This window comes from Bombina bombina, chromosome 2 (assembly GCF_027579735.1).
Source record: "Bombina bombina isolate aBomBom1 chromosome 2, aBomBom1.pri, whole genome shotgun sequence".
In the NCBI taxonomy this organism is placed as follows: Eukaryota; Metazoa; Chordata; class Amphibia; order Anura; family Bombinatoridae; genus Bombina; species Bombina bombina.
In genome coordinates, this window is record NC_069500.1 from 764712105 (window position 1) to 764774700 (window position 62596).

General features: G+C 40.4%; 1 protein-coding gene across 1 annotated transcript; it reads left to right on the top strand.

The window, feature by feature from the left end:
* The first annotated feature begins 10312 nt into the window (after nucleotides 1-10312).
* On the top strand, nucleotides 10313-58578 carry MED26 (mediator complex subunit 26). Its single transcript, XM_053700045.1, has 4 exons — nucleotides 10313-10576; nucleotides 18845-18935; nucleotides 19415-19452; nucleotides 55519-58578. The coding sequence occupies exons 1-4, from the start codon at nucleotides 10313-10315 to the stop codon at nucleotides 57247-57249; spliced, it is 2124 nt and encodes a 707-aa protein (XP_053556020.1). The 3' UTR covers nucleotides 57250-58578.
* The last annotated feature ends 4018 nt before the right edge of the window (nucleotides 58579-62596 follow it).

A 62596-nucleotide genomic window follows, 5' to 3' on the forward strand; every position in this document is an offset into this window, starting at 1 on the left:
GGGTTCGTGGACTCAGGAGGAGGCCCTCCTTCCGATAAACATTCTGGATCTAAGAGCGATATTCAATGCTCTTCAGGCTTGGCCTCAGCTAGCTGCGGTCAGGTTCATCAGATTTCAGTCGGACAACATAACGACTGTAGCCTATATCAACCATCAGGGGGGATCAAGGAGCCCCCTGGCAATGTTGGAGGTTTCAAAGATAATTCTATAGGCAGAGATTCACTCTTGCCATCTCTCAGCTATCCATATCCCAGGAGTAGAGAACTGGGAGGCGGATTTTCTAAGTCGGCAGACTTTTCATCCGGGGGAGTGGGAGCTTCATTCGGAGGTATTTGCCCAGTTGATTCAACTATGAGGCAAACCAGAACTGGATCTCATGGCGTCTCGTCAGAACGCCAAGCTTCCTCGTTACAGGTCCAGGGATCCCAAGGCAGCGCTGATAGATGCTCTAGCAGCGCCCTGGTCCTTCAGCCTGGCTTATGTGTTTCCACCGTTTCCTCTGCTCCCTCGTCTGATTGCCAAAATCAAGCAGGAGAGAGCTTCGGTGATTTTGATAGCTCCTGCGTGGCCACGCAGGACTTGGTATGCAGATCTGGTGGACATGTCATCCTTTCCACCATGGACTCTGCCGCTAAGGCAGGACCTTCTACTTCAAGGTCCCTTCAATCATCCAAATCTAATTTCTCTGCGTCTGACTGCTTGGAGATTGAACGCTTGATTCTATCAAATCGTGGTTTTTCCGAGTCGGTCATTGATAACTTAATTCAGGCTCGAAAGCCTGTCACCAGGAAAATCTATCATAAGATATGGCGTAAATATCTTCATTGGTGTGAATCCAAGGGTTACTCATGGAGTAAAGTCAGGATTCCTAGGATATTATCCTTTCTCCAAGAGGGATTGGAGTTGGGATTGTCAGCTAATTCCCTAAAGGGACAGATTTCTGCTCTGTCTATTCTTTTGCACAAACGTCTGGCTGAGGTTCCAGACGTCCAGGCGTTTTGTCAGGCTTTGGTTAGAATCAAGCCTGTGTTTAAACCTGTTGCTCTGCCATGGAGTTTAAATTTAGTTCTTAAAGTTCTTCAGGGGGTTCCGTTTGAACCTTTGCATTCCATAGATATTAAACTTTTATCTTGGAAAGTTCTGTTTTTAGTAGCTATCTCCTCGGCTCGAAGAGTTTCGGAGTTATCTGCTTTACAGTGTAATTCCCCTTATCTGATTTTCCATGCAGATAAGGTAGTTTTACGGACCAAACCTGGGTTTCTTCCTAAAGTGGTATCTAATAAGAATATCAGTCAGGAGATTGTTGTTCCTTCATTATGTCCTAATCCTTCTTCAAAGAAGGAAAGTCTATTACACAACCTTGATGTGGTTCGTGCTTTAAAGTTTTATTTACAAGCTACGAAGGATTTCATCAAACATCTGCTTTGTTTGTTGTCTACTCTGGACAGAGGAGAGGCCAAAAGGCTTCGGCAACTTTTCTTTCTTTTTGGCTAAGAAGCTTAATCCGCTTAGCTTATGAGACTGCTGGCCAGCAGCCTCCTGAAAGAATTACAGCTCATTCCACTAGAGCGGTGGCTTCCACATGGGCTTTTAAAAATGAGGCCTCTGTTGAACAGATTTGTAAGGCGGCGACTTGGTCTTCGCTTCATACTTTTTCTAAATTCTACAAATTTGATACTTTTGCTTCTTCGGAGGCTATTTTTGGCAGAAAGGTCTTACAGGCAGTGGTGCCTTCCGTTTAAGTGCCTGCCTTGTCCCTCCCTTCATCCGTGTCCTAAAGCTTTGGTATTGGTATCCCACAAGTAATGGATGAACCCGTGGACTGGATACACCTTTACAAAATTTATGCTTACCTGATAAATTTATTTCTCTTGTGGTGTATATCCAGTCCACGGCCCGCCCTGTCATTTTAAGGCAGGTGTTTTTTTTTTAAACTACAGTCACCACTGCACCCTATAGTTTCTCCTTTTTTCTTGCTTGTCTTCGGTCGAATGACTGGGGGTGGCAGTTAGGGGAGGAGCTATATACAGCTCTGCTGTGGGTGTCCTCTTGCAGCTTTCTGTTGGGAAGGAGAATATCCCACAAGTAATGGATGAACCCGTGGACTGGATACACCACAAGAGAAATACATTTATCAGGTAAGCATACATTTTTGTTTTTTATTAAAGGGATATAAAACCCAAATCTTTTCTTTCATGATGCAATTTTTTTTTTTTTTATTTCTTTTTATTTTATTAAGTGGAAACAAAAATACAGTATTTGATCAGAATTATACATTCATTTTGATTTGGAACCATACCACATTACTGAAACAAAATACTTTTCATCCCAAGTAAAAAAGACAGAGAGAAAAAAAAAGACAGAGAAACAAATCCTCTTTTATGTATCCTATACCTTAGGCAATCATATTAAAAACGTTTTGCTTTAATAAGTCATATTTTTGTCATATAATTTTCCAAGGCATTTTCTTTTGTCTTAACATTAGACCTTAACCAAATAATGTATTAAATTACATACATTACTTTCAAGAGAATTACATTAACAAATCCCCAGATTATCTTAGTAGTGTAAGACTGTTTAGGAGTTATATCATTTTTGATCTTTCTTTCTGCTAGTTCGCTAAATTCATTGAGGGGGAGGGGGGAGAGAAAAAAAAAAAGAGCACCCCACCACGTTATTCACCATACCCCTAATAAAACTTCATTCGGGGGAAGTTTTAATGAAAGGAGACAATTTTTTAAAAAAAAATACATATATCTCGATCATTATTAAGTACAGTACTACGTTATATTGCTCTAGTATATACTGTTTTTTCAAATAATTCCTAACTTCCAGAATATTAGGGACAACTGGCTCTTTCTATTTCCTGACTATCGGGTATCTAACTGCCGAAATTATCAAATTTAATCAGTTTCTTATATTGGCCCTCAGGAGTCCCCTCCCAAAGAAAAACTATATGTATAATGTGAATGTTACTCATGGGCAGCTTGAGTCTCTTGATCGCCCAATATATTATTTTTTGCCATAGTTGATACATTTTCGGGCTTTCCCAGATCATATGAATCAAATTAGCCCTTGGGTAAGAACATTTAGGACAGGAACTAAAGGTTGAATTTCCCAATTTCCAGCCCTTGTCTGGGGTATAATAGGTTCTATATATTTCATATGTGCTTCTTTTTTTTTTTTTAACTTTTTATTTATATCCAACAGAGTATACATTTATATGTATTTACATATCTCAGCTCCATACCGAGCAATACAGTAAAATTAACAAACAAAAGTCAATCAATACACAGTTAGGTAGAATTAACATTGATAATGGTATATTAAAATAAACTCTTCTACTGTTCTACTAACTGCTACCAATAGATTATCATCTGTAGTATAGTTGTATACAATGTTGGGGTTTTTTAGGAGAATTTCTCACACATAGAACATAGAAAACGCAAAACAGAGAAAAAGAAAAAGGGAAGAGAGAGAGAGAAAAAAAAAAAAAAAGGAAACACCAATAACCTCCGAGCCCGCAAGGCTCCCTCTTAGGGATGATAGCTCATAAATTTATGGAATATCTCTAAAATTCCTTATCCATGATCCTGGAAATACTTGAAGCAGGACTAACTCAGCAAAACTAATGGAAGAAACAAATGGAGACAAGATCAGCTGCTGAAGTTGCAATGTATAAGTTTTAATGATTGGTGCCCAATCTGTCAGAAATATCTTAATTTTTTTCTCTGTGGCTTGTGATAAATGAAAAGATTCATATAAAATTTGAGATTGAATCCCTTTAAGAATTACCCCTAAACTAGGGGACTTCTTAGCGATCCAGGACTTAAAGATGTTATATCTAACAATTAGTATAATGGTATTCAAAATCCGACTTTTGGAGTCTGATATGGGATCCCTTATCAAGCATATAACCTCTTGCAGAGATAACAAATAATCCCCATTATAAAGCCTATTAAACCAAAACTGGACTTTCTGCCATAGTTTTATTTTAGGGCAGCTCCATAACATGTGAACAAGATCTGCTACACTGTATAAGCACCGCGGGCAATCGGCCTTCTTAAGAGGGTAAAATTTTGCTAGCCTGGCTGGGGGTAGATAAAATTTATTCATTAATTTTAATATGAGATTCTTTCCAGTTTACCGCTATAGGATATTTAGCTACCAATTTACAACTACCTGTAATCATCTCTTGATCAATTGTAGGGATAGAATTGATCCATGAATTAACCAGTTTTTCACTCAGCAGAGTGCCCTGCTTAGCAAGCATTATATCATAAATTAATGAAATTGAAGTATCTCCAGCTATAAATTTTTGAATAAAGATTTTAACCTCGGACCACCCAAACCTAATTGAAGAATACCAGCTTTGAGAGGTAATATAATGACGGACCTGGAAATAAGCAAACCGATTCCCTCTTCCTAATGAATATTTTGATAGAATGGTTTCCCATGGAAGGATCTGGCATTGATCGTCCAATAACTGGACAATATCCTTAAGGCCTCTGTCCTGCCATTCCAGAAATACTTTTTGATCTATTCCTGGCAAAAAACACGGGTTAGCTCTTATAGGTAAAAATTCAGAAAAAAAGGGATTCAATGCCAGTATGGTACAAAATTTCTGCCATGCGCTTATCGGGTTTTTAAAAGATTGTAATAGAAAAACTTCTCGTGGTAGTTCTTTTAGTGGACAATGTAAAAGAGCCTTCAAAGACCAAGGATGGATCAATCTAGATTCCGACTCAAGTTAAGTAACCCTATTTGTTTGTGCTATCCAATCTATAGCTATTTTGGACAAGGTTGCAATATTATAATATCTGATGTTAGGGAAAGCTAACCCCGCATTATCATATTTTTGAGACAATTTTTCCAATGATATACGTGGTTTTTTGGCTTTCCAAATGAACTTGGAAAACCAAGAATTCAATCTATTTAAGTCTTTATTTGTAAGAATTAAAGGAAGATTTTGTAAGGGATATAGAATCCGTGGAAAAATTGTTTTGATCAGATTAATAGATGCAGCGATAGATAAAGGGAGAGCCCTCCATAACTCAAGATCTTCTTTGATCTTCCGGAAAAGTGGGTCAATATTGGCTGAGTACCAATATTTGGGATTTTTATGAATCTCCAAACCCAAATATTTTATAGCAGAGACTGTTCGGAACATTGAATTAGTTTGTCGATTAGCCTGCTTGCCTAGCCACATAAACTCACTTTTATCCAGATTAGACTTAAATCTCGCGAAGGAGCTAAACTCCTCCAATATATTTATAACCTCAGGAATTGTGTCTCTGGTGTTCTGTAGACATATTAAAATGTCGTCCGCATATAGCAAAACTTTTAGGTTTGGGTCTAGATCTGGTATTCCCGGAAGGGTTTCTCTCAATCTAATTGCCAACGGCTCAAGAGCAATATTGAACAAAAGGGGCGAGAGCGGGCAACCCTGTCTCGTCCCTCTTTCCAATATTATCCTAGGGGAGAGCGTCCGATTGACCAATAAGTAAGATTCTGGTTTCCAGTGGATTTTCTGGATGAAATATAAGAACTTATCTGCAAAGCCAAATTTCTCTAAGGTTTTAAACAGATGGGCCCAAGCTATACTGTCGAAAGCCTTTACTGCATCCAAAGTAAGGACTGCATTATCATTTGACCTTTTTCTATCTTTAAACTGATCGCTATTCCAACTAAAATCAACCAACGTGATTAATCTCCTAATATTTTTAGTAGAATTTCGTGCGGACATAAATCCGACCTGATCGGGATGTATAAGTTTGTCCAGGCACCCTGTAAGTCTAGTAGCAACAATAGACATTAAGATCTTATAATCCGCATTAAGGACGGAAATTGGCCTATATGAGGCTGGATCTTCTGGGTTCTTCCCTTTTTTCAAGATTAATGAAATATTTGCCGCTGTAAACCGAGCTGAGATTGGTTGATTAGAGATATAGTAACAGTTAAACAATTTCTCTAAGACTGGAGATACTTCAGCCGCTAAACATTTATAGAACTCCGCAGGAAACCCGTCAGGGCCTGCGGCTTTCTTCAATTTAGATGCACTAATAGCTTTTAATATTTCTTCAGAAGTAATCGGGGCATTCAAAGATTCTAAATCTTCTTGCTGTAACTGAGGAAGGATAACCTTATCCCAAAAATTAGCTTGATTAATGGAGTTACTTTCCTGTTTAGAATATAAACGTGTATAATACTTAAAGAAAACTTCACATATCTCTTCTGTATTAGTATATCTTTTATCGTCTTCCTTAATACAAGAAATCAGGTTTTTCTTTTTCCTTATTTTGACTAATCTAGCTAAATTTTTAGCGGAGCTACCATGGAAGCTTCTGAAATATAGATTAATTTTGGTCTCGTCTTCTAGATGTTTTTGAGCTATAGATATATCCCTTTCCTTTCTTAGCGCTGTATAGTTATCCCAGTTCCTAGTAGATCGATCTCCATGGTATTTTTTATAGGCATTTTGGACCTGTTTAGTAATTTGTAGATCTCGTGCACGTTGTTTCTTGTTTTTAATATCTAGAAATGACATAATTTCACCACGTAATACCGCTTTTGAAGCCTCCCAAAAGGTTTCAATCTTATGAAAGTAAGAGATATTACGAGTACTATAATCCTTCCATGCCTGTTTTAACCAATGAATATATCTAGGATTATTATAAAGATAACATGGATAAAAAAATGCCCTAGGCATTTTATTTTTATTATTATCATGGGATTTCAGAGTTAGATATAATTGAGTGGTCCGAGGTCACAATCTCCCCTATTCCAGCCTCCAATTTACAAATTGAAAGTGATTCGGAAATTAAAAATAAATCTATCCTGGCAAATGTCCTGTGTGCCTTAGATTCACACGTGAAACCTAATAAGTCCGGATTAAGAGATCGCCAGATATCGGTAAGGTGTAATTTATGGCAAAATTTGGTGAAGTATTTAGAGCTTCTCCTATTCTCAGGAAAGTTCTTCCCTGAGAATCTATCAATTTCTGGACACATAACCAAGTTAAAGTCTCCGGCTATTATAAGGTTCTCGTTTATAAAAGGGAACAATTTAATTTTAATACTCTCCCAAAAGTCTCTGCAAAATTTATTCGGACCATAAACATTACAGAGCACATATTTAATTTTATTAATAATAATTTGAATTAGCATAAACCTTGCAGCTGTATCTGTCTCCATCTGTATAACCTTATACTCCAGGGCTTTATTAATCAAAATAGCTACTCCACATTTTCTCCTGCTCGAAGAGGACGCAAATACCTCTCCCACCCATTGTATCTTAAGTTTAGCAACTTCCTGCTCTGTGAGATGAGTCTCTTGAATAAAAGCAATATCTGGTTTTTGTTTAGCCAATAATTTCATAATCAACTTACGTTTCATAGGAGAGACAATCCCCCCTACATTCCAAGATAGAAATTTAATATCCATTACCGAGCCTTAACTACCAGACAGATAGAGGTTCCCCTTGCGGGCCCGTAGGAAAAGAAAAAAAAAGGAAAAAAGAGAAAAGAGAAAAAAAAAAAAAAAAAAAAAAAAAGGGAAGAAAAAAAAAAAGACACCACATCTGATAAAGATAAAAAACCAAAGAGCCTGATTCTTTTTCAGTAATGCATTCCAAAAACGAAAATAAAGGACTTTATCTGCTAATACACTCTTCATTTATACGGGACCAGGTAACCGCCTGAACTAAATAGGTGGTATGTTATTGTTCATTTAAAAAAATTTTAACCTCTCCCTTCTCTCGAAAGATTTTTCTTGCACCATCCTGTTCAACAATTACACTGGCTGGATATACCATCCACGCATTATAGCCTTTATCAATGAGTTGCGAGCAGAATGGTGCCATTATCTTTCTTTTTAGAGAGGTTTCTGCCGAGTAATCTTGAAATAATAAAATTTTGTTATTTCCAAACATAAGTGGTTCGGTTCTTTTTTTAAATAATCTAAGAAATTCAACTTTATCTTGATAATTCAAGATTCTGAAAATACACATTCTGTTTGAACGAGATCCCTCAAGCTGGGGTTTTTTTTTATGCCTGTTCTGTGGGCTCTTTCTATAACTATGGGAAGCCTCTGTTGTGGAATACCTAGAGCCTGAGGCAGAGTAAAGGATGTAAACTGATATAAATCTTGAAATTCTGGAATCTCAGGTAGACCAATAATTCGAATATTATTGCGTCTGGAACGATCTTCCAGGTCGTCCAGACGCGATTGTAAATTAGTAATTTTAGAGCTCTGTTTAGATATAATATCAGTTTGGCCATTAGCTTGGTCTTCTAGCTCAGATACTCTGTTCTCCATCTCTAGCATTCTATTAGAAAATTGTTTCACTTCTATGGATAGATTAGAAATTACTGATGAGATTGTGCCTAACTCGGCCTTTATTATTTCAAATTGTGGTGTGAATAAATCAGTTAAATGAGAGATTAGCATCTGCGTGTCATTTATATTAGAGAGTGTCTCGCTAGAGCTATTTAAACTAGGGTCGCCCTGTCTAGTTTTTTTGTCTTTGGCTTTAGCCGGCATCCTAGGCGAAGATGCTTTAGCTTGGGTTACAAATTTTTCCATAAAAGGCAAGGGAGAGAACAAGAGGGGAGAAGGGGGGTGTATGTGAAAAGGTGCGAATTGACTATTACCTGTTGGGAGAAGTGAAAAAACACAAAAAAACAGGGGAGAGTGAGAGTGAAAAGGTGAAAATTAACTACTTTCTATTGTGAAAGGTGAAGATATCGTGAGAAGAAAAAAAAAGAAAAAAATGGGGAGAGGGGAGTATGTGGAAAAGTGAGAATTATCTGCTTCCGGTTGTGAAGAATGAAAGTATGGAGGGAAAAAGAGAGGGACAAAAAAAAAAAAAAAAAAAGGAGTGTGAGTGAAAAAGTGAAAATTAACTACCTTCTATTGTGAAAAGTGAAGATATCGTGAGAAAAAAATTTATCTGCTTCCGGTTGTGAGGAGTGAGAGTATTGGGGAAAAGAGAAGAAGAAAATGAAAAGGGAGGAAAAAGAGAAAAAAAAAAAGAAAAAAAACCCAAAAGCCCCTACAAGAACCCCCCCAAAAAAAAGCGCTCCAATTGAGTGTGTTACCACCAATGGTAGTGATGTGTAGGAGAGAAAAGAAGAAAGCTATCTACAACTTTCGATAACTTTGAAAAGCACAATTAGTGACGCGTGTTATGAGACGTGATATTTCCCAAAGGGGAACAAAAAATTCGAGTATGTGAAGAAGTTTTCCCCCCTTTCCCCCCCTCCTCCCTCCCCCAGCCTCTCTCCTCCTTTTTATATGTATATGGATATATACCTAAGTAAATGAATGTGGTTAGAGAAAGGAGAAAATCTTAGATACCTAATTTTAGCCGCTGTATAGTAAATTTTGGTAAAAAACTGTATAAGAGGTTTCAATATTAGAGTATATCGCCAGTCCTAATTTAAACACCTTCTTTAAGAGAAAATATTTCAAAGCTATAACCTTGATTTTATATAGACCAGGAACAATCAACAAAAAAAAAAAAAAAAAGAGAGAAAAAAACACAATAAATGTCCTTTCAAAGGATTGATTCCTCAGTAAGTCCTTCTGCAAAGAAGAATTTTTACAGTTCCAAGTGGTCAAGTTACCTTGATATTTTAACAAAGAGGCACTGTAAAGCAGTAATCTAAATAGAATGATCTTTATATGAGGGTAGAAAATTGTCTTTTCTTGACAAATGTCCTGCTAGTCTCTTGACAACTTAAATCCAGGGATATCCGGGTAGTCTCACTTCAGATTTAAATGGCAATACAGGATATTAAAGAAACAAAAACAGTACCTTGGCTTCACCAGTCACTTCGAGGACGGTTATCGTTGCAATAGTAAACAACCTGACCAGAGCCTGGCTAGACGATTTCCTATTCCTTCCACAGTTGCCCGATAGGAGAAATCCCCTTAGCGTCAGCAGCGGAGATTGGGCGAATAAAGAGGCACAATTTCTTGTGTTTGTTTTAATTCAAGCAAAAGTAATACTTTGAGTTTGTTTCAGGGCAACAAGACAACAAACTCTTATCCATACAGCAATTGTGAGTGCACTGCCAACCACCAAAACATAGACGCACTGAGGTTTCACAATTGCTTGCTTCTCTCTTATCCCCTTCAGATCGGATTATGTCTAGCCGTTCTCTTATCGACCCAAACAGGCTCCTGTAATGCTCCGCAGATCTACACGGGTCTGTGCTTGCTCCGATCGTTCTCCAGAGCGTAAGGGCCCGGCCTTTACACACCTCTACTTTCTTATTGGGTAAAAGAAAGGAGGCTCGACCTTGATACTGATGCCGGACTGGCCCACGAACTTCAACTGCTACAGACCTGTTTATCAAGTGCCGGACGCTGTAATCCTGTGTAACCCTGGGATATTTCTGGCCTTACGCGTTGCCCTAGGGGGCACATCTACCCCACAACGGGCATACTCCTTCCTCTTGGCTTGTCTTCATCCCGGGTCACCACGCTGCTCCTCGCACACTGCAGCGCCGCAAAACACCTGTGCACCCCACCGGCTGCCTGTTACTGCAGCCTGGGTCTCCGCTTTGTATAAGGTAAGTAGCAAGTCCGGGTATTAGTAATTAAAAAATCCTTAGCAGCGTAGTGAAATTGTGGCTCTGACCACGAGCCGAAAATAAGGTCAGTGGAGAGTTTTTTCCTGCCGGGGCCCGATAGAATCTGCCCTGCTCCCTAGGGTGCTTGACCGCACCAACAGCGGGAGATTGGCCACTGGGAAGAGATGGATAAGGCTGTCTGTGCACCGTGCTCAGGACACCACGCCAGGTTCAGCGTGCTACAACACACAGCACCTCCCACCGGAAGACTCTCACCTTCATATGTGCTTCTATCCAGGTTGATGATACCAAGATACCTTTGGACCATACTTGCAGTTACTGTTTCAGAAGGAATTAATTACCCCACTGTTGGGAGATTTTTCTCACATTAAGATCACCTTCTCGTGAAATAAGCATCTGGTACCCAGTGGAGACAGACAATATACCATTTCCAGCCAAAGTAAGCCAATCCTCTATCCTGCCCCAGTCCCATCTCCAGTCGTGCTCCATCACTATCTTTGATATGTAATGTCTGATTTGTAAATATGCAAAAAAATCTTTATTTGAAAGATCAAATTCTTGACTCAAAGCATTAAATGTTTTCACTGTTTGATTTTCTGTATCTATTAACACATCCGACTGGGTCCCATGTTGAAATTTTGGATTTCCTAGGATAACTTGATATTTAAAAATATTGGGTTGGATTGATAACATTACAAGAATCTTTCGCCAGGCTAAAATAGGCATATACACAGATTTTTTTATATATATATATATATATATATATATATATATATATATATATATATATTTAGGTACTATAGCGGATTCACAGTGTATCAAAGCTACCGGGGAGAGTGGGTACGTTTATATATTCGTACAAGCGCCAAACCTCCCAATTTTCTCGGTAGGCAGAGCTTTTTTAAAGAGATTTGTGGCTTTTTTTTTTTCTTATGCCAAATAAATCCACGGATTGCAGTATTTAAATCTTTCAAATCCCTTCATCTCAGAAAAACTGGGTTTTTTTGCATCACATACAATATATTTTGGAAGAACCATTTTAAATAAAGCTATGCTCCCCGATATAGAAAGAGGAAAACTTTGCCAATTTCTCATGGACTCTAACTTTATCAACAGGGAGAATATTAAGATTGTACCAATTTTATGGGTGAAGATATGTAAATACCCAAATATTTGAAACAGTTGCCACTTTAAAAGGGAATTTCTTAATATATTCTCTATTCCTCTTGATCCAGAAAATTTTGAGGTGTTAATTTTGTAACCAGAAAAGGACCCAAACTGCTCGATAGTGTTTAATATTCTTGGAATATTTATTTTAGTATTCGACACATATAAAAGAATATCATCTGCATATAGAGCTATTTTAAGTTCTGTATGCCCTACTTTAATGCCCTCCTGATATTGCCTAATCATAATAGCCAAGGGTTCAATTATAATATTAAAGAGAAAAGGAGACGAAAGACATCCTTGTCGTGTACCTCTGCTAAGCTGTATATCTGGTGATAAATTGCTATTCACAACTAATTTTGTAGTAACATTGCTATACATATTTTGAATAAATCTGACAATTTTCTTTGAATCCAAATTTATATAAAGAAAAAATGAAATGGTCATAGTGAATGTCAAATGCTTTTTCTGCATCTACTGCAATAATCGCTAAATCTTGTAAATTTATTTTCCCCTTTTCAGCGATTCTTTCTGATGCATTATAATAATCAATAGTTAAAAAATTCTCTTATCTTGGCTGCAGAGTTTCTCTTATGCATGAACCCTGCCTGGCTTGGATGGATAATATTTGGTAAGAGTTTGCAGATGACTGGCAAGAATGGAAGTATTTTCTAATCAGAATTAAGGAGTGCTATGGGTCTATAAAATTCTTTTTTTTAAGGATCCTTTCCTGGCTTCAAGATCAGCGTAGTTACTGACGCTGAGAAATTCAATGGGATAGCATTATCCCCAGAATAATAAAAGTTAAAAAGATTTTCTAGGTATAGTGTAATATCTTGACTTAAAATTTTATAAAACTCAATGGGGATTGCATCCGGGCCTGGTGCCTTATCTAGGTGTAAGTTCTTAATAGCTTTTTTAATTTCAAATTCTGAGATAGAGGAGTTAAAATTCGCACTTTCATCAGAGGTCAAAGTAGGATTTTGAATCTTTTCCCAAAATATTTCTCTGTGATATATTTGATTCTTGTCAGGCATATAAATTATCATATGTGGAGAAAACTTGCATCACTTCGTCCGGTGATGTTACCAGTTTTTTCCCATTTTGTATCCTATAAATTACTGGGGATTTATTGATATTTTTAACTAATGATGCAAATAACTTCCCGGTTTTGTTCCTGTACTTATGAAACTTGGCTTGGTACCTAATTTAAGATTGCGTTGTTTTATGTAATAAGAAAGTATCTTTCTTTTTTGGCTCTATTGTAAGTCTCCCAATTTTTCATAGATCTGTCTGCCAGATAGCGATTATACGATTTGGTTAAGAATTTTAGAACTTCCTGTTCTTTCTTCAAATATCTTTTCCGCTCTATTGATGTATATGCTATAATTTCTCCTCTCAAAACCGCCTTCACTGTTTCCCAGAAAATCACCGGTTTGGTTATATAATCACCATTGTATTGTACAAATTCATTGAATTTCTTTTTAAGGAAATCCTTAAATTTATTATCCGTATAAAGATACCTGGGGGGAAAAAACGTTTAGATGCTGGAGCGCGGCTAGAGATGACAATCTGCAAAGATATTGGTGCGTGGTCTGATAAAGAGATCGGGTATATATCTTTTTTAACCTGGAGTTTGGCTGTTTTATCATCCACCAAAAACAGCTCAATCCTGGATAATGATTTATGAGCTTTGGATAGGCATGTAAATTCTCTAACATCAGCATTTTGAGTCCTCCTTATATCTGTAACTGCCAAATTTGAGATAATCTTTTTGAACAACTTTGATTCTAAGGCATCTTTTTGTCTTAACTAAAGGGGATATTTTCCTAAGCTTATCCAATGGATATTGGGGGGCCATATTGAAATCCCCTCCGATAATAAGGTAGCCCTCCGTACATTGCAAAATCTTTGTTTGAACCATATCTGAGCTAATTTATATTAGGTGCGTATACATTAATGATCGTATAGATGCAATTAATTATTTTTAACTTTAGCAGAAGATACCTGCCCTCAGGATCTGCATATATTTGGAGTATCTGGTGATTGATCTTCTTTCCTATTAGGATTGCCACTACTCTCTTTCTTTCTATTCTTACCTGAAGCGGCCACTACTTCTCCAACCCAGGACGACTTAAATTTGAGTGTTTCAAATAAATTTAAATGAGTTTTTTGTATAAGAGCTATATCGCTTTTTAATTTCTTGAGGTGTGTGAGAACTGCTTTCCGTTTGATTGGGGAAGTAACACCCCCTATATTCCAAGATACTATGTTTAGATTATTGTGCTCAGCCATGTTCCAAACAAAACAAGCAGAAGAGGGAAAAAAAGGGGGAACCCTTCCCTCCCAATACCCCCTCCCCCTCTCATCATAAAATCCAGTCTTAAGCTTCTTTTCCACTTCTCATTTATATATATCCGGGGGGAAACCCCCCCCCCCCTTTTATTAAGTAACCACCAATCCCGAAAGTGCATATAGTACATCAGAAGAAAAGATAAGACGAGAGCCATTCTTATAGCTATGCAATTTGTGTTACTCCCTTTTCTGACATAAATTTCTCAGCCTCTTTAAGGTTGTCAAAGAAACTCGTTTGGCCATTAATTGTAATTCTTAATCTAGCTGGGTATACTATTGTAGCTTGAATTCCTAAGTTAATGAGTTTTGTGCATAGCGGCGACATTTCCCTTCTCCTCATGGAAGTTTTGGAAGAGAGACATCTTCACCCCTCCTAATAGGACTGGTTGAGATTTCCGATAGTATTGCAGCAAGGTTACTTTATCTTGGAAATTAAGGAGTTTAGCTATAACCGGTCTTGGTCGCTGTTCCCTACTGGTATTAGCAATTTGTCCCCCTACTCTATGAATCGGTTCCACCACAATAATGGAGTATGAGGCAGGGATGCCCAGGAGATTAACTAGAGTTGTTGAAATAAATTCTATCAGGTTTTCATTTGCTTTATTCTCTGGAAGTCCAATTATCCTAATGTTATTTCTGCGTGACCTATTCTGAAGGTCTTCTGTTTTGTATTGCATTTTTTGAAGAGTAAGACTATTAGTTTCAAGTTTAGTTTGTAACACATTACTTCCAGATCAGATATCCTCAGCTCAGCCTCTTGAAGCCTTTTAGAAAATTGTTTGACTTCTGTAGTTAATATTAAAATATCTTGCTTAATTTCTGATCTGAGGGCATCCAACTTAGGTGTTAAGGCATTCGTTATGTTCTCAACCAGAGCCTGCATATCCGTATATTCATTAATTCTTGAAGAGGCTGTACTTACAGGATGGATCTCAACCGCAGTTTCTAAAGCGTTTTTTTTATTTTTCCTCTCTAGATTTACCGGCAATTGCTGGAGGGTTGTGTTTGTGGTATTTTTGTCAATTAATAAATTTATCCATATAATGTGCGTGAGAAAAAAATAAAAAAAATCAAGTAAACACGTGAAGATTAAGTGTGGGGGAAAAAAAAGGGAGAATTTCTACAAAAAGTGGTTTGTCTTCAATCTAGTGCGTCTAAGACCAGCTATGCCAGAAAGAAAGAGGAAAAGAAAGGAGAAGAGAGAAAAGGAAATATCCATCCAAGTAAAGAATCGGATATAGGATTTTTAAAACACTTTTGTATGTCAAACCAATATAAAAAAACTTTTTAACCCTGAGCGCCTGCTAGTTATAACAGACTTAAATGCTGCCAGCTTATAAAATATTCCTTATATTATTGTCCAGCTGTATAATTTACCCAGCAATCTAACCTATACATTATGTTAGCTGTAGCATAACATAGAAATAAATGTTTATACAGAATTCTATTATATATTCAACCTTCCTAATATTTGCAAAGTATTAACTATGCCTTAGCTTATAAATAAAATGTTGGCTATAGCTTAATTATGTATCTCTTTAGACTCTTATGAGAATATGCTTTAACCTTATATTTAGCTAAAAAAACAATCCCCTTTTCTTCTACAAGATACGTCAAGTCCACAGATTCATCCTTACTTGTGGGATATTATCCTCCTGCTAACAGGAAGTGGCAAAGAGCACCACAGCAAAGCTGTATATATAGCTCCTCCCTTCCCTCCACCCCCAGTCATTCTCTTTGCCTATGCTAGTATTTGGAAGGGTAAAGTGAAAGAGGTGTTAAAATGATAGTTTTTAGTTTCTTCAATCAAAAAGTCTTATTTTAAAATGGTACCGGTGAGTACTATTTTTCTCAGGCAGGATATAGAAGAAGATTTCTGCCTTAAGGTTGATGATCTTAGCAAATGTCACTAATATCCATGTTGGTTCCCAAAGAGTTGCTGAGGAGTACAAGAGGAATCTTCAGTGTGGGGAACGTTTTCATGCTACAGGCAGCATTGAGGTATGTGCAGTCATTTATTTCTGAAGAGACTATGGTATATCAGAATTGGCTGACATAGTTCCCAGGTTGGGAAGGGGTAGGCAGTAGACCTATATATCAGGGTGGTACTAAAATCCTGTGTAAATTATCGTTGTTATAAATGCAGCAACGAAGATTTAGGGCTAATTGCAGCAGCATGGTTAAGACACCGAGGCAGCCTAACGTTTTTTTTATTATATAAAAGTTTTTATGGCTGGTTATGTTGCGTTGTGCTGGGGGTTCACATAGCTATATTTTTAATGTTTTAAGTATATAACCCACATGGCTGGTTAAACCACTTTCCATGCGGTTGTTGAGGCTGTTAGCACATCGCTCATGATGGGCGGGGCCTAATATTCACGCTTCAAATGCGCAGTTAGTTTCTGGAGAGAAAGCAGCAGCCATCAGCTCCGGTTGGGCCCAGACGTAGGGGTTTTTTTCCGGAGCGATATCGGATCGTTTGTCAATTCCCTGATGGCAGGTAGGCATTTTTGTAATATTTTTGTCCTTAACGTTTTTGCCTTCATTTAACCTGTACTAGAGGTTTAATTTGCCCTTTTTACTTGTGGTGCAATATCCGACTGCAATATAGGATATATGCAATTTAAATTGAGCAGTTTAATAACTTACTAAGCAAATTTGGAAAAAAAAGTGTGCACTTTTTTATTTCTTAAAGGCGCAGTACCCGTTTTTGCTGAAGTTGTTTTCATCAACATAATAAAGTGTTTAACGACTTGTGTGGTTATTACTAGCCTGTTCAACATGTCTGACATTGAAGAAAGTCAGTGTTCTATGTGTTTAGCAGCCATTGCGGAACCCCCTTTTACATTGTGTCCTTCTTGTACTGAAAGGGCCTTACACTGTAAAGAACATATTTTAGGTAATGAAAGTGTGTCTAAGGATGATTCTCAGTCTGAAGAGAATCGGGATATGCCATCCAATTCTCCCCAAGTGTCACAACCTTTAATGCTAGAAAAATTTAAGATATGGCGTAAATATCTTTAGTGGTTTGAATCCAAGGGCTACTTATGGAGTAGGGTTAGGATTCCTAGAATTTTGTCCTTTCTCCAAGAAGGATTGGAGAAGGGATTGTCAGCTAGTTCCTTAAAGGGACTAATCTCTGCTTTGTCTATTTTACTACACAAGCGTCTGGCGGATGTTACAGACGTTCAGTCTTTTTGTCAGGCTTTAATCAGAATCAAGCCTGTGTTTAAACCTATTGCTCCGCCATGGAGTTTGAATTTAGTTCTCAATGTTCTTCAAGGGGTTCTGTTTGAACCCATGCATTCCATAGATATTAAGCTGTTATCTTGGAAAGTTTTGTTTTTGGTTGCTATCTCTTCTGCTCGAAGAGTTTCTGAGCTTTCTGCATTACAATGTGATTCACCTTATCTTATATTCCATTCTGATAAGGTGGTTTTGCGTACTAAACCTGGATTCCTTCCTAAGGTTGTTTCAAATAAGAATATTAATCAGGAAATTGTTGTTCCTTCCTTGTGTCCTAATCCTTCTTCAAAGAAGGAACGTCTGTTACACAACTTGGACGTGGTTCGTGCCTTGAAGTTTTACTTACAAGCGACCAAGGATTTCCGTCAAACATCTTTCTCTATTTATTGTTTATTCAGGAAAGCGTAGGGGTCAAAAAGCTACGGCTACTTCTCTTTTTTGGCTGAAAAGCATCATCCGCCTAGCATACGAGACTGCTGGACAGCAGCCTCCTGAAAAAATTACGGCTCATTCTTCTAGAGCTGTGGCTTCCACATGGGCTTTTAAAAACGATGCTTCTGTTGAACAGATTTGTAAGGCTGCGACTTGGTCCTCCCTTCATACTTTTTCCAAATTTGATACTTTTACTTCTTCTGAGGCTATTTTTGGGAGAAAGGTTCTTCAAGCAGTGGTGCCTTCTGTTTAGTCATCTGTCTTGTCCCTCACGTTCATCCGTGTCCTGTTGCTTTGGTATTGTATCCCACAAGTTAGGATGAATCCGTGGACTCGTCGTATCTTCTAGAAGAAAAGGAAATTTATGCTTACCTGATTGATTTCTTCTACGATACGAGTCCACGGCCCGCCCAGTTCTTTTTAAGATTTATTTTATTTTTCAAAACTTGTCACCTCTGCACCTTTTAGCTTTTCCTTTCTCTTCCTATACCTTCGGTCGAATGACTGGAGGTGGAGGGAAGGGAGGAGCTATATATACAGCTCTGCTGTGGTGCTCTTTGCCGCTTCCTGTTAGCATGGTTAGAAATATTTACAATAAACATAGCACAATTTAACAAGCACAATAAGAATTTTCCTTTTCTTTTGTATGATGATGATAGTTCATAGGGCTCCATAACGTGTGGGATATAATTCCCAGCGTTAGGAGGAGACAAAGAACCCACACAAGCTTTAATTCCTCCCACCAGTTTTGTTCTTGGCGTCTCAGGATTAGGTTGAGAATAGGTGTTCCAGCTACTTGCTTATGGATTAATGTTAGCTCTGACCAATGTGAGACCCTTTATCCTTGGCACATATCATGAAGAAAGAAGAGATTTCAAGCACTCTAAGTGATACAGGGACATAGGAATACCCTGTAATGTGCACAGTATCTCCCTATGGGTTATCAGCCATAGCTACCTTCAGTCGTGTCAACATGTCCCTTAGCCTCCCCCTGTGAGATAATAGTATTTCCTCTAAAATCCTCTGCTGTACTTGATACTGCTGCAGTTTGCTGCCTGGAAAGCCAGTGGAGTGGTGGTACTTCAGGTAAGTCACCACAGCACAGACACAGGCTATAAGAAAGGTACTTTAATCACAGGTACAGCATAGCCATGCAACTTGGCCTACTCTCCTTCTGAAATGCCGTACCTCAATTAGGAGCAAATACCTATAACACTGACACCCTTTTTTACCCATTGGCAACCCTGGAGAGTCAACAAAAAACATTCATAACTTATGGGAAATATTTCACCTGGCCACCAGGAGGCAAACACCCCAATCAAAGCATTAAATATCCTTCCCACTTCCCCTACCCTCACAGTAGTTATTTGCCTAGTTTCATGGAGGTTGGCTGTGAGGTGCTCTGGTGAAGATTTTTTTTTTATTGTCCTCAATGGATTGTTTCCTGCAAAAGAGGGCAGGGGAGTTGTAGAAAGCCATGTAATTCTCTTAGTAGAGTTTTGGTGTGTTAGCTTCTGAACGTCGCAGGGAAGTTCCCATGCCTCCTACCAGCTTGCTTGAGCTATCCTCCCTTTATAGGCAAACTGTTTTAGTTCCACTGATTTTCCTTTGTTTCAGGTCCCAGTCTGGCTGAAGATGAAGCTACTGGTAACTGGGTAAGTCTGGCCTCTCCTTTCTCCCCCTATAAGGACTAGTTCTCTGCATACAGGGGCAGTGGACATTATAAGGAAAAGCAAAAATAGTTCAGCACAAGTGTCAAATATGTGCTTTCTGCAGGGTTCACACGCTAAACCCTCAAGTATGTACAAAGTCCAGAGAGCAGCCGCACCATATAAACATTTCGAACCACACAGGTTCTTAATCATGCATATACAAGTGCCTACAAAGCTCACTCTTATATCCTAGCAAACAACTTCACCCCCGTGACATCAGGATAGCACAGGTGGGTTACTAATAGGTATTGCAATAATCATTAGTTACATCAGTAACAGCATTTTCTATAATAGATAAATCATTAGGTTACGCATTAAATTTATGAAAACTTAGTTACTATATAAAAAAAAACTACATCAATACATATGCAAATGGATCTACACGAAGAACTACAAAAATACAGAAAGATCCAAATCTTTATTCATTCCTTGAGGCATCCTGGTCTCTAGGTGATAGATCCAGAATGCCTCTTCTTTAATTTTTTTAACCCTGTCACCCCCTCGCCTATCAACTGGTACATGCTCAATGATCTGATATCTAAGTTGCCTCACTGTGTGCCCAGCCTCCTTAAAATAACATGCAATGTGTAATTTTTCGTAGGCAGTTCTAATATTTGACTTATGTTCCGTGATCCTATCACTGACTCGTTTAGTCGTTTCATCTACATAAAATCTAGCACACAGGCATTTTAAAATATAAATTACATAGTTTGTGTTACATGTAAAAAAAAGCTATTGATCATACATTTTCTCTTGTAAGGTGTATCCAGTCCACGGATTCATCCATTACTTGTGGGATATTCTCCTTCCCAAAAGGAAGTTGCAAAGAGGACACCCACAGCAGAGCTGTCTATATAGCTCCTCCCCTAACCCCCACCTCCAGTCATTCTCTTTGCAACTCTCGACAAGATAGGAAGTATAAAGAGATATGTGGTGATTTAGTGTAGTTTTGCCTTCAATCAAGAGTTTATTTTTAAACGGTACCAGCGTCGTACTGTTTTACTCTCAGGCAGAAATTAGAAGAAGAGTTCTGCCTGGAGGTTGATGATCTTAGCGGTTTGTAACTAAGGTCCATTGCTGTTCTCACACATAACTGAAGAGTATGGGATAACTTCAGTTGGGGGAACGTTCTGCAGATTACCTGCTTTGAGGTATGTTCAGTACTTTTATTTCTAGAGAAAGGATAAGTTCTAGAAAATGCTGACAGAGCCTTGTGTATATTGAGGTAAGCTAGATGCAGTGATTTTGCAACCACTGGGATCATGCTTACAAAGTGGGGTAATGCTCATGTTTATTCTCATATTAATTAGTGACAAAACGTTTACCTGTTTGCATAAATGGGACGTTTTTTTCTCTTAGGGTGATAAGTCTTTTTTTTTGGGGCCTAGTTACCACATGGCATAGTTGGATACTCCCAGGAGTATTTCCTTAAGGCCCCTCTGACATAGAGTACATGGTGGGAGGGGCCTATTTTCGCTCTCTAGTTGCGCAGTTCCTTTCAGACTGAGACATCCAGCTTCCCTAGAGGAGTCCTCTGGCGTTTTTTAAATCTGGTTTGGGGGCTAAGGGGTTAATCATCCATTTGCAAGTGGGTGCAATATTGCTTTAGTCCCTTACACTGTAAAAATGTCGTAGTCTTTACTACATTTTAACACTGTTTTGCCGTTTAAGTGTTAGTTTTTTTTCTCTTAAAGGCACAGTACCGTTTTTGTTTAATTGCTGTTTCACATTTATTAAAGTGTTTTACAAGCTTGCTGGTGTCATTACTAGTCTGTTAAACATGTCTGAAATAGAGGAAACTCCTTGTTCAATATGTTTAGAAGCCATTGTGGAACCCCCTCTTAGAATGTGTACCAAATGTACTGAAGTTTCTATAAATTATAAAGACCATATTATGGCTTTTAAAGATTTATCACCAGAGAATTCTCAGACTGAAAAAAGGGAGGTTATGCCATCTAGCTCTCCCTATGTGTCAGAACCTATAACTCCCGCCCAAGTGACACCAAGTACATCTAGCGCGTCTAATTCTTTTACCTTACAGGACATGGCGGCAGTTAGGACTTCTACCCTCACAGAGGTATTGTCCAAACTGCCAGGGTTACAAGGAAAGCGAGACAGCTCTGGGGCTAGAACAAATACAGAGCTTTCTGACACTTTTTAATAGCTGTGTCCCATATACCCTCACTAGGCTCCGAAGCCGGTGCAAGGGAGTTGCTATCTGAGGGTGACATTTCAGATTCAGGGAAGGCTTTACTTCAGTCAGATTCTGAAATGACAGCGTTTAAATTTTTAAACTTGAACACCTCCGCTTATTGCTTAGGGAGGTTTTAGCGACTCTGGATGACTGTGACCCCATTGTGGTTCCAGAGAAATTGTGTAAAATGGACAAATACTTTGCAGTGCCTGTTTACACTGATGTTTTTCCAGTCCCCAAGAGGTTTTTGGAAATTATTACTAAGGAATGGGATAGACCAGGTGTGCCGTTCTCTCCCCCTCCTGCTTTTACAAAGATGTTTCCCATAGATGTCGCCATACGGGACTCGTGGCAGACGGTCCCTAAGGTGGAGAGAGCTGTTTCTACCCTAGCTAAGCGTACAACTATCCCTGTCGAGGACAGTTGTGCTTTCCTAGATCCTGTGGATAAAAAATTGGAGGGTCTCCTTAAGAATTTTATTAATCAAGGTTTTATTCTCCAGCCTCTTGCATGCATTGCTCCAGTTACTGCTGCAGCGGCTTTTTGGTTCAAGTCTCTCGAGGAGGCTCTACAGGTGGAGACCCCGTTAGACGATATCTTAGACAGGATTAAAGCTCTTAAGTTAGCTAATTCCTTTATTTCTGATGCCGTTTTTCATTTAACCAAGCTAACGGCTAAGAATTCAGGTTTTGCCATTCTGGCGCGTAGGGCGTTATGGCTTAAGTCCTGGTCAGCAGACGTTACTTCAAAGTCTAAGCTTCTTAACATCCCCTTCAAAGGACAGACCCTATTCGGGCCTGGCCTGAAGGAGATCATCTCTGACATTACCGGAGGAAAAGGTCACGCCCTTCCTCAGGTCCAATAAATTAAGGACCAAACAGAATAATTTTCGTTCCTTTCGAAACTTCAAGGGTGGCGCAGCTTCTGCTTCCTCTAATGCAAAGTAAGAGGGAAATTTCGCCCAGTCCAGACCAGTCTGGAGACCTAACCAGACTTGGAACAAAGGGAAGCAGGCCAAAAAGCCAGCATGAAGGGGTATCCCCGATCCGGGACCATATCTAGTCGGGGGCAGACTTTCTCTCTTCGCCCAGGCTTGGGCAAGAGATGTCCAGGATCCCTGGGCCCTAGAGATTGTTTCCCAGGGATACCTTCTGGAATTCAAAGGTTCATCTCTCACAACTTTCTGCAAACCAGATAAAGAGAGAGGCATTCTTACGTTGCGTTCAAGACCTACTGGTTTTGGGAGTGATCCACCCAGTTCCAAGAGAGGAACAGGGGCAGGGTTTCTATTCAAACCTGTTTATAGTTCCCAAAAAAGAGGGAACTTTCAGACCAATCTTGGATCTCAAGATCCTAAACAAATTTCTCAGGGTCCCATCCTTCAAGATGGAGACAATCCGAACCATCCTCCCTATGATCCAGGAGGGTCAATATATGACTACCGTGGACTTAAAGGATGCTTATCTCCACATTCCGATTCACAGAGAGCATCATCAGTTCCTCAGGTTTGCCTTCCTAGACAGGCATTGCCAGTTTGTGGCTCTTCCCTTCGGGTTAGCCACGACGCCAAGAGTCTTTACGAAGGTTCTAGGGTCCCTTCTGGCGGTTCTAAGGCCGAGGGGCATAGCGGTGGCTCCTTACCTAGACGACATTCTGATCCAGGCGTCGACTTTTCAAATCGCCAAGTCCCATACAGACATTGTTCTGGCCTTTCTGAGGTCTCACGGGTGGAAAGTGAACAGAGAAAAGAGTTCTCTCTCTCTCCTCTCACAAGAGTTTCCTTCCTAGGAACTCTGATAGATTCAGTAGAAATGAAAATTTTTCTGACAGTGGTCAGGATATCAAAGCTTCTAACTTCCTGCCGTGTTCTTCATTCCACTTCTCGGCCGTCAGTGGCTCAGTGTATGGAAATGATCGTCCTAATGGTAGCGGCAATGGACATAGTTCCGTTTGCCCGCCTACATCTCAGACCACTGCAACTTTGCATGCTCAATCAGTGGAATGGGGACTAAACAGATTTGTCTCCTCTTTTAAGTCTGGATCAAGAGACCAGGGATTCTCTTCTCTAGTGGTTATCTCGGGTCTATCTGTCCAGGGGAATGAGTTTCCGCAATCCAGAGTGGACTATAGTGACAGATGCCAGCCTTCCGGGCTGGGGCGCAGTCTGGAACTCCCTGAAGGCTCAGGGTTCGTGGACTCAGGAGGAAGCCCTCCTTCCGATAAACATTCTGGAACTCAGAGCGATATCCAATGCTCTTCAGGCTTGGCCTCAGCTAGCTGCGGTCAGATTCATCAGATTTCAGTCGGACAATATCACGACTGTAGCCTATATCAACCATCGGGGGGAACAAGGAGTCCCATGGCAATGATGGAGGTTTCCAAGATAATTCTTGCCATCTCTCAGCTATCCATATCCCAGGAGTAGAGAACTGGGAGGCAGACTTTTCATCCTGGGGAGTGGGAACTCCATCCGGAGGTATTTGCCCAGCTGATTCAACTATGGGGCAAACCGGAACTGGATTTGATGGCGTCTCGTCAGAACGCCAAGCTTCCTTGTTACGGGTCCAGGTCAAGGGATCCCTAGGCAGCACTGATAGATGCTCTAGCAGTGCCCTGGTCCTTCAGCCTGGCTTATGTGTTTCCACCATTTCCTCTCCTCCCTCGTATGATTGCCAAGATCAAGCAGGAGAGAGCTTCGGTGATTTTGATAGCACCTGCGTGGCCACGCAGGACTTGGTATGCAGATCTGGTGAACATGTCATCCTTTCCACCATGGACTCTGCCGCTGAGGCAGGACCTTCTACTCCAAGGTCCTTTCAAACAAATCTAATTTCTCTGCGTCTGACTGCTTGGAGATTGAACGCTTGATTTTATCAAAACGTGGTTTCTCCGAGTCGGTCATTGATACCTTGATTCAGGCTCGAAAGCCTGTCACCAGGAAAATCTATCATAAGATATGGTGTAAATATCTTCATTGATGTGAATCCAAGGGTTACTCATGGAGTAAGGTCAGGATTCCTAGGATTTTATCTTTTCTCCAAGAGGGATTGGAAAAGGGATTATCGGCTAGCTCCTTAAAGGGACAGATCTCTGCTCTGTCTATTCTTTTGCACAAGCGTCTGGCAGATGTTCCAGACGTTCAGGCGTTTTGTCAGGCTTTAGTTAGAATCAAGCCTGTGTTTAAACCTGTTGCTCTGCCATGGAGTTTAAATTTAGTTCTTAAAGTTCTTCAAGGGGTTCTGTTTGTAGTAGCTATCTCTTCGGCTCGAAGAGTTTCAGAGTTATCTGCCTTACAGTGTGATTCCCCTTATCTGATCTTCCATGCAGTTAAGGTAGTTTTGCGTACCAAACTTGGGTTTCTTCCTAAAGTAGTATCTAATAAGAATATCAATCAGGAAATTGTTGTTCCGTCACTGTGTCCTAATCCTTCTTCAAAGAAGGAACGTCTGTTACACAATCTTGACGTGGTTCGAGCTTTAAAGTTTTATTTACAAGCTACTAAGGATTTTCGTCAAACATCGGCATTGTTTGTTGTCTACTCTGGGAGGAGGAGAGGCCAAATGTCTTCGGCAACTTCTTTCTTTTTGGCTGAGAAGCATAATCCGCTTGGCTTATGAGACTGCTGGCCAGCAGCCTCCTGAAATATTATGGCTCATTCTACTAGAGCGGTAGCTTCCACTTGGGCTTTTAAACATGAGGCCTCTGTTGAACAGATTTGTAAGGCAGCGACTTGGTCTTCGCTTCATACTTTTTCTAAATTCTACAAATTTGATACTTTCTCTTGTTAAGTGTATCCAGTCCACGGATCATCCATTACTTATGGGATATATTCTCCTTCCCAACAGGAAGTTGCAAGAGTCCACCCACAGCAAAGCTGCTATATAGCTCCTCCCCTAACTGCCATATCCAGTCATTCTCTTGCAAGCCTCAACATAGATAGGTCGTGAGAGTCTGTGGTGTTTTATACTTAGTTTATTCTTCAATCAAAAGTTTGTTATTTTTAAATGGCACCGGAGTGTGCTGTTTATCTCAGGCAGTATTTGGAAGAAGAATCTGCCTGCGTTTTTCTATGATCTTAGCAGACGTAACTAAGATCCATTTGCTGTTCTCACACATTCTGAGGAGTGAGGTACTTCAGAGGGGGAATGGCGTGCAGGTTTTCCTGCGAATAAGGTATGTGCAGTAAAATATTTTTCTAAGGAATGGAATTGACTGAGAAAATACTGCTGATACCGAAGTAATGTAAGTACAGCCTTAAATGCAGTGAAAGCGACTGGATCAGGCTTATTAATAGACATACATACTCTTATAAGAATGTGTTTTAAAACGTTTGCTGGCATGTTTAATCGTTTTTTAACATATGTTTGGTGATAAAACCTATTGGGGCCTAATTTTTCCACATGGCTGGCTTAAATTTTGCATAGAAACAGTTAACTGAGGTTTCTCCCTGTTGTAATATGAGTGGGAGGGGCCTAATTTAGCGCTTTTTTGCGCAGTTAAAATTACAAAATGAATCATCAGATTACCTCAGCAGTCCCATGAATACTACAGGACTTCTCTAAAGGGCTAAAAAGACTTCCAAAATCGTTTATAGGGAAGGTAATCCACAGCTCAGCTGTGGCAGTTTTGTTGTGTCTGTTAAAAAAACATCTGTCGTTTTTTTTATCTGTTTTTTGCATTAAGGGGTTAATCATCCATTTGCAAGTGGGTGCAATGCTCTAACTTATTACATGTACTGTAAAAATTTCGTTTGATTTACTGCCTTTTTTTCACTGTTTTTTCAAATTTTGACAAAATTTGTTTCTCTTAAAGGCACAGTAACGTTTGTTATATTTGCTTGTTAACTTGATTTAAAGTGTTTTCCAAGCTTACTAGTCTCATTATTAGTCTGTTCTAACATGTCTGACATAGAGGAAGCTCTGTGTTCATTATGTTTAAAAGCCATGGTGGAACCCCATTTTAGAATGTGTACCAGATGTACTGATTTCATGTTAAACAATAAAGATAATTTTTTTGTTTTTTAAAAACATTATCACCAGAGGATTCTGTCGAGGGGGAAGTTATGCCGACTAACTCTCCCCACGTGTCAGACCCTTTGACTCCCGCTTTAGGGACTCACGCTCAAATGGTGCCAAGTACATTAAGGGCACCCATAGCGTTTATTTTACCAGGGTATTCTGTCGAGGGGCAAGTTATGCCGACTAACTCTCCCCACGTGTCAGACCCTTCGACTCCCGCTCCAGGGACTCACGCTCAAATGGCACCAAGTACATCAAGGGCGCCTCTAGCGTTTATTTTACAAGACATGGCAAAGGTGGTGAATAATACTCTGGCAGCAGTATTAGTCAGACTACCTGAAATTAAAGGAAAGCAAGATAGTTCTGGGGGTAGATACAGAGCATACAGACGCTTTAAGAACCATGTCTGATACTACCTCACAATATGCTTAGTCTGTGGGTGATATTTTTGACTCGGGGAAGATGATTTAACCTGATTCTGATATTTCTACATTTAAAATTTATGCTTGAGAACCTCCACTTGTTGCTCAGGGAGGCTTTGGCTGCTCTGAATGAATGTGTACAATCGCAGTGCCAGAGAAATTGTGTAGACTGGATAAATATGCAGTGCCGGTGTGTACTGTTGTTTTTCCAATACCTAAAGAGGTTTACTAAAATTTTTAATAAGGAATGGGATAGACCAGGTGTGCCGTTCTCTTCCCCTCCTATTTTTTAGAAGAATGTTTTCTAATAGTTGCCACCACACAGGACTTATGGCAGACAGTTCCTACGGTGGAGAGAAGAGTTTCTACTCTAGCTAAGCGTATCACTACCTCTGGCGAGGACAGTTGTGCTTTTTTAGATCCAATGGATAAAAAATGTTTATTCAACAAGGTTTTATCCTGCAGCCCCTTGCATGCATTGCTCCTGTCACTGCTGCTGCGGCGTTCTGGTTTGAGCCTCTTGATGAGGCTTTACAGGTAGCGACTCCATTGGATGAATATATTTGACAAGCTTAGAGCACTTAAGCTAGCCAATTCCTTTGTTTCTGATGCCTTTGTTCATTTGACTAGACTAACGGCTAAGAATTCTGTTTTTTACTATACTGGCGCGCAGAGCGCTATGGCTTATATCATGGTCAGCTGTCGTGACTTTAATAAATAAGCTACTTAACTTCCCTTCAAGGGGCAGACCCTATTCGGGCCTGGTTTGAAGGAGATTATTGCTTATATCACTGGAGGAAAAAGGTCATGCCCTTCCCCAGGACAGGTCCAGATCGAGGGCCAAAAAGGTCTAATTTTCGTGCCTTTAGAAACTTCAAGGCAGGTGTGGCATCCACTTCCTCTAAGGCAAAACAAGAGGGAACTTTTGCTCAGTCCAAGACGGTCTGGAGACAACCGGACCTGGAACAAAGATAAGCAGGCCAAGGAGCCTGCTGCTGCCTCTAAGACAGCATGAAGGAACGGACCCCTATCCTGTAACGGATCCTATAGGAGGCAGACTTTCATTCTTCGCCCAGGCGTGGGCAAGAGATGCCCAGGATCCCTAGGCATTGGAATTTTTATCCCAGAGATATCTTCTGGATTTCAAAGATTCCCCCCCAAAAAAAGGGGAGATTCGCCTTTCACAATTATCTGCAAACCAGATAAAGGAGGCATTCTTACATTGTGTACGAGACCCATCCAGTTCCAAGAGAGGAACAGGGACAGAGTTTTACTCAAATCTGTTTGTGGTTCCCAAGGAGAGGGGAACCTTCAGACCTATTTTGGATCTAAAGATCTTAAACAAATTCCTCAGAATTCCGTCATTTAAGATGGAAACTATTCGTACCATCTTAACTATGATCCAGGAGAGTCAATAGAGGACTACAATGGATTTGAAGGATGCTTATCCTCACATTATGATGCATAAAGATCACCATCGTTTTTCAGGTTTGCCTTTCTAGACAGGCATTACCAGTTTGTAGCTCTTTCCTTTGGGATATCTACAGCCCCAAGAATCTTTATGGAGGTTCTGGGGTCGCTTTGGCGGTCCTTAGGCCGCGGGGCATAGAAGTGGCCCCTTATTTAGACGACATCCTGATACAGGCATCAAACATCCAAATTGCCAAGTCTCATACGGACGTAGTACTGGCATTTCTGAGATCACATGGGTGGAAAGCGAACAAGGAAAGAGTTCTCTATCCCCAATCTCAAGGGTTTCCCTCCTAGGGACTCTGATAGATTCTGTAGAAATGAAAATTTACCTGACTGAGTCCAGGTTGTCAAAGTTTCTAAATTTCTGCTGTGTTCTTCATTCCATCCGCGCCCTTCGGTGGCTCAGTACATGAATGAAATCGGCTTAATGGTAGCGGCAAGGGACATAGTACCGTTTGCACGCCTACATTTCAGACCGCTGCAACTATGCATGCTCAGTCAGAGGAACGGGGATTACACAGATTTGTCCCCCTGTTAAATCTGGACCAAGAGACCAGAGATTCTCTTCTCTGGTGACTATCGAGTCCATCTGTCCAAGGGTATGACCTTCCGCAGGTCAGATGGACAATTGTTACAATAGATGCCAGCCTTTTAGGTTGGGATACAGTCTGGACTTAGGAGGAGACCCTCCTTCTAATAAATATTCTGGAACTGGGAGCAATATTCCATGCTCTTCAGACTTGGCCTCAGTTAGAAACTCTGAGGTACATCATATTCAGTCGGACAATATACACGACTGTGGCTTACATCAACCATCAAGGGGGAACAGAAGTTCCCTAGCGATGTTAGAAGTCTTAAAATAATTCACTGGACAGAGACTCACTCTTGTCTATCAGCTGTCCATATCCCAGGTGTTGAGAACTGGGAGGTGGATTTTCTAAAGTCGTTAGACTTTTCTTCCGGGGGAGTGGGAATTTCCTCCGGAGGTCAAGATCAAGCAGGAGAGGGCTTTGGTGTTTTTGACAGCGCCTGCGTGGCCACGCAGGACCTGGTTGCAGATCTGGTGGACATGTCATCCTTTCCATCACGGTCTCTGCTTCTGAGACAGGTCCCTCTACCTCAGGGTCCTTTCAACCATCTAAATATAATCAATCTGAGATGGACTGCCTGGAGACTGAACGCTTGATGTTATCAAAGCATGGCTTCTCCGAGTCAGTCATTGATACCTTAATACAGACATGAAAGCCTGTCTCTAGGAAAATTGAACATAGATATGGTGTAAATATCTGATTGTTATGAATCCAAGGGTTACTCATGGAGTAAAGTCTGGATTCCCAGGATATTATCTTTTCTCCAAGATGTTTTTGATAAAAGGGTTGTCAGCTAATTCCTTAAAAGGGACAGATTTCTACTCTGTCTATTTTTTTGCACAAGCGTCTGGCAGGTATTCTAGACGTTCAGGCATTTGGTCAGGCTTTGGTTAGATCCAAGCCTGTGTTTAAAACTGTTGCTCCGCCATGGAGCTTAAACCTTGTTCTTAAGGTTCTTCAAGAAGTTCCGTTTGAACCTTTTTTGTTCCATAGATATCAATCTTTATCTCGGAAAGTTCCTTTTTGGTAGCTATTTCCTCGACTCGTAGAGTCTCCGAGTTATCTGTGTTACAATGTGATTCTCCTTATCTGGTCCTTCGTACGGGTAAGGTAGTCCTGCGTACCAACCTGGGTTTTTACCTAAGGTGGTATCTAACAAGAATATCACTCAAGAGATAGTTGTTCCATGCTTGTATCCTAATCCTTCCTCAAAGAAGGAACGTCTATTACACAATATTGGACGTGGTTTGTGCTTAAAAGTTTTACTTACAAGCTACTTCAGTTTTCATCAAACGTTCACCTTGTTTGTTGTCTATTCTGGACAGAGGAGAGGTCAAAAGACTTCAGCAACCTCTCTGTCTTTTTGGTTAAAAAGCATAATTCATTTAGCTTATGAGACTGCTGGACATCAGCCTCCTGAAGGGATTACAGCTCATTCTACTAGAGCTGTGGTTTTCACTTGGGCCTTTTTTAAATGTGGCTTCTGTTGAACAGATTTACAAGACTGAGTCTTGGTCTGCGCTTCATACTTTTTCAAATTTAACAAATTTGATACCTTGCTTCTTCGGAGGCTATTTTTGGGAGAAAGGGTTTTTTACAGGCAGTGGTAACTTCCGTTTAAGTACCTGCATTGTCCCTCCCATCAACCGTGTACTTTAGCTTTGGTATTGGTATCCCATAAGTAATGGATGATCCGTGGACTGGATACACTTAACAAGAGAAAACATAATTTATGCTTACCTGATAAATTTATTTCTCTTGTAGTGTATCCAGTCCATGGCCCGCCCTGTCACTTTAAGGCAGGTAATTTTTTCATCTAAACTACAGTCACCACTACACCCTATGGTTTTTCCTTTCTCTGCATGTTTTCGGTCGAATGACTGGATATGGCAGTTAGGGGAGGAGCTATATAGCAGCTTTGCTGTGGGTGGACTCTTGCAACTTCCTGTTGGGAAGGAGAATATATCCCATAAGTAATGGATGATCCGTGGACTGGATACACTGCAAGAGAAATAAATTTATCAGGTAAGCATAAATTATGTTTTTGCTTCCTCGGAGGCTATTTTTGGGAGAAAGGTCTTGCAGGCAGTCCGTTTAAGTTCCTGCCTTGTCCCTCCCTTCATCCGTGTCCTAAAGCTTTGGTATTGGTATCCCACAAGTAATGGATGAACCTGTGGACTGGATACACCTTACAAGAGAAAACAAAATTTATGCTTACCTGGTGTATCCATTCCACGGCCCGCCGTGTCACTTTAAGGCAGGTGTTTTTATTTTTAAAACTACAGTCACCACTGCACCCTATAGTTTCTCCTTTTTCTTACTGGTCTTCGGTCGAATGACTAGAGGTGGGGGTTAGGGGAGGAGCTATATAGACAGCTCTGCTGTCGGTGTCCTCTTTGCAACTTCCTGTTGGGAAGGAGAATATCCCACAAGTAATGGATGAACCCGTGGACTGGATACACCACAAGAGAGAGAAATTTTCAGGTAAGCATAAATTTTGTTTTTTGCCTGTTTGGGGATGACAAAAGTTAGAGCCTTTGATAAGATTATTACAATTGCTACAACCCCAAGCAGGGAAAGCAACCATTCTTATTGGGGCCTATAAGTGTGTGCTTTATTTCTTTGTTCCCAAATCAGATCTAATTAGTTGGTCTCTAATATTACTCAGCGTCTTAAAAGCAGTCATAGGGGGATTTTTAAATTCCACTATCTCTGGATAACTGTACTTTAAGATATTTCAATTTCTCCAACATAGGTGTGTCCGGTCCACGGCGTCATCCTTACTTGTGGGATATTCTCTTCCCCAACAGGAAATGGCAAAGAGCCCAGCAAAGCTGGTCACATGATCCCTCCTAGGCTCCGCCTACCCCAGTCATTCTCTTTGCCGTTGTACAGGCAACATCTCCACGGAGATGGCTTAGAGTTTTTTAGTGTTTAACTGTAGTTTTTCATTATTCAATCAAGAGTTTGTTATTTTCAAATAGTGCTGGTACGTACTATTTACTCAGAAACAGAAAAGAGATGAAGAATTCTGTTTGTATGAGGAAAATGATTTTAGCAACCGTAACTAAAATCCATGGCTGTTCCACACAGGACTGTTGAGAGCAATTAACTTCAGTTGGGGGAACAGTTTGCAGTCTCTTGCTGCTTGAGGTATGACACATTCTAACAAGACGATGTAATGCTGGAAGCTGTCATTTTCCCTATGGGATCCGGTAAGCCATGTTTATTACGATTGTAAATAAGGGCTTCACAAGGGCTTATTTAAACTGTAGACTTTTTCTGGGCTAAATCGATTGATTATTAACACATATTTAGCCTTGAGGAATCATTTTATCTGGGTATTTTGATATAATAATATCGGCAGGCACTGTTTTAGACACCTTATTCTTTAGGGGCTTTCCCCAAGCATAGGCAGAGTCTCATTTTCGCGCCGGTGTTGCGCACTTGTTTTTGAGAGGCATGGCATGCAGTCGCATGTGAGAGGAGCTCTGATACTTAGAAAAGACTTCTGAAGGCGTCATTTGGTATCGTATTCCCCTTTGGGTTTGGTTGGGTCTCAGCAAAGCAGATACCAGGGACTGTAAAGGGGTTTAAAGCTTAAAACGGCTCCGGTTCCGTTATTTTAAGGGTTAAAGCTTCCAAAATTGGTGTGCAATATTTTCAAGGCTTTAAGACGCTGTGGTGAAAATTTGGTGAATTTTGAACAATTCCTTCATGTTTTTTCGCAATTGCAGTAATAAAGTGTGTTCAGTTTAAAATTTAAAGTGACAGTAACGGTTTTATTTTAAAACGTTTTTTGTACTTTCTGATCAAGTTTATGCCTGTTTAACATGTCTGAACTACCAGATAGACTGTGTTCTGAATGTGGGGAAGCCAGAATTCCTATTCATTTAAATAAATGTGATTTATGTGATAATGACAATGATGCCCAAGATGATTCCTCAAGTGAGGGGAGTAAGCATGGTACTGCATCATTCCCTCCTTCGTCTACACGAGTCTTGCCCACTCAGGAGGCCCCTAGTACATCTAGCGCGCCAATACTCCTTACTATGCAACAATTAACGGCTGTAATGGATAATTCTGTCAAAAACATTTTAGCCAAAATGAACCCTTGTCAGCGTAAGCGTGGCTGCTCTGTTTTAGTTACTGAAGAGCATGACGACGCTGATATTAATATCTCTGAAGGGCCCCTAACCCAATCTGAGGGGGCCAGGGAGGTTTTGTCTGAGGGAGAAATTACTGATTTAGGGAACATTTCTCAGCAGGCTGAATCTGATGTGATTACATTTAAATTTAAATTGGAACATCTCCGCATTTTGCTTAAGGAGGTATTATCCACTCTGGATGATTGTGAAAATTTAGTCATCCCAGAGAAACTATGTAAAATGGACAAGTTCCTACAGGTGCCGGGGCTCCCAGAAGCTTTTCCTATACCCAAGCGGGTGGCGGACATTGTTAATAAAGAATGGGAAAGGCCCGGTATTCCTTTCGTCCCTCCCCCCATATTTAAAAAATTGTTTCCTATGGTCGACCCCAGAAAGGACTTATGGCAGTCAGTCCCCAAGGTCGAGGGAGCGGTTTCTACTTTAAACAAACGCACCACTATTCCAATAGAGGATAGTTGTGCTTTCAAAGATCCTATGGATAAAAAATTAGAAGGTTTGCTTAAAAAGATGTTTGTTCAGCAGGGTTACCTTCTACAACCCATTTCTTGCATTGTCCCTGTCACTACTGCCGCATATTTCTGGTTTGATGAACTGCTTAAGGTGCTCGATAGTGACTCTCCTCCTTATGAGGAGATTATGGACAGAATCAATGCTCTCAAATTGGCTAATTCTTTCACTCTAGACGCCTCTTTGCAATTGGCTAAGTTAGCGGCTAAGAACTCTGGGTTTGCTATTGTGGCGCGCAGAGCGCTTTGGTTGAAATCTTGGTCGGCTGATGCGTCTTCCAAGAACAAGCTACTAAACATTCCTTTCAAGGGGAAAACGTTGTTTGGTCCTGACTTGAAAGAGATTATCTCTGATATCACTGGGGGTAAGGGCCACGCCCTTCCTCAGGATCGGCCTTTCAAGGCAAAAAATAGACCTAATTTTCGTCCCTTTCGTAAAAACGGACCAGCCCAAGGTGCTACGTCCTCTAAGCAAGAGGGTAATACTTCTCAGGCCAAGCCAGCTTGGAGACCAATGCAAGGCTGGAACAAGGGAAAGCAGGCCAAGAAACCTGCCACTGCTACCAAGACAGCATGAAATATTGGCCCCCGATCCGGGACCGGATCTGGTGGGGGGCAGACTCTCTCTCTTCGCTCAGGCTTGGGCAAGAGATGTTCTGGATCCTTGGGCGCTAGAAATAGTCTCCCAGGGTTATCTTCTGGAATTCAAGGGACTTCCCCCAAGGGGGAGGTTCCACAGGTCGCAGTTGTCTTCAGACCACATAAAAAGACAGGCGTTCTTACATTGTGTAGAAGACCTGTTAAAAATGGGAGTGATTCATCCTGTTCCATTAAGAGAACAAGGGATGGGGTTCTACTCCAATCTGTTCATAGTTCCCAAAAAAGAGGGAACGTTCAGACCAATCCTAGATCTCAAGATCTTAAACAAATTTCTCAAGGTCCCATCGTTCAAGATGGAAACCATTCGAACTATCCTTCCTTCCATCCAGGAAGGTCAATTCATGACCACGGTGGATTTAAAGGATGCGTATCTACATATTCCTATCCACAAGGAACATCATCGGTTCCTAAGGTTTGCATTCCTGGACAAACATTACCAGTTCGTGGCGCTTCCTTTCGGATTAGCCACTGCTCCAAGGATTTTCACAAAGGTACTAGGGTCCCTTCTAGCGGTGCTAAGACCAAGGGGCATTGCAGTAGTACCTTACCTGGACGACATTCTGATTCAAGCGTCGTCCCTTCCTCAAGCAAAGGCTCACACGGACATTGTCCTGGCCTTTCTCAGATCTCACGGCTGGAAAGTGAACGTGGAAAAGAGTTCTCTATCCCCGTCAACAAGGGTTCCCTTCTTGGGAACAATTATAGACTCCTTAGAAATGAGGATCTTTCTAACAGATGCCAGAAAAACAAAGCTTCTGGACTCTTGTCGGATACTTCATTCCGTTCCTCTTCCTTCCATAGCTCAGTGCATGGAAGTGATCGGTTTGATGGTGGCGGCGATGGACATAGTTCCTTTTGCGCGCATTCATCTAAGACCATTACAACTGTGCATGCTCAGTCAGTGGAATGGGGACTATACAGACTTGTCTCCGAAGATACAAGTAAATCAGAGGACCAGAGACTCACTCCGTTGGTGGCTGTCCCTGGACAATCTGTCTCAAGGGATGATGTTCCACAGACCAGAGTGGGTCATTGTCACGACCGACGCCAGTCTGATAGGCTGGGGCGCGGTCTGGGGATCCCTGAAAGCTCAGGGTCTTTGGTCTCGGGAAGAATCTCTTCTACCGATAAATATTCTGGAACTGAGAGCGATATTCAATGCTCTCCAGGCCTGGCCCCAGCTTGCGAGGACCAGGTTCATACGGTTTCAATCAGACAACATGACGACTGTTGCGTACATCAACCATCAGGGGGGAACAAGAAGTTCCCTAGCGATGGAAGAAGTAACCAAAATTATTCTTTGGGCGGAGTCTCACTCCTGCCACCTGTCTGCTATCCACATCCCAGGAGTGGAAAATTGGGAAGCGGATTTTCTGAGTCGGCAGACATTGCATCCGGGGGAGTGGGAACTCCATCCGGAAATCTTTGCCCAAGTCACTCACCTGTGGGGCATTCCAGACATGGATCTGATGGCCTCTCGTCAGAACTTCAAAGTTCCTTGCTACGGGGCCAGATCCAGGGATCCCAAGGCGGCTCTAGTGGATGCACTAGTAGCACCTTGGACCTTCAAACTAGCTTATGTGTTCCCGCCATTTCCTCTCATCCCCAGGCTGATAGCCAGGATCAAGCAGGAGAGGGCGTCGGTGATCTTGATAGCTCCTGCGTGGCCACGCAGGACTTGGTATGCAGATCTGGTGAATATGTCATCGGCTCCACCTTGGAAGCTACCTTTGAGACGAGACCTTCTGGTTCAGGGTCCGTTCGAACATCCGAATCTGGTTTCACTCCAGCTGACTGCTTGGAGATTGAACGCTTGATTTTATCGAAGCGAGGATTCTCAGATTCTGTTATCGATACTCTTGTTCAGGCCAGAAAGCCTGTGACTAGAAAGATTTACCACAAAATTTGGAAAAAATATATCTGTTGGTGTGAATCTAAAGGATTCCCTTGGGACAAGGTTAAGATTCCTAGGATTCTATCCTTCCTTCAAGAAGGATTGGACAAAGGATTATCTGCTAGTTCCCTGAAGGGACAGATTTCTGCCTTGTCGGTATTACTTCACAAAAAGCTGGCAGCTGTGCCAGATGTTCAAGCCTTTGTTCAGGCTCTGGTTAGAATCAAGCCTGTTTACAAACCTTTGACTCCTCCTTGGAGTCTCAATTTAGTTCTTTCAGTTCTTCAGGGGGTTCCGTTTGAACCCTTACATTCCGTTGATATTAAGTTATTATCTTGGAAAGTTTTGTTTTTAGTTGCGATTTCTTCTGCTAGAAGAGTCTCAGAATTATCTGCTCTGCAGTGTTCTCCTCCTTATCTGGTGTTCCATGCAGATAAGGTGGTTTTACGTACTAAACCTGGTTTTCTTCCAAAAGTTGTTTCTAACAAAAACATTAACCAGGAGATTATCGTACCTTCTCTGTGTCCAAAGCCAGTTTCAAAGAAGGAACGTTTGTTGCACAATTTGGATGTTGTTCGCGCTCTAAAATTCTATTTAGATGCTACAAAGGATTTTAGACAAACATCTTCCTTGTTTGTTGTTTATTCAGGTAAAAGGAGAGGTCAAAAAGCAACTTCTACCTCTCTCTCTTTTTGGATTAAAAGCATCATCAGATTGGCTTACGAGACTGCCGGACGGCAGCCTCCCGAAAGAATCACAGCTCATTCCACTAGGGCTGTAGCTTCCACATGGGCCTTCAAGAACGAGGCTTCTGTTGATCAGATATGTAGGGCAGCGACTTGGTCTTCACTGCACACTTTTACCAAATTTTACAAGTTTGATACTTTTGCTTCTTCTGAGGCTATTTTTGGGAGAAAGGTTTTGCAAGCCGTGGTGCCTTCCATTTAGGTGACCTGATTTGCTCCCTCCCTTCATCCGTGTCCTAAAGCTTTGGTATTGGTTCCCACAAGTAAGGATGACGCCGTGGACCGGACACACCTATGTTGGAGAAAACAGAATTTATGTTTACCTGATAAATTTCTTTCTCCAACGGTGTGTCCGGTCCACGGCCCGCCCTGGTTTTTTTTTAATCAGGTCTGATATTTTATTTTCTTTAACTACAGTCACCACGGTACCATATGGTTTCTCCTATGCAAATATTCCTCCTTAACGTCGGTCGAATGACTGGGGTAGGCGGAGCCTAGGAGGGATCATGTGACCAGCTTTGCTGGGCTCTTTGCCATTTCCTGTTGGGGAAGAGAATATCCCACAAGTAAGGATGACGCCGTGGACCGGACACACCGTTGGAGAAAGAAATTTATCAGGTAAACATAAATTCTGTTTTTTTTAATTATATGTGCAATTTTTCTACTTTGTCTGTTGTATTGAGTAACAAACACCACCCTGTCTTTGTTGGCTTTTTCCTTCACATTATCCTCAGACATTTGGTAGAATTTGTTTCTTCTCACTCCAATCCATAGCTGTACCCTGTAATTGCAAAAAAATATTGGTCCTGAAATAGAAGCTGCAGTACAAAATGATCTCTAAAAGTTTCAAAATGAAATCAATTTCTGGTTGACAGTATGCCTTAGATTGAGCCAACACATTATATTGCACCCATACCGCTAGAATGTGGAATGGACATATAAAGACGTCCAAACTAAAAATTAGATACTTTTCAGAGGGCAGATCCAATGTTTGCAATTTACCAAAAAAATCATTTTTATCTTTAATAAAAGAATTAGATTTCTTCTACAAAATATGACGAGTCCACGGATTTCATCCTTGCTAACAGGAAGTGGCAAAGAGCACCACAGCAGAGCTGTATATATATAGCTCCTCCCCTCCCTCCACCCCCAGTCATTCTCTTTGCCTGTATAGTATTAGGAAGAGGTAAAGTGAGGTGTTAGTTTAGTTTCTTCAATTGTGCAGGGCTTTCGCTCGATATATAGAGTGTTTATAAGTAGGCACAGGGCTTATACTTAGAGACATGTTATTTTTGTTATGACCCACGCGGGTCTTGCCAAGCTTGCGCTCAGACGCGCAGTTCAGCCGGATCGCAAGGGCGACAGAGTCCTGATCTCTAGTGAGGCCTTAGTTTACCGGGCTTCCAAGGGGCCTGAAAAGCTCCTCGAGCAGCAGCAGTTACATTCGGGGGCAGGTAGGCGCCACAGCAGAGCTGTGGCGTGGTGCAGAGGCCTAATAAAAGATAATACATATTTTAATTGTTAAAATCATTATTATTTATCATTATTATATTGGTCTAGCAAGTGGATGCAATACTGTTAGTTTTTGGGCACTTCCAAATAATTGTTATTGCTATAATCACATTTTTGAACGTCTCAGAAAAATAGTTGCGCTTTTGAAATTTAAAGGCGCAGTACAGTATTTTTTTTGTTTTTTCTTCTGCATTAACTTTGGACTATAATTGAATTCAGAGCTAAAGATTTTTTAATAAAAGAATGACTATTATAAGTTTGCTAGTCTGTTTAACATGTCTGTCACTGAGGAGGAAACTCCTTGCTCTGTGTTTAGATGCCACTGTGGAACCCCCTCTAACTTTTTGTCCCTTGTGTACTGAGAGGGCCTTACAATGTAAAGCACAGATTTTATGTTAAGAAAATGTGTCTAAAGATGATTCTCAGTCTGAGGAGAATCCAGGTATACCGCTAACTTCTCCCCAAGCGTCACAACCTTTAACGCCCCAGCGACGCCTGGTTCTTCAACCGTGTCTAATTCCTTTACTCTGCAGGATATGGCTGCAGTTATGTCAACTACCCTTACAGAGGTATTATCTAAGTTGCCAGTGTTACAGGGTAAACGCAGTAGGACAGAAGTCAGTGTGAATACTGAGTCCTCTAATGCCTTATTAGATATTTCCGAAGTACCCTCACAGGGATCTGATTTGAGGGATAGGGAACTTTTGTCTGTGGGGGAACTTTCCAATTCGGGAAGTGCGTTACCTCAAACAGACTCGGACGTCATGTCCTTTAAATTTAAGCTTGAACACCTCCGCCTGTTGCTTCGGGAGGTTTTACTGACTCTGGATGACTGTGACCCTATTGTGGTGCCACCAGAGAAATTGTGTAAGATGGACAAATACTTAGGAACCGGAAAAACATCAGTGTAGGCAGGTACCTCTAAGAGAATCTCGGAGATTATTAAGAGGGAATGGGACAGACCGGGTATTCCGTTCTCACCCTCTCCTAATTTCAAAAAGATGTATCTCATATCTGACACTGTTCGGGACTCGTGGCAATCAGTCCCTAAGGTGGAAGGAGCTATATCTACCCTGGCGAAGCATACAACTATTCCTATTGAAGACAGTTGTGCTTTTAAAGACCCTATGGATAAGAAATTGGACGGTCTTCTAAAGAAATTGTTTATTCATCAGGGTTTCCTCTTACAACCAACGGCCTGCATTGTTCCAGTTACCACTGCGGCAGCCTTCTGGTTTGATGCTTTAGAAGAGTCTTAAGACTGAGACTCCTTTAGAGGATATCTTAGATAGAATTAAGGCCCTTAAGAATGCTGGATTTGCTATTTTAGCGCATAGAGCGTTATGATTAAAATCTTGGTCTGCTGATGTGTCGTCTAAATCCAAGCTTTTGGCTATTCCTTTCAAGGGGAAAACCCTATTCGGGCCAGACTTAAAGGAAATCTTTTCTGACATTACGGGAGGTAAGGGTCATCTCCTACCTCAGGATAGATCTACTAAACTGAGGGGTAAACAAAATAATTTTTGTTCCTTTCGGAACTTTAAAGGAGTCCCCTCTTCTTCCTCGTCTTCTGCCAAGCAGGAAGGGAATTTTGCCCAGACAAGGGTAAACAACCCAAGAAGCCCGCTGCTGCTACCAAAACAGCATGAAGGGGCGGCCCCTGATCCGGGACCGGATCTAGTAGGGGGCAGACTTTCTCTCTTTGCCCAGGCTTGGGTAAGCGATGTTCAGGACCCCAGGACGCTGGAAATAATGTCCCAAGGGTATCAACTGGAATTCACGAATTCTCTCCCAAGGGGGAGGTTTCTTCTTTCACGATTGTCTGTAGACCAGAAAAAAAAGAGAGGCATTCTTACGTTGTGTAGAAGACCTCTCTACTATGGGAGTAATTCGTCCCAGTCCAATTCTGGATCAGGGGCAGGGTTTTTTTCTCAAATCTTTTCGTGGTCCCCAAAAAAGAGGGCACGTTTCGACCTATTTTAGATCTGAAAAGTCTAAACAAGTTTGGAGACTCTTCGAACAATTCTGCCATTGATCCAAGAGGGTCAATATGACTACCGTGGACTTGAAGAATGCATACCTTCATATCCTTATCCACAGGGATCACCAGTTCCTAAGGTTTGCCCTCCTGGACAAACACTTTCAGTTTGTGGCTCTTCCCTTCAGGTAGGCCACAGCACCCAGGATCTTCACGAAGGTTCTAGGGTCCCTTCTAGCGGTTCTTAGGCAGCAGGGTAGTGCAGTGGCGCCTTATTTGGACGATATTCTGATCCGGGCGTCGTCCTACCATCTGACAAAGTCTCATACAGACATGGTTCTGTCCTTTTTGAGGACTCACGGGTGGAAGGTGAATCTAGAAAAGAGTTCATTAATTCCACAGCCCAAGGTTCCCTTCCTGGGATCTCTAATAGATTCCATATCCATGAAAATTTTCTTGACAGAGGTCAGAAAATTTAAAATTCTGAATAAATGACGAGCCCTTCAGTCCAATCCTCGGCCATCAGTGGCCCAGTGCATAGAGGTAATTGTATTGATGGTGGCGGCAATGGACATCATTCAGTTTGCTCGTTTTCATCTCAGACCACTACAGCTGAGCATGCTCAGACAGTGGAATGGAGATTATGCAAATTTGTTTCCTCAGATAGATCTGGATCAGGAGACAAGAGACTCTCTCTTCTTTGGTGTTGTCTCAGGATCGTCTGTCCCAAGGGACGTGCTTCCGCAGACCCTCATGGGTGATAGTGACGACGGATGCCAGCCTTCTAGGTTGGTGTGCAGTCTGGAATTCCCTGAAGGCTCAGGGTGTGTGGACTCAGTCGGAGTCAATTCTTCCAATCAATATTCTGGAATTGAGGGCAATATTCAATGCGCTTCAGGCGTGGCCTCAGTTGGCTTCGGCCAAATTCATTCGCTTTCAGTCGGACAACATCACGACTGTGGCTTGCATCAATCATCAGGGAGGAACAAGGAGTTCCTTAGCGATGAAGGAAGTATCCAAGATAATTCGCTGAACGGAGGCCCACTCTTGTTATCTGTCAGCAATGTACATCCCAGGAGTTGACAACTGGGAAGCAGACTTTTTAAGCAGACAGACATTTCATCCGGGGGAATGGGAACTCCATCCGGAGGTCTTTGCCACTCTGATCCTCAGATGGGGCAGACCGGAGTTGAATCTGATGGCATCTCGTCAGAATGCCAAACTCTCAAGATACGGATCCAGGTCAAGGGATCCTCAGGCCGAACTGATAGATGCCTTGGCAGTGCCTTCGGCGTTCAACCTAGCTTATGTGTTTCCACCGTTTGCTCTCCTGCCCCGGGTAATTGCTCGGATCAAACAGGAGAGGGCTTCAGTAATTTTAATCGCACCTGCGTGGCCTCGCAGGACTTGGTATGCCGATCTAGTGGATATGTCTTCTCTGCCACTGTGGAAGCTTCCATTGAGGCAGGACCTTCTCATTGAGGGACCCTTCCAACACCCAAATCTAGTTGAGGGACCCTTCCAACACCCAAATCTAGACTGCTTGGAGATTGAAAGCTTAATTTTATCTAAGCGGGGGTTCTCTAATTCGGTCATTGATACTTTGATTCAGGCATGTAAGCCTGTTACTAGAAAGATCTACCATAAGATATGGCGTAAATATCTTTATTGGTGCGAATCCAAGTAGTATCCATGGAGTAGAGTTAGGATTCCCAGGATTTTATGTTTTCTCCAAGAGGGATTGGAGAAGGGGTTATCAGCAAGTTCCTTAAAGGGACAAATTTCTGCTTTGTCGATTTTACTACACAAACGTTTGGCAGATGTTCCAGACGTTCAGTCTTTTTATCAGGCTCTGACCAGAATCAAGCCTGTGTTTAGACTAATTGCTCCACCCTGGAGTTTGAATTTAGTTAATGTTCTTCAAGGGATTCTGTTTGAACCCATGCATTCCATAGATATTAAGTTGTTATGTTGGAAAGTTTTGTTTTTGGTTGCTATTTCTTCTGCTCGTAGAGTTTCTGAGCTTTCAGCGTTACAATGTGACTCGCCTTATCTTATTTTCCCTTCTGATAAGGTGGTTTTACATACCAAACTTGGTTTCCTTCCTAAGGTTGTTTCTAATAAGAATATTAATCAGGAAATTGTGGTTCCTTCATTATGTCCTAACCCTTCTTCTAAAAAGGAGCGTATGTTGCATAACTTGGACGTGGTACGTGCCCTGAAGTTTTACTTGCAGGCTACTAAGGATTTCCGTCAATCATCTTCATTATTCATTGTCTTTTCTGGAAAGCGTAGGGGTCAGAAAGCTACGACTACCTCTTTCTTTTTGGCTGAGAAGTATCATCCGTCTGGCGTATGAGACTGCTGGATAGCAGCCTCCTAAAAGAATTACGGCTCATTCTTCTAGGGCTGTGGCTTCCTCATGGGCATTTAAAAACAATGCTTCTGTTGAACAGATTTGCAAGGCTGCAACTTGGTAGTCTCTTCACACTTTTTCCAAACTTTACAAATTTGATACTTTTGCTGCTTCTGAGACTGTTTTTGGGAGAGAGGTTCTTCAAGCAGTGGTGCCTTCCATTTAGGTTCCCGTCTTGTCCCTCCCTTTCATCCGTGTCCTGTAGCTTTGGTATTGTATCCCACAAGTAAAGATGAAATTTATTTCTTCGATATGACAAGTCCACGCCCCCCCCCCCCCCCCCTGTCATTTTTTAGACCGGTATATATTATATTTTTGTTAAACTTCAGTCACCTCTGCACCTTTGGCTTTTCCTTTCTCTTCCTAACTTTGGTCGAATGACTGGAGGTGGAGGGAAGGGAGTGTGTGTGTGTATGTATGTATGTGTGTATATATATATATTTATATATATATATATATATATTTATATATACAAATTCCAAAAATAGGAGCGCACTCGCCGGGTCTTAAACAAGTAATAATATTTATTTACACAATATATATATATATATATATATATATATATATATATATATATATATATATTATATATATATATATATTTATATATATATTTATATATATATATATATTTATATATATATATATATATTTATATATATATATATATATATATATATATTATCCCGCAAGTAAGGATGAAATCCGTGGACTCGTCATATCGTAGAAGAAATACATTTATCAGGTAAGCATAAATTTCCTTTTTTTCTACAAATGGCCTTAAAATCTTATCAAGGTAGATTGCAATGTTGGAGCAAATGGACCCCATCCCTGAGACAATGGGTCTCCCAGGTGGTTCTTTTGCATTCTTATGCACCTTCGGCAGAGTACAGGAAATAGGGATTCTACAATTGGTAACTGTTAGACATTTATCTGTCTCATTAGTGATTAGATCTCTCTATCTCACATTGTATCTTGGCAGAGGATTACTATTAATGGGTAAATATAACTCTCTATTGGCTAATTGTAGCTCAATTTCTTTTGTATAGTAATCCCTGTCCAAGACGGCAATGGCACCACCCTTATCAGCTTCCTTTAGAAGGATATTGTTATTATGCAGCGATTTTACAGCCAATTTATTACATACAGTGAAATTCTTACTAGTGAAATTTTTGCTATGCTCGTTTTTATTCTGACGTCAATTTTCAATGTCATAACACACTAGTTTAGAAAACACATTAATGCTAGGATCGTACTACAATGGAACAGTCACTTTTGTTTCTTAAGCCCACTTTCTTTATAGACAGATTGCTAGTTTTGAGATCATCCCCCATGTCTCCACTTTTATATGCACTGTTGTTGGAAGTCTTATTCATCCTATTGGCAAAAAAAGGGTTTAAGTTTCAGTGTTCTGGAAAATTTAAACAATTCTTGTTGGAGGTTAAAGAAATTAGTCTGTCTCAGGGCAAAAGGGCAGTCCTTTTGTTAGCAAATTATTCTCGTTGTTTGGAAGACTGTATTTAGATATGTTTACCACTAGTTCTTCTGGTTGCGTTTGGATCGAGTCCCCCGTTAGGCCATTCCTGCTGCTGCTGTTCAATTTCTTCCGGTGTCTCTTCCCCCCTTGTGGGGCGGCGGTTTCTTCTACGGCTCCAACCGGAAGTATCTCGTCTGACTTCTGGTATTGTTGGTGCGCCACCGATACACTTCCCCCACTGAGTAATCCTGCTCATTCTTCTAAAATTTGAAGTATTTGCGATCTTGTATAACAAGCTTCAGGTCAGCAATATTTTTATTAACTTCCTTAAGAAACTTGTCCATAGCCTCCATAGCCATACATGTCCGTAATTTGCTCTCCATATGTGACAGGTCTGTCTGGCAGTGGACATTATCACAGAACACTCTGGATCAGCTAAGACCCTAACATGTAGGGGGAATATGTTTATTACGAGTCCAGAGGCTGTCAATTATGTGTATGGAGACCGGGGATGTGTTTTTAAACTATAGACCTTGTTGAGGGTCGTCGGTAATATGGAGGTATGACACCTTTAGAAGCAGTTCCGGGTCCTCTGACTCAACCCAGTGCACAGCGATAGTGCATTATACCCCGGTGGGGTAAATCGCAGTGCTAATACTTTGGGGAGCTCATGAGAAGGCATACAATTGAGTTTTGAGTCTTTTGATGTGCGCCATTGGCTTTCATCTCGGGGCGATTTTCTGCATCATTTTACTCTGCAGTTTGTCTGTGAGCTCTGAACGTTAGTCAGCCAGTGAGTTTTCTAAGGAATAGCACTTCGCAGGAGTTGGCGAGACATCTCAGGCGAAGCCACTTATCACATGCTTTATTAGCTTTTCACAACAGGAGACTGCTAGTTCATGTGGGCCATATAGATAACATTGTGTTCATGCCAGTGGAATTATTTAAGAGTCAGCACAACACAGCACTAATTTGCTAAAATCAATAGATAATAGTTAGATACAAGGTGTAATCAAAGTGGTAAAAAGTATATTAATATAACTGTGTTGGTTATGCAAAACTGGGGAATGGGTAATAAAGGGATTATCTATCATTTTAAACAATAACAATTCTATTTTAGACTGTCCCTTTGAACCGAAGTTAAAGACCCCTGAAGTATTCCCAGTTCCGTCTTTGGTAGCGGATACCATATCCAAGGAATGGGAAATACCTGGTGTTCCCTTTTCTCTTTCTAGTTTTTAAGAAAATGTTTCCGGTACTGGTAAACCTCTTTCAGGAATCCAATGAAGTGCAAATTTAGTCTTGCGTGCTTCTTTCAGATGGGTCTTCTCCTTAAACCAGCAGTGTCTATTACCTGTGTGGCTGTGCCTGCAACAGGGGCCCTCTAGTGCAATTCCTTATCTAAAATGGCTGCAGAACAATCCTCTGCTGGGAACCTCCAGAATTGCATTAAGGCCCTTGCAAAAATTACCTTATGGTCAGCAGACATTGTATCAAAAAATAGTGATTTCTTTCATGTAATTAGCAAGAGTCCATGAGCTAGTGACGTATGGGATATACATTCCTACCAGGAGGGGCAAAGTTTCCCAAACCTTAAAATGCCTATAAATACACCCCTCACCACACCCACAATTCAGTTTTACAAACTTTGCCTCCGATGGAGGTGGTGAAGTAAGTTTGTGCTAGATTCTACGTTGATATGCGCTCCGCAGCAAGTTGGAGCCCGGTTTTCCTCTCAGCGTGCAGTGAATGTCAGAGGGATGTGAGGAGAGTATTGCCTATTTGAATGCAGTGATCTCCTTCTACGGGGTCTATTTCATAGGTTCTCTGTTATCGGTCGTAGAGATTCATCTCTTACCTCCCTTTTCAGATCGACGATATACTCTTATATATACCATTACCTCTGCTGATTCTCGTTTCAGTACTGGTTTGGCTTTCTACAAACATGTAGATGAGTGTCCTGGGGTAAGTAAATCTTATTTTCTGTGACACTCTAAGCTATGGTTGGGCACTTTGTTTATAAAGTTCTAAATATATGTATTGACTCAGAATGTTCAACTTTCCTTATTTTTCAGACAGTCAGTTTCATATTTGGGATAATGCATTTGAATTAATCATTTTTTCTTACCTTCAAAAATTTGACTCTTTTTTTCCCTGTGGGCTGTTAGGCTCGCGGGGGCTGAAAATGCTTCATTTTATTGCGTCTTTTTTGGCGCAAAAATTCTTTTCGTTTCCGGCGTCATACGTGTCGCCGGAAGTTGCGTCATTTTTTGACGTTATTTTGCCCTAAAAATGTCGGAGTTCCGGATGTGGCGTCATTTTTGGCGCCAACAGCATTTAGGCGCCAAATAATGTGGGCGTCTTATTTGGCGCTAAAAAATAAGGGCGTCGCTTTTGTCTCCACATTATTTAAGTCTTATTTTTTCATTGCTTCTGGTTGCTAGAAGCTTGTTCTTTGGCATTTTTTCCCATTCCTGAAACTGTCATTTAAGGAATTTGATCAATTTTGCTTTATATGTTGTTTTTTCTCTTACATATTGCAAGATGTCTCACGTTGCATCTGAGTCAGAAGATACTACAGGAAAATCGCTGTCTAGTGCTGGAGCTACCAAGCTAAGTGTACCTGCTATAATTTTTGGTATCTGTTTCTCCAGCTGTTGTTTGTATTGCATGTCATGACAAACTTATTAATGCAGATAAAATTTCCTTTAGTACTGTTACATTACCTGTTGCTGTTCCGTCAACATCTAATTTTCAGAGTGTTCCTGATAAACCTAAGAGATTTTATTTTTTAAATCCATTAAGAAGGCTATGTCTGTTATTTCTCCTTCTAGTTTACATAAAAGTCTTTTAAAACTTCTATTTTTTCAGATTAATTTTTAAATGAACATCATCATTCTGATACTGATAATGGTTCTTCTGGTTCAGAGGTTTCTGTCTCAGAGGTTGATGCTGATAAATCTTTGTATTTGTTCAAGATGGAATGTATTCGTTCTTTATTTAAAGAAGTATTAATTGCATTAGAAATAGAGGATTCTGGTCCTCTTGATACTAAATCTAAACGTTTAAATAAGGTTTTTAAATCTCCTGTAGTTATTCCAGAAGTGTTTAATCTCCCTGATGCTATTTCTGAAGTAATTTCCAGGGAATGGAATAATTTGGGTAATTCTTTTACTCCTTCTAAACGTTTAAGCAATTATATCCTGTGCCATCTGACAGATTAGAGTTTTTTGGGACAAAATCCCTAAGGTTATGGGGCTGTCTCTACTCCTGCTAAATGTGTTACTATTCCTACGGCAGATAGTACTTCATTTAAGGATCCTTTAGATAGGAAAATTGAATCCTTTCTAAGAAAAGCTTACTTATGTTCAGGTAATCTTCTTAGACCTGCTATATTTTTAGCGGATGTTGCTGCAGCTTCAACTTTTTGGTTAGAAGCTTTAGCGCAACAAGTAACAGATCATAATTTTATAGCATTATTATTATTCTATAACATGCTAATAATTTTATTGGTGATACCATCTTTTGATATCATTAAAGTTGATGTCAGGTATATGTCTCTAGCTATTTTAGCTAGAAAAGCTTTATGGATTAAACTTGGAATGCTGATATGTCTTCTAAGTCAACTTTGCTTTCCCTTTCTTTCCAGGGTAATAATCTCAACTGTTTCTGGAAGGTAGGGAACTTTTTTACCAAAGGATAAAAAATCTAAGGTAAATTTAGGTCTAATAATCATTTTCGTTCCTTTCCTCACAATAAGGAACAAAAGCCTGATCCTTCATCCTCAGGAGCGGTATCAGTTTGGAAACTATTTCCAGTTTGGAAACTATTTCCAGTTTGGAATATATCCAAGCTTTATAGAAAACCTATAGCCAGCTCCTAAGTACCCATGAAGGTGCGGCCCTTATTCCAGATCAGCTGGTATGGGGCAGATTACGTTTTCTTCAAAGAAATTTGGATCAATTCCGTTCTCAATCTCTGGTTTCAGAACATTGTTTCAGAAAGGTACAGAATTGGCTTCAGTTAAGGCCTCCTGCTAAGAGATTTTTTTTTTTTTTTCTTTCCCGTGTCCCAGTTAACACAGCAAAGGCTCAGCATTTCTGAAATGTGTTTCAGATCTAGAGTTGGCTGGAGTAATTATGCCAGTTCCAGTTCTGGAACAGGGGCTGGGGTTTTATTTTATCTCTTCATTGTACCAAAGACGGTCAATTCCTTCAGAACAGTTCCGGATCTATCAATATTGAATCGTTATGTAAGGATACCAACATTCAAGATGGTTACTGTAGGACTATCCTGCCTTTTGTTTAGCAAGGGCATTTTATGTCTATAATAGATTTACAGGATGTGTATCTGCATATTCCGATTCATCCAGATCACTTTTAGTGTCTGAGATTCTCTTTTTAGACAAGCATTACCAGTTTTGTGGCTCTACCGTTTGGCCTAGCCTCAGTTCCAAGAATTTTTTTCAAAGGTTCTCGGTGCCCTTCTTTCTGTAATCAGAGAACAGGGTTTTGGTATTTCCTTATTGGACGATATCTGGGTACTTGCTCAGTCTTCTCATTTTCGAAGATTCTCATACGAATCGACTTGTGTTGTTTCTTCAAGTTCATGGTTGGAGGATCAATTTACCAATCAGTTCATTGATTCCTCAGACAAGGGTAACCTTTTTAGGTTTCTAGATAGATTCAGTGTCTATGACTCTGTCCTTGTCAGACAAGAGAAGTTTAACATTGATATCAGCTTGTCAAAACCTTCAGTCACAATCATTCCCTTTGGTAGCCTTATGCATGGAAATTTTAGGTCTTAGGACTGCCGCATCAGATGCGATCTCCTTTGCTCATTTTCACATGCGACCTCTTCAGCTCTGTATGCTGAACCAATGGTGCAGGGATTACTCAAAGATATCTCAATTAATATCTTTAAACCGATTATACGACACTCTCTGACATGGTGGACAGATCACCATCGTTTAGTTCAGGGGGCTTCTTTGTTCTTCCGACCTGGACTATAATCTCAACAGATGCAAGTCTTACAGGTTGGGGAGCTGTGTGGGGGTATCTGACGGCACAAGGGGTTTGGGAATCTCAGGAGGTGAGATTTCCGATCAATATTTTGGAACTCCGTGCAATTTTCAGAGCTCTTCAGTCTTGGCCTCTTCTGAAGAGGGAGTTGTTCATTTGTTTTCAGATAGACAATGTCACAACTGTGGCATACATCAATCATCAAGGAGGGACTCACAGTCCTCTGGCTATGAAAGAAGTATCTCGAATTTTGGTTTGGGCGGAATCCAGCTCCTGTCTAATCTCTGCGGTTCATATCCCAGGTATGGACAATTGGAAAGCGGATTATCTCAGTCGCCAAACGTTGCACCTGGGTGAATGGTCTTCACCCAGAGGTATTTCCTCAGATTGTTCAAATGTGGGAACTCCCAGAAATAGATCTGATGGCTTCTCATCTAAACAAGAAACTTCCCTGGTATCTGTCCGGATTCCGGGATCCTCGGGCGGAGGCAGTGGATGCATTATCTCTTCCTTACAAGTGTCATCCTGCCTATATCTTTCCGCCTCTAGTTCTTCTTCCAAGGGTATTCTCCAATATTCTAAAGGAATGCTAGTTTGTCCTGCTGGTAGCTCCAGCATGGCCTCACAGTTTTTGGTATGCGGATCTTGTCCGGATAGCCTCTTGCCAGCTGTGGACTCTTCCGTTAAGACCAGTCTTTCTGTCTCAAGGTTCTTTTTTCCATCAGGATCTCAAAACCTTAATTTTAAGGTGTGGAGTTTGAACGCTTGATTCTTGGTCAAAGAGGTTTCTCCGACTCTGTGATTGATACTATGTGACAGGCTCGTAAATCTGTATCTAGAGAGATATATCTGGAAGACTTATATTTCTTCAGGATGGTTTAGATAAAGGTTTGTCCGCAAGTTTCTTGAAAGACAAATCTCTGCTCTTTCTGTTCTTTTTCACAGAAGGATTGCTAATCTTCCTGATATTCATTGTTTTGTACAAGCTTTGGTTCGTATAAAACCTGTCATTAAGTCAATTTCTCCTCCTTGGAGTTTGAATTTGGTTCTGGGGGCTCTTCAAGCTCCTCCTTTTGAACCCATGCATTCTTTGGTAGTTATATTACTTTCTTGGAAAGTTTTTGTTTCTTTTGGCCATCTCTTCTGCCAGAAGAGTCTCTGAATTATCTACTCTTTTTTGTGAGTCTCCTTTTCTGATTTTGCATCAGGATAAGGCGGTGCTGCGAACTTCTTTTGAATTTTTTACCTAAGGTTGTGAATTCTAACAACCTTAGTAGAGAAATTGTGGTTCCTTCATTATGTCCTAATCCTATGAATTCTAAGGAGAAATCATTGCATTCTTTGGATGCTGTTAGAGCTTTGTAATATTATGTTGAAGCTACTAAGTCTTTCCGAAAGACTTCTGGTCTATTTGTCATCTTTTCTGGTTCTAGAAAAGACCAGAAAGCTTCTGCCATTTCTTTGGCATCTTGGTTGAAATCTTTATTTCATCATGCCTATGTTGAGTCGGGTAACACTCCGCCTCAAAGGATTACAGCTCATTCTACTAGGTCAGTTTCTACTTCCTGGGCGTTTAAGAATGAAGTTTCGGTTGATCAGATTTGCAAAGCAGCAACTTGGTCCTCTTTGCATACTTTTACTAAATTCTACCATTTTGATGTGTTTTCTTCTTCTGAAGCAGTTTTTGGTAGAAACATACTTCAGGCAGTGGTTTCAGTTTGAATCTTCTGCTTATGTTTTTTCATTAAAATTTTATTCTGGGTATGGATTATTTTCAGCAGGAATTGGCTGTCTTTATTTTATCCCTCCCTCTCTAGTGACTCTTGTGTGGAAAGATCCACATCTTGGGTAATCATTATCCCATACGTCACTAGCTCATGGACTCTTGCTAATTACATGAAAGAAAACATAATTTATGTAAGAACTTACCTGATAAATTCATTTCTTTCATATTAGCAAGAGTCCATGAGGCCCGCCCTTTTTTGTGGTGGTTTTGATTTTTTTGTATAAAGCACAATTATTCCAATTCCTTATTTTATATGCTTTCGCACTTTTTTCTTATCACCCCACTTCTTGGCTATTCGTTAAACTGAATTGTGGGTGTGGTGAGGGGTGTATTTATAGGCATTTTAAGGTTTGGGAAACTTTGCCCCTCCTGGTAGGAATGTATATCCCATACGTCACTAGCTCATGGGCTCTTGCTAATATGAAAGAAATGAATTTATCAGGTAAGTTCTTACATAAATTAAGTTTTTTTTTTCCTTCTAAGGGAAGATTGTTTGTTTGGTTTTGATATGGATTCAATCATTAAAATATTAAGCTTTTCTCTAAGGATTTAAAAGGCATGGGAGTGTTTATCCCAACAGTGTTAAGGGTTTTTCTCCAGTCTGTTTATTGCCCCTAAGGAAGGAAGGGACCCATTTAAGACTTAAAAAACCCTAAGCAAGTTTGTAAAGGGTCCCCACTTTCAAGATAAAAACAATTCACACAATTTTACCTTTTACTCTAACAGGGTAAATTCATGTCTACTATAGACTTCAAGGATGATTATCTGCACAACCCCTTTCCACAAATATCACCATCAATTCCTAAGGTTTTCATTCCTACACAAACACTACCAGTTTGTCACCCTTCTATTTGGTCTGGATACAGCTCCTCGCATTTTCACAAAGATGGTAGGGGCATTGTTGGCGGTGATCAGAGCTCATGGGGTCTCAGTTGCCCCTTATCTCGACTCTATTTTAGTGTTGCCTTCTTCTCTGCCTCTAACTATTGCCCATGCTCAGTCTCCTATCTTTTCTCCAGGATCATGATTGGAGAATCAATGTTCGAAAGAGCTTTTCATCTCCTCTACAAGGGTGTAGATTCAGTCCTAATGCGTTTATTCTTGACATTATGAAGCTGATTAAAAGTTTAGAAGGTGTCTGTCCCTTCAATGTGCTCCATTTTCATCAGTAGCTCAAGATCTTATGGTTGTGCCTTCATACGCAGTTCCCTTTGACTATCTCTACTTGCAACCCCTTCACCTATCTATGCTCAATCGGTGGACAAAGAATTATCTACAATTGGACCAGCAGATTGTTCTGGGTTTTTCCATCAGACAATCTCTTGGTGGATACAAATCCCCTTCTTTGACCCTTGGGGCATCCTTTCTTTGGGCTATTGTTACAACCCCAGTCTTTCGGGCTAGGGGCGCAAGGGGTTTGATCCCCTCTGGTTTTGCAAATCAACTTTCTGGAACTTAGAGTGATACTTAGGGCTCGTCAGTCCTGGCCCCTCCTAAAAAGGAAAAGTTTGTTTCCAGTCAGACAATATCATAACGGTGGCCTACATAAATAATGAAGGGGGAACCTGCAGTCCACTGGCAATGCAGGAAGTGTATAGTTTGGTACGGTCTTTCCTTGTTTTTATCCATGTTTAGTGACTGCTGAATAAACTTTTGGATTTATCTCCGTGCCCATCTTCTGTGTTTTAAATGCAGGAAGTGTTTTGGGCAGAGAAGAATCAACACTCCCTGTCAGAAATTCACATTCGAGGGAACGTGAACAATTTGGAAGCGGGTTACCTCAGCTGTCAGTTGGATAATCCAAGAGGGTGGTCTCTCCATCAGGTCACCTTTTGATCAATTAGTGATCAAATGGGGCCAACTGAACAAAGATCTGATGACCTCATTTAAATCACAAACTTCCAGTGTATTGTGCATGATCAAGAGATCCAATGGCTCAGATGAGACGCCTTGGTGTGTCCATGGAGCTTTCATGTAGCATACTGGTTTCCTCAGTTTGTTGTTCTTCCAAGAGTAAATGCTCAAATCAAACAGGAGTCTGCTTTTCATAATCTTGATTGCTTCAGGCTGGCCCAGCAGAACATGGTATGCAGATCTAGTGCATATGTCCTCTGCTCGATGGCCTCAGACGAGATCTATTATCTCAAGGGCCTCTTTGTCATCCTTATCTGAAATGATATCACAAGATTTGGAAGGCATACTTTGGTGTTCTTCCAAAGGAGTTTCTTGGTATTACTTTAGGCTTCCTAGAATTCTTTAATTTTTACAAGATGTCCTTGACAAGGGTTTGTCCGCTAGCTCTCTGAAAGGTCAAATGTCTGCTTTGTTCTTTCATAAAAAGTTAGCTAAATTTTCGTCCATGCAACCTTATCTCCGCCTTGGAATTTGAACTTAGTTCTTTCTGTTCTGCAAGGTCCTTCTTTTGAACCGATGCACTTTTTATAAATATCAAGCTATTGTCTTAGAGAGTTATTGGCTTTATCTAGTGATTCTCCCTTTTGTAGTTTTTCACAAAGATAAAGCAGTTCTTAATTCTAAATGATTTTCTTCCTAAGGTGCTTTCTAAGGAAAACATCAATTAGCCTTCTTTGTGTCTGGATACTTCTAATTCTAAGGAATGGCTTTAACATAATCTTGTCAGAGAATTAAATTTTTTGTCTTCAAGCTTTTTTGTAGCCTCTTGGCTCAAACAGATGATTCTCAAGGCTTACTTGGTTGTAAAGTCGCCCCCTAAACGTATCACAGCTCATTCTACAAGATCAGTTGCTACTTCTGTGCTTTCAAAAATGATGCATCTTTGAAGTAGACATGGTCTTCTCTGTATACCTTTTCAAAATGTTGCCACGTTGATGTTTTTGTTTCTTCGCGAGCAGCTGTTGGCAGTAAATTCCTTCTGGCTGCAGTTTCTGACAGACACGAACTGCCTTAAGTGTCTCACCCATTATGTAACGTGGACTATCTGTGTATTAATCCTACATGTTTTGGAGTCCTACAGACTATTGTCATCATACGAAAGAAAACCATGTATGCTTACCTGATTATTTTCTTTCGGGATGTTAATCCATAGGCCCCACCTGTTAAAATATTTTGGGCGACAGTTCTAATTTGCACCTCCTATAGTCCCTGCTTTGTCTTTCCTACCTATCTGTTAACTTTTCTCTGCTTAGCTATATGTTAAACTGAGGAGAGGTGAGAGTAATTTAAAGCTCTTGTTGGGGTTTTTGGCCTCCTAGTGGCGGGATTTATATCCCACATGTTATGGAGCCCTATGGACTATCATAATGACAAAATAATTTATCAGGTAAGCATAAATTTTGTTTTTATATATCGTGACCTACCGGTAATCATAATTCATTATCAAATTGTGTGCAGTCCTTTTTTTTATGCAGTTTTTGGTAGGCACCAGCTACTACTAAGCATGTGCAAAAGTACACACTGTATATGAATGAGTCTGATTGGCTAAAGGCTGTCACATGATACAGGAGCTGGCAAATTGACGTACATTTTAAAATGTGTCCAAATATCTACTAATCATTAAAAATTCAGAGTAAGTGCTATTGCATTGTCTTTTTTTATTGTGCACTTCTTCATTATTAAATTCTACTTTATTTAACGGTTTAAACTTTAATAGTTTTAAAGTAACTTCCATGTAACTTTTTTGCTGATCTTGTCTAAAAATGCTTATTTGCATGTTCAATGTTACTTAACAAATATATGTATATAATAAAAGAAATTAGTTAAAACGATATTAAAGGGACAGTCTACGCTAAAATTTTTGTTTAAAAAGATAGATAATGCCTTTACTACCCATTTCCCAGCTTTGCACAACCAACATTGATATATTAATATACTTAACATTTAAAGCTCTAAATTTCAGAAGAGTGCTAGTTCATGTGGGCCATGTAGATAACATTGCGATCACGTCCAAGGAGTTATTTAAGATTTAGCACAACACAATTGTAAATGCAAGTCAAAATATAAAAAATAAATACATTAATGCGATCAGGGGGCTGTCAGAAGATGCTTATATACAAGATAATCAGAGAGGTAAAAAGTATATTAATATATCTGTGTTGGTTATGTAAAACTGGGTAATGGGTAATAAAGGGATTATCTATCTTTTAAAACAATAACAATTCTATTGTAGACTGTCCTTTTAAGGTATAAACTGGGTTTATGTTTAAACTGTGTTTTCTTTCTGCAGGAAACAAGACTTGGAAAATTGATAAATGATGTGAGAAAAAAGACCAGCAATGAGGATCTTGCCAAGCGTGCAAAGAAATTACTAAGAAGCTGGCAAAAGTTAATTGAGCCTGTATCCCAAAATGAGCCGTCTACAAGGGGCACCCCTAATCCACCTGGCTCTGCCAATGGGGGTGGGGCACACAACTGCAAAACGGACCCTGTAGCAGCAGCCCTGCTGAGTGGAAAAGCAATCCAAGAACTTAAAAATAGAAATGACATTCAGAGGGCACTCTCTCCAAATGTTGAAAAACCTGCCAACAGGAAAAGGAAGGTGGAACACAGGGACAATGCCCAGCAATCATTCTGTAAAGTATCTAATCCCAGTAATGAGCAATTTCAAAACTCGCCTCCACCCGTCAATGGCATTGGAGGTAGCCCACCTGAGAGCCTTCCCAGCCCTTTAGATGGAGGTTCTCAGGCTCCCAAACTAGAAGCTCCAGAAAATGACAAGCATGGGAAAATTCCAGTGAATGCTGTCCGCCCTCACACCAACTCTCCTGGACTTGTAAAACACCCAAGCACTTCCTCCCTTCTGAAAGCAGCTGTTCTGAAACAGCATGGTGGTGTGTTGGAAGAGGTCCCCTCTCACCAGCCCCGAAGCCCTCGCTGTTTATCCTTCAGCCCTCGTGGCATGCGTGTTGAGCTGCCAGGCCGGCCCCATACCACGTATGCACCAAGGAGTTCTATGCCCAGTCCCTCTCAGAGGCAGCCAGGTGTAGATAATGCACAGACACCCGTGTACCTATCACCTACACACCCATCTACACCCCCTACTACTGTAAAAAGACTGGAGTCTCCTGGACTAGATGTTGCTGTCTCTTCCCCACTTAGATCAACAGAACTGCTTTCCCTTCCGGATTGTCAACACCAGCACCCCCCAAGGACATCACAGCACCACACCCCCCACGGGCCACGCAGTGTCCCACTCTCCACAGACTCTCAAACTCCTCGCTCTGGCTTCTCACCAGAGACCTCCAAAATGGACAGTGATGATGGGGCATCCGGCTCTGATAGCCGAAAGAAAAAGAAATCTTGGGGTAGGGGAGAACAAGATGGTCATTTGCCAGATGGAATGGGCAAACCAGTAAGGTTAAAAGAGCGTAAGTTGACTTTTGATGTTACCACTGGGCAAATCAAAACCTTAATACACAAAGATCCAGCCCAAGCTGAGTGTTCAGCACCCTCTGAACAGCACAGAACTGAAACAGATAAACAGGACCCAAAGTTAGGCCTGCCAAATCCATTTGAACAGACTAACTGGAAAGAGCTGTCTCGAATTGAGATCATCCAGTCTTATCTCAACCGGCAGAGCAGCTTGTTGTCTTCCTCCGGAGTACAAACTCAGAGTGCACATTATTATATGTCTGAATATTTAAAACAGGAGGAATGCACCAAGCGAGAATCTAGGAAGACTCATGTTTTAGTCCCACTTGTCCTTCCCAGTGACCTACCTGGGAGAACGAGGAAAATAACTAGCAATGACATGGACCTAATACACAACCAACATTGGCCTGGTGTCAATGGCTGTCATGATACACAGGGCAATTGGTATGATTGGACGCAGTGTATCTCCTTAGACCCTCATGGTGATGATGGTAGATTAAATATCTTGCCTTATGTTTGCTTAGACTGAACATCTGTCTAAAATCTGCTTTTTTCATATCTGCGGTTTTCATTGCAAAACCATGGGCAATTGCAGCTCAGCACAGGAGATTTACATGAGGAAGGAGTTTCCCATTGTTAGTTTTGGGAGGTGGTAAGGGGGATGAATAGGGTCGGGAGGAAACAAGAAAAGCTTAGTGGCCACTACATCCTGGAAGTTACCTTCCCTCGCCGGAATCCTCCAGGTTCTGCCGCACTTGTTTTTTTGTGCAAAATGCTGCTACAGTTTAATACAGTAAACATTACAGAAGTATGGGTAAATGTAATGCAAGAGTTTAGAAAAGGTGAAATCCAGACTTTCTAAACTTGTATAGCAAGCAAGCTATAATAAAAAAATATGTGAAAAATTTCAAGTGTTATGTTCAAACCAACCCTGAAATCTCAAAAAGGTAATTCTGGTGCCTCTAGAAGGGCTGGAATAAAAAAAAATATATATATATATTTGACAGGTACCGAAAGCTTTCATGAGAAGATTTAATTAAGCCGAAGATATGTTACCATAACAAAGTATGCATTTATTTATTTAATTAACCTTTTCTTTTCAGATTGATATATATATATATATTTTCTCCTCCATTAAATTTGACATTAAAGTGTCTAAAGAGTAGCTGTACAGAATTTTAGCATTGTGTTCCTTGCATCACAGCTGGTTCCTTGATAAGAAAAGCATATATATTTTTTTTAATCCTTTTCCCTCCATTCCATCCTTTGTAATTGATTTTGTCTGAAGCAGTGCTTTTGTGACTGGCTTGAACATTCCAGAGCCATTCATAGTTTGTTGTGAAATTCATATCTACTCCTATTCTGTAGGCTTTAAGTATACATTTTCATTTGTATCAGCAACAGAAATGTGGAGCTTAGTTTTCTTCCCAGTTTATTTCTATTTTTAGATAATTTGTTTCTGAAATGTAATACCATGTCCATTTCCAAATTGTCCTTCAAATCACCTTCACCTCTAAAACTTGAACCTCAAGGTGACAGATGGTGCTACCAGCTTGTAATTTGTCCTTAGATGAAAGTACTGAAAGGGCCTGTTTGTATGCTGGAAAAAAAAGATAAAACAAACTACTTGCTACCATTCCTTTAGATGTAATCTGCCTTATGGGATCTCCATCATAACGCGATTTTTTTGCAAAAAAAATTTAAACAAAAACAAAGCCTTAGTTGAATGTACAGTAAGACTTCTGTATTTCTGTGATGCAGAAGAGAGCAACTTTGCTAATTTTGGTCCTATGAGTGGACAACTTGTGATATAAATGTGGTATCCATAAATAAAAAAAAAAATCACGTTTTTTGTCAAGTGTTTTTGTTACATGTCTTTTCCGCAGTGTAATATTTTGTTTACAAGTGCATGGTTCTCATTGATTCTGAAAGGATTGTGCTTCTACTGTAAAAGCAATAGTTTAATATATGAATAACACAAATATCAAAACATAAATACTTCAGCAAGAAGAGGTTTCATATATTTTAACTTGTTCAGAGCATTAAAAGGACACTGAACCCAAATATATTCTTTTGTTATTCATATAGAGCATGAAATTTTAAACAACTTTCTAATTTACTCCTATTATAAAATTCTCTTAATCTTCTTGGTATCTTTATTTGAAAGAATGTAGGTTTAGATGTCGGCCCATTTTTGGTGAACAACCTGGGTTGTTCTTGCTGATTGGTGGATAAATTTATCCACCAATAGAAAAGTGCTGTCCAGAGTTCTGAACCCCAAAAAAAGCTTAGATGCCGCCTTTTCAAATAAAGATAGCAAGAGAAGGAAGAAAATGTGATAATAGGAGTTAATTAGAAAGTTGCTTAAAATTGCATGCTCTATCCGAATCACAAAATAAAAAAATTGGGTTCATTGTCTCTTTAATCTGAATTTAACACCAACATTGCTTCTTTTTAAAGAGATAATGTGTTTCTATCCCATTCAAAAAGTTTTTCATATAGGTGGCGAGAGTCCACTTGCTGGGATATACATTCCTATCAGGAGGATGCAAAGTTTCCCAAACCTCAAAAGCTTATAATAAATACCGATCCTACCTCACACACAGCTGTTTTTAAACTTTGCCTTGGTTGAAGCATTATGTGCTTTATTCTTCAGTGAATGGTGCTTCAGAGCATATTGAAGCCTAGTTCCTCTCAGAGTACAGTGCTTGTCAGAAGCAAGTGAAGGGAGTACTGCCTCATGACATGTTTTCTCCTCTGGGAAATCTTTTCATAAGGCTCTCTGTAAATTCGGTCGCATGGATTCATCTTCTGCCTCCCTTTACAGATCAACATTATACTGGTTTGGCTTTCTGTTTTAGACACTTGCCCACTGAAAGCAGTGTTTCCCAAACCCAGTCCTCAGGACCCTTAACAGGCCACATATTCATTATATCTTAACTAGAGCACAGGTGAAATATCCAGTTCACCCATCAGCTGATCAGTTCACCTGTGCTCTAGTTAAGATATAATAAATATGTGGCCTGTTAAGGGTCCTGAGGACTGGAGTTAGGAAACACTGGTCTAAAAGGTAAGTATTGATTTTATTACTTAGGACACTTATAGCTATGGACTGGACACTTATCACATACGTTTTTACTATATACTATTTTATTTATAGAGTCCAGGGACAGGTTTTATTTCACTTTTATGTTTGCTTGTTTCTTTGTACAAATAAAGAGCACAAGAATATTAGAGCTAATTTACACGGTTGTTATGAGGGTTTTGTATCGAGAATTATATTACAGATTTGGCTCCTTACCTAATTCTATAGTTTTTTTCACACTTGCTTGCCACATCGGACAATAAATATCAGTCTTTATGTGACGTCATTATCATGCGCACTAATATCCAACCAAAAATTTACATTTTTCCCACCAAAAATGTTGGTGCCAAAATGTACCTAAAAAGACCTTGCCCCCTTTACCGTGTGCTCTCAAACACATCAAGGGCTTTATATTAGCTAGGTGGTTTTTGTTGGATACTCCCTACTTCACATAGCAATTTTTTAAATTCCATGCGATTTCTTCTATAACGTACAATGAGTCCACGGATTCATCCTTTACTTGTGGGATATTATCCTCCTGCCAACAGGAAGCGGCAAAGAGCACCACAGCAGAGCTGCCCACACAGCTCCTCCCTTAGCTCCACCCCCCAGTCATTCTCTTTGCCTACTCTAAGTACTAGGAAGAGTAAAGTGAAAGAGGTGATAAAATATTAGTTTTTAATTTCTTCATGCAAGAGTTTTTTGTTTTAAATGGTACCGGTGTGTACTATTTAATCTCAGGCAGCAGATGGATGAAGACTTCTGCCTGGAGGATGATGATCTTAGCATTTGTAACTAAGATCCAGTACAGTTCCCACAGAGGCTGAGGGGTGCAGGAAACTTCAGTGTGAGGAACGTTTTCATGCTATATAGCAGTGAGGTATGTTCAGTCATTTTTTCTGAAGAGACTGTGTATTTCAGAAAGTCTGACAGTATCCCCATGAGGGTAAGGGTAAGCAGTAATCCTAAGAGCTATAGAAAGGCATTAGTAAGCTTGCATAAGGGGCTAATTACAAAAATGGGTGACACTGAGTTTTGAATATTTGTGGGCAAACGTTTTATGAACTGGGAGTGCTGTTAACGTTTTGTGGGCAATAACGTTTTTTGGGCCACTTTATTGAGGGTACACTTGGCTTATTTTTTGGGTCTCAGAACCCACATGGCTAGTTTAAAACCGCTCTGGTGCGGTTCTTTGAGGCTGTAGAGACATCAAGTGAGATGGGCGGGGCCTATTTCTCCTACATTGGTGTATCCGGTCCACGGCTTCATCCTTACTTGTGGGATATTCTCAATCCCTACAGGAAGTGGCAAAGAGAGCACACAGCAAAGCTGTCTATATAGCTCCCCTCAGGCTCCGCCCCCCCAGTCATTCTCTTTGACGCTCTAACTAGTAGCAACTCCACGGGGGTGGTAAAGAGTATGTGGTGTTTAGTTGTAGTTTTTTATTCTTCTATCAAGAGTTTATTTTAAAATAGTGCCGGCTTGTACTATTTACTCTGCAGCAGAAAGTGATGAAGATTTCTCCTGTTAAGTGTGGTCAGTCCACGGGTCATCATTACTTCTGGGATATTAACTCCTCCCCAACAGGAAGTGCAAGAGGATTCACCCAGCAGAGCTGCTATATAGCTCCTCCCCTCTACGTCACCCCCAGTCATTCTCTTGCACCCAACGAATAGATAGGATGTGTGAGAGGACTGTGGTGATTATACTTAGTTTCATACCTTCAATCAAAAGTTTGTTATTTTATAATAGCACCGGAGTGTGTTATTCCTTCTCTGGTAGAATTTGAAGAAGAATCTACCTGAGTTTTTTCTATGATTTTAGCCGGCGTAGTTAAGATCATATTGCTGTTTCTCGGCCATCTGAGGAGAGGTAAACTTCAGATCAGGGGACAGCGGGCAGATTAATCTGCAAAGAGGTATGTAGCAGCTTATTATTTTCTGACAATGGAATTGATGAGAAAATTCTGCCATACCGATATAATGTAAACTCAGCCTTAAATGCAGTAGCAGCAACTGGTATCAGGCTGTCATGTATGTATATTTTACACTTCAGTATTCTGGGGAATGGCACTTCACTGGAATTATACTGTATGCATAAGACTTTAGCCTAATTTGCAGGGACTAGCAACAGGCTTTTTAATAACACTTAATTTATTTAATGTTAAACGTTTTTTGCTGGCTTGTAAAATCGTTTAATTTTCTGAGGTACTGGGTGAAAAAATGTTTTGGGCACTATTTTTTCTCTTAAGTGTATCCAGTCCACGGATCATCCATTACTTATGGGATATATTCTCCTTCCCAACAGGAAGTTGCAAGAGTCCACCCACAGCAAAGCTGCTATATAGCTCCTCCCCTAACTGCCATTACCAGTCATTCTCTTGCAAGTCTCAACATAGATAGGAGGTCGTGAGAGTCTGTGGTTTTTTATACTTAGTTTATTTCTTCAATCAAAAGTTTGTTATTTTTAAATGGCACCGGAGTGTGCTGTTTATCTCAGGCAGTATTTGGAAGAAGAATCTGCCTGCGTTTTTTCTATGATCTTAGCAGACGTAACTAAGATCCAGTTGCTGTTCTCACACATTCTGAGGAGTAAGGTACTTCAGAGGGGGAATGGCGTGCAGATTTTCCTGCAAATAAGGTATGTGCAGTAAAATATTTTTCTAAGGAATGGAATTGACTAAGAAAATACTGCTGATACCGAAGTAATGTAAGTACAGCCTTTAAATGCAGTGAAAGCGACTGGTACCAGGCTGATTGATAGAGATATATGCTAAGGTATGTGCAGTAAT

Coding starts and splice junctions, on each gene's coding strand:
- MED26 (XM_053700045.1), top strand. CDS start 10,313: ATGCCGGACTGGCCCACGAACTTCAACTGCTACAGACCTGTTTATCAA. Junction 10,577..18,844: donor GGGTCTCCGCTTTGTATAAG/GTAAGTAGCAAG, acceptor ATACTGCTGCAG/TTTGCTGCCTGGAAAGCCAG. Junction 19,453..55,518: donor ATGAAGCTACTGGTAACTGG/GTAAGTCTGGCC, acceptor ATTCTATTGTAG/ACTGTCCTTTTAAGGTATAA.